This window comes from Buteo buteo, chromosome 31 (assembly GCF_964188355.1).
Source record: "Buteo buteo chromosome 31, bButBut1.hap1.1, whole genome shotgun sequence".
NCBI lineage: Eukaryota > Metazoa > Chordata > Aves > Accipitriformes > Accipitridae > Buteo > Buteo buteo.
The window spans coordinates 118,851-189,604 of NC_134201.1; the positions used below are offsets into that span (position 1 = coordinate 118,851).

Below are 70,754 nucleotides of genomic sequence, written 5' to 3' on the forward strand. Positions count from 1 at the left end.
CGTCACGGTCAATGGGAGTTTGGTGGTGTTAAGTCTGTGTGCGTGTGGGGGTGTGGGTTTGTAGAGGTAGAGGGACTGCTACTGCTTTATCATTCAGTGCTCTTCTTTTAATACCTAATTCCTCCTCTTTTTTTTCCCCTCTTTTTTCCAAATGTAAACTGGGAATGTCCAAAATAATTTTCTGTTATATTTGATGCATTCTCCACTTTCTTCTTCATCACGACCGGGTTTTTGGTCTGGTTTGGGGTCCTGGCTTTAATTCACTCTTCTGTCTCTTACTGGTACGAGAGGGATGCCCTCTGTGGCAGGGCAGCAGAGAGAGCGTCCAAGCAGTTGGCCTAAGGTGAAAGAAAAGCATTTGCTCCCTGCTCTCCAGTTTTACCTTTCTTGGTTGGTTTGGTTTTGGTTTTTGTTTTTTTGCTTTGGCTCTGCCATCAGCCTGGGAGCTGCAAAATGCAGAACTGCCACCTTCTTGTCCCCTGGCTGTACACTGCATCTAAGGGAGCACTTCAGGTATTTGATGTTGAGTACACTATATGGTCACAGGAGCGGCCAGATGAGACCTGGGGGGCGCTCTGTGTCCCTGGGCTGCCCCCTCTGTTGTTCCTCCACTTTCCTTCTGTATTGGGTCTGGCTGAGTTGGAGTTCTTTTACCCCATAGCAGCCCTCGTAGTGCTGTGCTCTGTACTGGTAGCTAGAAAGCTGTTGATAAGACAGCAGTGTTTTGGCCATGGCTGAGCAGTGCTGGCACAGCATCAAGGCTGTCTCTCTAACATTCCCCCCCTCCCCAGTAGGCTGGGGGTGGGCAAGATCTAGGGAGGCGACGTAGCCAGGAAGAAGGCATACAGGCAGCAAGAAGAGGCATCTCGGTAGCAAGTAAATCTTAGGTCCCTTCAGATGCTGGGGGTCGGAGTGGGGGTCGGTCCCGGAATAACGATGAAATCTCAATATGAGTATAGTCGTTCTCCTTTATTACAGGTTTTTACAGGGTTTATATAGAAAAATGTGATAACACGTGCTAACTACAGTGTTATTATTGGCTAAGCTTCTATGTCCACGTGCCTTGAGCATTACTCTAATTGGTATAATACCACATTTCACGCAACGCTATCTTATCCTCTATTGGCTGTGCAAACTTCTTCATGAGGTGTCCAGCAGTTACTGATCTCATCCTTCAGCATCCAGGTGTTGTTAATCAGGCTCTTCTTATCTTCCTTTTTCCCAGCGTACAAGGACACAATGTCCTTGTACGTTTCAGCACTTTGTAAACTTATGCTTCGCTCCCAAATACCTGCTGGATTGCTCACATGCCTTTGCCCAGCCAAGAAATCCTTAACAATTCCCCCTTTTTGTTTTTGAGCAATGCAGGCTTGCTTATAACTTGGGATGCCATTTTTTCTCAACAAGTTGAACACGGTAAAATTATTACAATAGCTAAAACCACAATAACTACAACAATGCCCATAACTCTTTAAGTTAACTTGTTACCCCCAACGACCCGAACCATGAGGACTATGAGGAAGATGAACCATCCATACATTCTTGTGTCATCTTGCTCTGCGAACTCAGCTCAGCAATCGGTAGGTGCCAGCTTTCTGTGGGCGTCCCCACAGAGGCAACGATGGCCTCACCGTACACCAGCCCGATGCTCTTCGGAAAATCCCGGTATTTATACATTTGCAGAGGAACGGGTTTTGGCACACGTGGCCAGCGGGTGCCAAAAGTCCGCCTCGGTTGCAATCTATGACGCATGCGCTTGCTGGCCAGGTGCGCTGCACGAGTCATAGCCATCTTGTTTATTGGTTCGTGGGCTTATGATGCGGTTGCGATGCACAGAGAATCTTGACCTGTTATGTTAACCAAGGTGACCTATACATTAGTTTTGACTGAGGTGGTATTCATATTGCCACACCATCAATGATGCTCCAGATGATGATGGTCGTACAAATCGAAGAGGAGTCCGTCGTGGGCTTGTATCTGTGGAAACACAATCAACCTCATTCCCAGGTTATTGATGGAAATAGACCTTACCCCTAATTTTGGCTTTAACTAACTTTTACATTTACCTCACACTGTCTTCCCGTAATCATGCTATGTTTAATCAAATTATGTTTAACACACTTATTACCTAAAGCAGGTTCTATATACAATAAAGCACGCTGTTCTATAAACCTCTCTGAAGGACTTAATGTCCGCTAGTCCTCTAAAGTGTAATACTCTATTAGTCAGAATCTGTCGGATCAATGGCTCCAGCACCTGCCGGTGCCGTGCCAGTTGCCGCTGGGACAATTCTGGGTCCAGCATCACTGCGAAGCCATGGCTTGACCCACTTAGCCAGGATCCAGTGAAGGCCTCGATCTGTAAGCAGACACATATACCCTCTCCCAATAAGTTTTACTTCTGCTGGTCCGCACCATTTCCCGGATTTTGGGTCCTTATACATTACCATGATTCCTGTACTTTGATGCGTCCTTTTCGCCTGTAAAAGAGCATGATGCACTACCATTGGTGGGTCTTTGTGATCACCTGTCAATTTAAGATAATTTAGCACAAATAAGGCTTTGGCCAATCGTTCCCCTGGGAGTAAGCCCTGGGTTCCCCCGTTTTGTTTTTGCAGCGTGCTCTTTAGAGTTTGGTTGGCCTGTTCGACAATAGCTTGTCCTGTGGGAAGATGTGGAATACCCGTACCATGGTGAATTTCCTACAAATTATAAAATCGAGCAAATTGTGTAGAACCATAAGCTGGACTGTTGTCTGTCTTAATTTCTTTAGGCACACCCAGCACTGCAAAAGAAGCGTGAAGATGTCATTTAATATATAAGGCCTTTTCTCCAGTTTGTACCGTGGCCCACATGGCAGCAGGATAGGTATCAATACACACATGCACTCGAACCCAAGAGTTCTACCAGAGGGGCCATATCGTTATTAGTGATACCGCAAAGATTCCGCACACACTGGCTATCTCCCACAAGCTTCTGGACATCATGTACCGTTGAAATTTCTAACATTGCTAGCATCTATGTGCCACCCCAAATACTTCCAAGGTGCTGCCTTTTGCACCTTTTCAGGAGTAATTATTACTCCACGATGGCTTAAGATGTCCTGTAATCGAGTTAAAATTTCATCCTGTGGCAAATTCCTTCCCGCTATTAAAATGTCATCCATATAATTAACTGAGGAAACTGCTTTTTTTACAGGCTCTAATGCCCAGGCCGCATACACCGGACACATCGTGGGGGAGCTGCGCATTCATTGCGGTAACACGACCCAATGGTATCTCTTAGAGGGCTCTGCCTTGTTAATCGATGGTATCGAAATGGCGAACCATTCAGCGTTACCTGGGTGCAAGGGAATGGTGAAAAAACAATCCTTTAGATCTATAATTAACAAATCCCATTCTTTTGGAAGCATAACTGGAAACGGCAAACCTGGCTGCAGGGCTCCCATACTGTGCATCACTGTATTCACAGCTCTGAGATCATGTAACAGTCTCCATTTCCCAGTTTTCTTGGGAATGGTAAATATTGGTGTATTCCATGGACTAGTGGAAGGAACAACATGTCCCGCTCTCAATTGGTCCTTAACTAACTCTTGTATTTTTTAGCAGCTTTTCAGAATTTAGTGGCTACTGATCAATCCAAATAGGCTCATCTGTTTTCCAGCTAATTTTCAGGATTGGTTGTTCCTCAGTGACTGCTCCTAAAAAGGATGGGTCACTAACATTGTCTTCATTTGGCTCAATAAATCACGGCCTATGAGGCCAAACAATTCAGTCGGGGTACATATGGACGTGTCGTAACGTGTTCACCGTCGGGGAACACAAATGTATTCGGTAGCTGGCTTACTAAGGTGGCTTGTGTGCCCCCTATCCCTGCAATACCAAAATTTGGATTGATCAATGGTTATGATGGAGGCCAAATATATCGTGAAATAATTGTAACATCAGCTCCTATATCGATTATCATCAGTTTCTTGATGATAACTCCGTCAGGCCCTTCCAATTGCACTACCTTTTCTGGTTTACCTTTTTTTATGTCCATGGCAAAGTATACCTGTAGTTTGCCTGTGGAGCCGAATCCACCATCTCCACATTGTACTTCACCTGTGTTTGGAACACACGACCTGAATGGAACTAATTGTGCTATTTTGGTACCTTTAGGAATAGAAACAGGAGGGATTAAAACATGAATCATAATTTTCACAGTCCCACAATAATCTGCATTAATAAGCCCTGGGACTACCAGGATTCCTTTTAGAGCTGTTGAAGATCGTCCCATTAAAAATGCACTAAGCCCAAACCCCAATGGTCCTTTTATGTTGAATGTGTACTGCGGTTTCCACGTCCACTCTGGAGCTCCCTGCAGTGGCGGCTCTGGTAGTTGCAAGGCTGCCTGAGGGCTGGCAGCCCAAACCCCTTGCATTTATGTCATCGGGTGAGGGGCCTTCATGGTTGGTGTAAAGTTCCCCTTCTTCCTGTATTCTTGGTGGTATTGTCATCTTTCTTAGCAGAAGCTGTACATTTGCTTTTAATGTGTCCACGTTTGCCACAGTTAAAACACTTGACCAAGGGTGTCTTACTGGCCTTGAGCTTCTTTGTAGCTCCTTGTGGAGCTGCATGTTTTCTTTCATGCCCTCGTTCATGTCATGGTGGTCATAGATTGCCCTATGCAGCCTATTAATAAACTGTGTGAAAGGTTCGTTATGCTCCTGTTTCACCTGAGTAAAATCATGGCTTCGCATATTGTCTGGTATGGTAAGAAAAACTTGATATGCCAAGATCTGTGATAGGTGATGAACCTCAGTGATACCTTGTAACTGAGCGTTCCCTGATGCGAAGGGTCCAGTACCCATCAGCATCTGTGTGGTTACTCCCCATAAGGGATCTGTTTGTTGTCGTGGTGTTGCTTGTTCCCGATCACAGAGTGTCTCCCACTGTCAGAAAAACACTAGCATTTCGGAGGGCTCTAAAACTAACCATGCTAGCTGTTTAATATCTTGAGGTATCAGTGTATCAGCAGAAAAAATGAATTGCAGTATTTGGTGAGCTAACGCAGATTTGATTCCGTACTGACTCACAGCATTCTTTAATTTCTCAATGACCTTCCAGTCAAACGCTTCCCATTTTTTCAGTCCATTTAATGCAATAACTGGGAATGCTTGGAGCATAGTCCCTTCTGTAACGGCATCTTTTATTACTCCCCTCCAATGTCTCTGCCTTTCTTCTGCAGCGGGTACTGCAGGCAGCTCTGTGTCTATCGCAGGCGCAGTTAGTTTCACCATCTCCGGTTCCGAGAGGCGGGATGGATGAACGGGCGGTGGCGGGGGCGTGGATGGTTCTGCCCGGGGGCCGGCCGCGCCTGGCGGCGGCCGCTCCATGGCCGGCTGACATGGACCGCTGCAAGGCGGTGGAGGGGGGGGCGGGAAGGGGGGGAAAGCGGCGGTACTTGATCGTTTCCCGGGCTTCCCTCGTCCTCAGGGGAGGAAGACTCAGTGTCTATTACCGATACTGACCGGGGCTGAGATTCCCTCGGGCGACAATCGGCACCTCCTTGTTTAGGACTGCACTGTCCTGTTTCTGGGTGGCCAGGTGAATTATTTAAAAGCTTAGTAGCTGATGCTTTCATACGGGCAACAACCCCTCTAGCGGTTTTCGTGGTTTCCGAGTCGAAAATACGTGTGGACTCAGGAGTAGTAGTCTCAGTGCCCAACGTTGCGGAGGCAGCCTTGGCCATTTTTTTTCTGCTATCATTTGTAGAAGGTGATTCATTACTTCTCGCCAAGTCTGTCCAAAAGCTTTTGCGGTACGACTCCCCTTAGTCGTCTCGTCCCACAACTTATCTCCCAGTTCACGCCACTCTGTGGCACTGAACATAGTCTCAGGAGTCTTAAAACATCCTCTCTCTTTTCCCCAATGACAGAGCTCTTGGAGCTTCCGTGTGCTCACACTGGCCTCTCGCTTTGCGAGAATTTTCCGTTAACAGTGTGAGTGCCGCTTCACGATCCATAATAAATAAAAGCGGTCTTACCGGTGCAGGTCCAAACTGGTGCACGCAGCTTTGGATCCAGCTCTCTGCCCAAATTCTCGCAGATGCCTTCCTGCTCTGCTCCTCCCGTCTCCATCTGCTCCGCCGAGTCTTATGAGCAGATTTGAGAAGCCCTCTGTCTGTTCTCGGCCCAGTTATAACAGATTTGAGGGTCCCTGTTCGGGCGCCAAATGTCAGGAAGAACGGCCGTAGTCAAGAATCACACTCAGTATGAGTTAACATCTTGCTCGTTTACTGTTCAGACGTCTTGACATTTATACAAGACTGACTTGTCCATGCGCCTTATACAATACTCTAATTGGTACAATACCCCGTTTCATGCGACACTACCTTATTCTCTATTGGCTGTGCAAGCTTCTTCACGAGGCGTCCAGCAGTTACTTATCTCATTCTTCAGCATCCAGGTGTTGTTTGTCAGGCTCTTCTTATCTTCCTTTTTCCCAGCGTACAAGGACACAGCGTCCTTGTCTGCTCCAGTATTTTGTAAACTTATGCTTCGTTCCCACATAACGGCTAGATTGCTCACATGCCTTTGCCCAGCCAAGAAGTCCTCAACAAATACCCACCACTGGTAAGTAACTGTAACTTTAGAATGTCTTTTAAAAAATTATCTTCAGATAAACCAAATGGGATTTTTTGCTTTTTCCTCTCTCCACTCCAAAAGGTCATCCAGTGAGAGCCAGTACAATTTGCTCAGCCGGTGGCAGAGCAGGCTGGGGACTCTAAGTATTCTACAGAAATCCAATGCATTACTATTTGTAAGCTGTTAAACGAGGCCATAGCACTTAACTTCTGCAACAGCTGAATTATAATGAAGTAAGTATGCAGAAGATAGTTGTGGAGAATACAAGCAGTCATTAATTTTTAAATGACCTAATTTGAATTAGGTTTAACAAATGGAATCTGTGCTTGCAGTAAAATTATTTAAAATAAAACTCAAGTACCTGATTGAAAAGAGGACTCTGAAAAAGGAACTCTTTGGGAGGAAACCATAATTACATATCAGAATTAAAAACATTTAAAGGCTCAGGTGGAAAGCCACACTTTTGATTTCTGGCTGAACAGGGCTGTAGAAATTGATTTCTAGAACCCCCTAATAATTTGACCTGAATTTGCCAGGTTGTCTCTAAAGAGTTGTAAGCTGTGACAACAACAGATAATGTATTTGAAAAGTAAATTTAGCCTTATAGAATTACGCCTTGCTTAAGGAGATGTAAATTAGTATTTTCTTCCCTTTCAGCTTTTTACAAATAGCTTTTTCTTACAAGCACTTTATGTAAATGTCATCATGTTACCTGGTGTAGGCACATGTTGGCAATTAAAGTATTAGGCGAAACATCCGTCCGATGCCACATTGGGCATGTATGTTCCTCAGATTCCAGTAATGCTGTTCTAATAACTGTGTATAATTAGAATAATCAAAATTGTATTTAGCCAAACTAAGGAAGTTTTGGGGGTTCTAATAGAAGTCAGCCTCCAACATTCTTTTTATAACAACTTAGTTGACACTGATTAAGCAAATTCTTGGAAAAGTCAACACTCCTATTTTATGTCAATTTTGAGTTTCTTCGATTTAGTCAGCCCTAATAGCCAAGCTGCTTTCTCTCAGTTGGAGAGAGAGGAGTCTGTTGTATCTTTTATTGCAGTGTCAGGTCAGTCCTTCCTTTTGGAAGATATGTGTTATAGATAGATAGTAAGGGTGCACTGTGTTTATAAAATCTTAAAGATAAACCAGAACAAAACCCAGGATCCATCCCACAGATTGTCTAAAATCTCCAATTCAGGAAGCAAGAAAATAACAATTCAGGGACAAGAGCAGGCCAAATACATCATCGTGAGGCAACAGCATAGGAAGCGTACGTGGAAGAAGATAAAACAAGTTCGAGAGAAGATGAGTTATTATCTGTGCTATACAGGATGCTGGCACTGCTTTCAGGCTACCAACCCAGCTTCAAGGCAGAAAAAAAAGTGGCTTTCTCTGAATGCTGGCATCAGGAACAAGGTGCTTTAACTTGCCAGCAGGTGTCTGCAGGCTTTTTTTAGCATGAGTTTGTGCAGTGGGAATGGAAGGTGTAGCTGGTGTTACTTCAGTGAAGGTCACAGGGTTTGGGGGTTTTCTTGCTTGGTTGGATTTGGTTTGTTTGTTGTTTGGGGGTTTGGTTTTGTTTTGTTTTGTGCTATCAATTTGGAGGGTTCAGGAGCTGATTTACATTCATTCCTCCTCCCAAGTAGTGAGGGTAGAAAAGGCTGGAGTGATAAATTTCTACTCAGCTGGAGGCAGGCTGGCCTCATGAGTCGGAGAGATGCATTCACAGTGAAGGCTCATACACCGTCCTGATGGCTGAAGGCAACTCCCTGAACTGTAATAGTGTGAACTTACCTGTTGTCTCTCGGAGTATGCAGGATAAATGGCTTGCAGCTTTGTGAAGCTATAAACAAGTGACAAAACATGGAACAAATCAGTTTAACTTGTATAAAATTAGGATCTCTTGGAACAGAAGTATGTTGGAGCTGTTCACTGTGGTGGACAAATCATATCAAGAGTTGGCAAAATATTAAACTGCCAGAGACTTCTCATTTAAACAGAAGGCTGATGGATGAATAGGTATTATGCCACGCATGCTACTTTCTCTTTTAAGATCTCTTCTTTGTATATGCCTGGCAGTCTGGTACAGTTGAGAGAGAGAAGTAAGATATTTATTTATTTATTTATTTATTTCCAAAAAGGGAACAAATTCTATTGGGCATAAGTCATTCTCAGTAAAGCTTTCCAAGTGCCATTTTCCTCAACTTTTAAGTTGTGAGATCAAATTTTCAGTAATACATGCAGGCAACTGAAAAACATCTACTCTTGACTAAGAGAATTTGCTGTTGATAATATCTGCTATATCTAATTGATATTGTCCTTTATGTCAATCTCTAATTATAGCCTCTGTAGGAAGAATGGGGCAACGAAAGGCAGATGGTGGCCTTCCGTACCCTGGAAAGATCTTGGATGCTAGCAAAGTCTAAAACCCATTCTTGTGTTGTGCAAACTTTCTGAAGTGCAAGTTGTACACTGCAAGTAATGTGTAAAACATGGAAGAAGTTGCTGCTGTAGGTGTTTTAATTTAGATGTAATGCACAGCAATTAAACATAGGCTTTCCTTCTGTATTTGTTATGAAAATGATATCATAAGAAGGAAAATATTCATTATGACTATTTTTACTTATAAAGTGGAAGTTGACAATGCCTATAAACAAGGCAAGGCAAATTAGGTCAAGGCCTAGTTACACTTGCAAGTAAACAGCTGTTCTGACCGGGCAGACTAGTTGATAGGACTACAGTTCTAATACCCTCCCCCCCGCTCCAGCTTTTTAAAAAACGCATAGAAAAAAGTTTAATGAGCTCATAGAGAAGGGAGGTGGAGGGAACCTACTAGATGACTAAAAGCCATGTCTATAGTTGGATAAAGCTACTCTGAGAGAGAGAAATCCATCTTTCCTCAGTGGAAGAGTAAAGGCAACAATTAGAAATAAGGAGCTGCAATAAGCAATCTTTTTAAAATCAAGTGTTGAAGCTGTCTTTTGAGCACTTCCTCATCCCATTCCAGCCAAAGTGGGTCAGATGCCTTAAATAGTTCTAAGCATCTCTCGACTAACCCAGCTAATATTTGAAGTTGTCCATATATGAAGTAGGAAAATGTCTGGTTTGAATAAAGGCATCATTAATCCCTTTAGCCTTAGGGGTTGGATATGGACTCTTTGACAAGCATGATGAGTTGTAGAGACCTTTTTAATATGTCTCCCCCTTTTGCTACTAGTGTTTCTGTAGAAACCCTTGATCCATTAAGTACAGTCCTCACTTCCTGTCCCACTCCTTTCTCTCTCCTGGTTTCAGCTGGTAATGGAAAGTAGGGATTTCTTTCTCCATTTTTCCCTTTCTAAAGCAAGGGTTCTATGGTGTAAAAAAAAAAAAAGCTCATGCTGCTTTTAATTTAATGTTGTCCTGCCATGTCAGTCCTGTGCTGCTTCTGATTGCAAAGAAGTCTAAGCAGACAGGGCAAGTGGAGGGTTGGAGGTGAAAATGATGCCTTGCTGTGCTTGGAGTTCCAGGGGCAGTAACCCTGTGGGCCTCCAAACCCAGGTGCCTGGTGTCCTGCTCAGCCTAACTGGGCAGTGAGCTAGCTAAAGCAGATTTGAGCACCTTCTACAAACAGATCTTAACTTGTGCTGCTCTGCATGCTGACATACAGCTCTTGGATTTAGATTAAAACAGATGTATGTACAGCTACGCCTCTGAACTATAAAAATTGAACACTGTGTTAGAAGCACAAGGCTCTGCTTGCAACATTAGCTGCAGATTGGTTGATGTTTTCATTCATCCTCTTCTGTTAACGAAACCAAGGTAATGCTGAATTTGCTGCAACAACTCTGTTTAACAGACCACTTTGTTATATGTCCTTCCTCTACAATAAACTATAATGTCCTTCCAGAATCAGTAGAAGCACAGCAAAGACATTGAACTAAAAGAAGCCAGTGTTAAATTGTCTTGTTTAATGTTAGCAAGAAGCTGATGGGAATATCCTTAAATCAAAACTGATATGAAACACATTTATGTCCAAAACTTGTGCTGTATGTAGTGTCACCCTTCGTGAATTTCAAACCTTTTCATTTCCTGGCAATCAGTTATAATTCTCTAGCGCAATGCAAATAAGCTGTCTTAAGAGGGTAGCAACTTGGATCTTTTCTTATATCCACAATTTTTTTTTAAAAAGTAGTTGTGACTTCTAAGTTAGGTCAAGTTATCTAAAAACCATAAGCAGGATCTTTTTTTCCTCATTTATGTTAATGTTGGGCAAAAGAGCAGAAGCTGATTTGGAAACCGGTTAAGTGGAAGGGTGTTTTCCAGTAAGGTGGTTGGTTTGGTTTTTTTTTTTTCTTTTATGGAGTCTTCAATATTTTATTGTCTCCCACAGTACTCCTAGGCTGCAGAACCAGCCTCAAAGGCACTGTGGAATTACTTCTCCAATTAGCTTGGCTCCTCCTAAGGATATAGATTGCATTCATACTCAGAAGCTGGTTGAAGCGATGAAAGCATTTGGGGTATTTGAAGATGAGGAAGAACTGAACCACGGGTATAACAAGACTGTAAAATTTGTTGATCTCCTTGGGCGCGGGGACGATTAGGGCAAACTTAACATGAGTTTTCTTTACAGGCTGGTCATTCTTGGTAAGCTGAATAACTTGGTCAAAGAATGGATTTCAGAATTGGTGAGAGCAAGGTAAGGATTTTTGATACATTCTTATCAAAACAGCTGAAGCCTTTTTGTTTCTTTTAAAGGTGATACTACTAGGATTTATGCTGAAGTTGAACTTTTAACTTTCTTCTTAAGTATCAAGGAGATCCATAATAACTGTCATTGAAATAAAGTATAAAAGATACTTCAGATCAAGCTCTTCAAGTCCTTGGGGCACTAAATAAATTTGTGAATTGGCTCCATCAGTTGACTTGTAGGAGTTAACAAAGCTGAAAAAACATATTGTGGGGTGAGAAAGATGGTAAATGGGCAATAATCTTGCCCCAAACAGCCTACAGCACTCAATCTAGTTTGGCATTATTACACTAGACTTGCCTTTGGTATGGCTCTTAGATTGTGTTAATTTATGTGGGCTGGCTGCAGGGAAGACTGATAGTAGGTCTTAGTTTGTTGAAATTGATGAAATGATTGCTACATTACTCATCTTTTTTTTGTTTTGTTTGTGAGCTGCAAGCACTCACTTCAGAAAAACAGTATCAGTCTATTAGACTAACAACTCAGTACGGGAGGGAGAAGACATTGTTTATGGAGGCTGTTGTAGTCTTTCTAAATAACTTACATGCTAGTTAAACTTGCACGTAGGTCAATGCGTATTTTACATTCTACAGAAAACTCTCTCTTCTACCCACAGAATCTTTCCCCTTCAGCAGTAGCAAATGTTGGTGGCAAAATATTTATGTGTGGTTCTTACAGGCTTGAAATACACAGTAAAGGTAAACTTTTGTTGTGTGGTCATAGTTCTAATGTTTGAAAGTGTCTTCCAATGGTAACAGAAAAAATGGAATCTCTTTGCAGGTGCTGACATAGATGCTGTTTGTGTTGCTCCTAGACATGTAGAAAGATAGGATTTCTTTCAGTCGTTCTTTGAAAAACTCAAACATCAGGAGGAAATAAAAAATCTAAGAGTGAGTAAGCTCTCTCCTTGACAGACTGTGCAACTCCTACAATAATTAAAAAGGGAATTGTTTCTGAGTACCTTCTAAAATACTGTTTACGCAGCATGAAAATGTTGAAGTCAAGCTTTTGGTTCCCTTCCCCAATGACTGTACATCACATAAGACTGTGGTTCACTTTTTCCCTACCCATGGTTTGGGAATGAGTTGGCTATAGTATCAAAAAGCAAGATTGTCCCTAGGAGCCTTGCTTTAACTTTAGATGTAGTAAGGGGCTTGGAAATAAGGTAACTGCATGCAGGTAGAGGAAGGGGCAGCCTGAGATCTAAGCAAGTTGAATGTGATGTGGAAAGGTTTCTGAGACTCAGACTGAGACTTTGTAGAAGAGATACACAGTCAACTTTACATAAAGTTAATAGGAGCTGTGCTGCAAACGTGCAAAACTGCCTTGTAAAATCACCCTTGGTGCCTATGTTGTGTACCTTGCGTATAAAACCAAACTCCTGAGAAGTGTTTCCGTCAGCCTAGTCTTCCTTGTACAGACATTTTGAAAGATTTCATATGCATAGCTAATGAGCCTTCGTTTAGAAGACTGTCCCCTGAAAACAGACTCAGTGGGCTGTGGCACAGCTCTAACAAGTAGTCTACAAAATTGAAAACTGTCCCATAAGGTAGCTGATAGCATCTCAGGCATGGTAGAAAATAAAAATAGAGGAGGCTTGTGCATGCTGTCAAATGTGGACAGAATTTTCTAGATTTCTCTGGATGTTAACCAGTAGTAAGATAGCTATGGAAATCTCTTGCTTTTCTTCCTCACCACCAAGGTAAGTACCTTACAACCTCTGATACTGATGGCTCATTGTGCACTGTTTGTTCATTACTATACATGATCAGCCTCTGAATCTCTTGGCTAATTAACTTCTGAATGCTAGTATTAGTACTGTATTAGTGCTATACTGCTTGCAGCTTATTATAAGTTTTTTTTGGTTTGGAAGCAGCTCAGTCTTTATACTGAGTAGTTAGCAGTGTAAATTCTTCATTTGATCATAGTTTAGGAGAAACATTAAAGTAGCAAAACATTTTTTCTTACACAGTTATCCTCTCCTTTACAGGCAGTTGAAGATGCATATGTACCACTTGTCAAGTTTGAGTTTGATGGCATTGAGGTAAGCATTTTTTTTTTCTTTAAGTGAGTAAATTTTTTTCGTGCTTTGGAATAGGATAACTTTTCCAGGGACCTGTGACTGTGCTGTTTTGGACCACAACCTATCCCAGGAGAATACATTGCAGTAGAATTGGAGCTTATAGGAAAATAAGCCCCTAGGAAGCCTGGCAGGCATGGGAGCATCAGGGACATCTTTTTCTAAACCTGTGCTGTAGACCAAGGTAGCCTGCTTGAATATCATTTATCTCTAGGATCATGCAGAGTGGGAGCAGAGGAAGTGTCCTTGCTAACTCTTCTTGGCTCTGACAAGTGAGCTTTCTACAGAGGGATGTGTATAGTGTAGTTCACTGTGTGAAACGTGAGCAGACTAAATGTTTTGCTGGAAATCCAAAATGAAGTGGTCATGGGACAAACAATCTGGAAAATGGAAAGTAAAAGTACTCATTTGACTCCTGCCTAGGTTTGTCAGCTGCAGGAATCCTGGTATCTTGAATACTTCTTACACAATTAATAAAGACCTGCATGCTCTAGTACCTAAGCAAGTTACTGCTTGGTATCACTATTATGAAGACATTTTTCAGTGACCTTTTTGTGGCCTTTATCTGGTACAGACATTCACAGAATAATTTTCTTGCCTCAGACTGTACTAAACCCCAGATACTTCAGGATCAAAAGGGCTTACTGCCTAAAGAAAATGCTCTCTCCTTTGCTGAAGTATAGTTGAGGTGATTGAACTTAATGTCTTAATTCTGTGATTAATTTTAAGTTCCTTTTTAATTCAAATTCTAAGTCTAGAGTAATCTTTTTTCAACTTAAAAACCCCTCTTCCTTTCCCTAGCTTAAAAAGAAAGGGGTGATGCAATGAAGGTTTTGTAAATAAAATATGGAACTTTTAGAAATTTTATGGAGTATTCTGGTCAATAAATCTCGGGAGATGTATCTATAGTCACATAATTCTAAATACAAATGTTAACCTTTCTTTTTAGACTTGAATGACTGTCCCCCACTAGCGTGCTGTTTGCAAATTGTGTGGCATTCTAATGGTTGGCACTTTCTTCCTCTTAAGATTGATCTCATGTTTGCAAGACTGTCTATGCCAACTGTTTCTGATAATCTTGATCTCAGAGATGACTCGCATCTCAGAAGCCTGGATATAAGATGTATATGAAGCTTAAATGGTAAGCATATTTACACATCTTTAAAAAGAAAATATTACTAAAATTGGTGTGGAATGCACATTACACAACCCAAGTTTCTGTACAAGATGCAGAAACTGATCCCCTGTATACTTGAGATCTGAGGAGGTGGTGAGTGGGCTGAAATTTAGATGTTTCAAGTTGTGTTTCATGTTTCTTTGATTGGGGTGTGCACATTGTTCCAGTTTGCCTCAGAAACTACTTCAGATGAATAGGTAGAGCACTTGATAGAGAAGAATGTGTGGTAGTTCATTAAAAAAAAAACCAACAAACCAACCAAACAAAAAAACCAACCCCAAATTTAAAATACTGAAGCCTGACTTGCTCACTGTTTAACACTCACTGGTTTAATTGTTCCTGGCTGTCGAAAGAAACCTAGCTTTCGGAATCCTGTGGAAGGGCCTTACTGAAAATTGTTGGCTGCAGTCTAAAGTATGAAAAAGCTGTTGAGGGCACCAGTTACCTGACGTGATACTGAATGTTACATGTAATCTCTAATTTTTAAGGTAATACAAAGCAAGTAATCCAAACTTGTTTTCATAGACTTGAAGGATAAACTGTAAGTTATTGATCCAGTATAGCATAAAACCAACTTGTACCTGTGTCGTGGTTTCAGCGCAACTGGTAACAAAGGACCATGCAGCCGCTCGCTCACTCTTCCTGCCCCCCTCCAGTGGGATGGGGAGGAGAATCAGAAAGGAGAAAAGGAAAAAAAAAAAAGTATCCTCAAGGTTTGAGAAAAGGACAATTTACTGGGACAACACAAAAAAAGACATTACAGCAACAACAGTACTAATAAAAGAATGTACAAAACAAGTGGTGCACAGTGCAACTGCTCACCACCCAGAACGCAAAGCTCCGCCACTTGCCCCACCGAAAGCTGAGAGCCCCCCCAGCCTGCTCCCCATTTATGTACTGAGCATGATGTCACATGGTATGGAATACCTCATTGGCTAGTTCAGGTCAGCTGTCCTGGCTGTGCCCCCTCCCAGGTTCCTGTGAAAATTAACTCTATTCCAGCTGAACCCAGGACAAGATGTTACTAGGAAGTTCTGTGCCTCAACATTTTTTCTTACAGGCTGCAGAGTTACTGATGAAACACTACACCTAGTGCCAAATAAAGAGAACTTCTGGCTCACACTGCAATTAAACTGTGGGCAAAATGTGAGTAATGTGATTGTTTGTGATCTTTAAACTTTTCAGAGGTACCTCGTGCTGAAAAAATAATAACATTAGAATTCCTTCAGCTTTGGATAGCTGTTTAAATAACAGTTTTTTACCCCCATGGGGCAGATTCTGTGTGTTTTTTAATGAGGGTAGAGTGGGGAGAAGAGGGGAGTGCCTACAGGGCAAGGTGCTGCATTGCTTATCAGGAACCTGACTACAAAGGATAAAAATGCCAAGTGAAGTATAAAAGCTTGATACATAAGGAATAATAAAATACTGTTTGCGCATGTGACTAGAGCAAGTGCTAGAAGAATGGTAGAACCTTTTTCTTAAGGGAAGTTGGATGAAGCAGTAGCTGTAGCAGTGCAGGCAAATTTCAGAGTAGCAGTATTTTGGGAAGTGGTGTGGTAATGATTCTTTTTCTCATTGCTGTGAGGACCAACAATTTTGGCCTCATTGCACTGAAAAAATAACTGACTTTGAGGCTGAAGTGTACTAGGTATTCTATAGATTGTGAGGTTGGTGCTGTAAATTTGAAGGACTATACTTGGGTATTGAAAGACTACAGGCTAATGACAGCATATCCATTGTACGATGTGGCATTTACTCAAACATGCTGGGATTCATTGGTAGGGTTTCCTGGGCCATGCTAGTAGCAAGAATGTATCAGCTCTAGCCAAACGCTTTGGCTACTACTCTGATTAAGACGTTCTTGTTTTTTTCAAAATGGTAAGAGCTATTTATGACTATTTTAATTTGCAGAAAGTAGTTACACTTTTTGTGGTAGTTCTTTATATAAGATTTACACCAACAACATTCAATCCTACCCTGAATTACATGGCAGAGTTTTAAATGGACAGTTAGTAACTGGCTTTTCTTATACAGGGAGTGGCCAAAACCTGTATTGCTGAAACAACACGAAGAGAGCAATCTTAACTTACCAGTATGGGACCCTAGGGTATGTAGACATTGAATTCGGAAGCCTTTAAACTTTCTTCTAAGCTAAGCTGCTGGTGCTGAGCACAATTGTTTTAACATCATAGGTGAACTGATGAGACTGATATCATGTAATGCCTATCATTACCCCAGCCTATCCACAGCAGAACTCTACATGCAACGTATCTACATCAGCGCGAGCAGTAGTGGTAAGGGAGTTAAAACATGGTAAAGTTCCTTCCATGCATCTTAATTGATTAAAAAGTATAAATTTTCCTCTATGAAACCACGTTATCTGAATTGGTTATATTCTGCGAGGTGTTCCGCCCTTTTAGGCAAAAGAGTTCTCTGGGAAGTATATCTGTTGCAGGCAATAAGGGACCAGTTTTACAATGAACTGTTGTAGTAGACCTGCATTGTGTCAAGGGATTCCCTGCTTTTTGATCTGTCAATCACTGTTCAAAACCTTTATCTTATAAAGCTTATATCATGCTCTGCTAGTCTTTAAAAAAAAAAAGTAATAAGTTTTTCAACCTTAATTATAGGTCTTGCAGTTACAAATGAGATTCTCCAAGGAAAATCGGACTGGCCAAAGCTCTTTGAACCACAGAACTTCTTTCAGAAATACAAGCATGTATGAAATCTGTTATCTGAACTTGAAATTATTTACTTACTGGTTAGCATAGATAGTTTTAGCTTGCAGTCTAAATAGAAGATGGCATTGATGTTTGTTTTTCAGAAACTGCAGGTAGTCATATGAATTTTGGTGAGGATAAGTATAGGGAAGAGAGAAAAACTATATGTGTTATGCCACTGACACTGTTTTTATTAAAAGAAATCAACTCTGATACTTAGAATGTAGCAGAATGCAATTATAAAGGGTGTAATCAGTTTTTCTTCAGTTAATACTGTGCTGAATGCAGGATATAATCTGTCATGTCTGGAAGTCACATTCTATCCATTTAAGGCAGTTTTGATTTCACTTGAAGGAATACAAAGTCCTGAGCTAGGATATTATTTTTTCTTTTCTTCTAGACATTGTATTGTGCTGGCTGCTAGTGCCTCCACTGAAGAGCATCACTTAGAGTGGTAAGACTTGCTTTGAATGTGGATTCAATAGATAATTGACACTCAGTTCAGTGTTGCACTTCATTAGTTAATACAGTTAACAAAAATAAAGCATTCAACTCTGCAACTAGGCATGGAATACAGTACCAAGTTAAGTAGACAGTTCATCAGCAAAACTGAAAGCTTTCTTGTGAAGGGAAGTTAACATAAATCTTGCTGTTTCAGAAGTTAACCTAAAGATCTAAGTCATGATGAGAAGGAACAAAGAGGGTTAGTGTGCATATGCCTGAAGGTCAGATGCTCTGTGTCATCTGGAGAAGCAGATGCGAGGAGTCTAAGGAGACTACTTACCCAATGCTACTTCAGGAAGATGTTCCTTGTTGCAGAGCCTGAAGTAAACGGGGATTACTTGATGTCATCAGATGTGTAGTGGACACTGGAGAGTTAGATCTTTTACTGAGTTAGAGAGCAGTGGTCTCCAGATTTTTGTGCAGTCCTGAGAGAAAAAAAAAAAAATTAAACACATAGTTGCAGTATATATCTACATTTACAAGTTACATACACATTACTGAAGTTCTAGTATTTTCTTCCCATACCCAGTGGATTGTCTTGTGCACCCCCTGGCGTACACCCCCCGGCATACACCACCCCCACCCCGCCCCCTTTGAAGACCACTGTTGTAGAGCCTTAGAAGACTTGGTTTCATAACTTTTTTACTGGATGTAATATTTAATTTCGGACTGGATTACACTCAATGCTAAGTTGCTCTGGTTATGTAGTCAGCCTATTCCAGAGCCTCCTTTTCTCCAGTGAAGTGAAACAAGGCTGTTTAATCTGGGTGAAACCTGACTATCTGCACAGAACATCTGAATGCTGATAAATAGTATTTACAAAGTTTTAATCTAGTAGTTTGCTCAGGCATCTTATGTTTAGTGCTGAAAATTATCATCTCAGCACGCTTGGTAGTGGATAGGTACATTGCAGGGGTGCTGATCTACTTTGTGAAATGTAATGTGAGAACCACTTCAATTGTAGTGAGAGAAAATGACTGCTTATGACATGACATTTGTCACTGTCTCAAAGGAGATACACCAATAATAACTTGTTTAACCTGTGTGAATCAGCTGACTAACTGTGAATCTTGAAATAAGGGGAAACGGTGAGGAATTAAGGTACTCTAATGTATGTGGTGTTCTCACTCTTAAGAAATGAGTACCTGCTTTGCTCAAGTAAGCAAGCGAAATAGCTCTGTGTAACAGACCACTGTTTTGAGGGCACCTTGGTTATACTTCAAAGTTTGACTTGCGCTTTAAGGCAAATAATTTAATTCTTATGCTACCTCTAAAAGACATCTTCTCTCATGTTTAAAAATAGCTCTAATAGGTAATACCTTTTACCTGAACTTTTTAATGTGTTCACTTAAAAATCGTATCAGCTACAGCTTGATGTCAGTCGCAGTTAGGTGTACAACAAGGAGTTATGGGCAGAGGGCTTAAAGCCAAATAGTTTTTGATGTGTGTAGGGGTCGGCGTTCGGAAGATCTCGCGTTGTCACGGAAAGTTAGAGGGTTAGTCGCAGCCTTGTGATGTACCTGTAACCCCACCTCCCCTTGTTAGTATAAAAGGAATTAACTGCGCAATAAAAGGCGGAAGTTGGCGCTCACACTGTGTGTGTTATCTGTCTCTTTCCCTGGTCCGGGCCGACCAGTGATCTAAGCGTGGCACCTTGATATGTAGCGAATGCTACATAGTGGTGACCCCGACGTGATCGGTTGCCTAGGCGACGATGGAACTTGCGCAAGTGATTAAGGTGTTGAAAGGGTTGGCTAATGAGGTGGGTGCCCGAGGAACGATTAGGAGGGGCCCCACGGGCGAATGCATCCAATGGGTGCTGCGCCGGGGAGGGATGAGTTCTCCCACAGAAGTTTTTAGTCCCCCAAATTGGGGAGTGGTTCGGGAGATGTTGCTTCAGTCGGCGCTCAAGGGTGAGCACGGCGCTGCGGAACGATTACGAGCTTGGGACATGGTGGAGGGGGTAGTTAAGGTGGGACAAAAGGCTAGGGAGTGCAGGTCGGCGGCGCGAGCTATCCTGTTTGCGGATGAAGCGCCGGTTCGAAAACAACGGGGGATAGTGCCCCCAGGGACGGTGGGACAAGATCAGACGGAGTGGGTGGTTGTGGAGCGGGGCTCGCGGAGCGGTTCCTCTCTGACTGATAGCGTGGACTCAGAGGGTGCGGCGGAGATAGGGGTTTTTCCGGTGGAGACGGTACCTCCGAGACTGGATGGGCCCTCTCTGCGGCGGGCATGGGAGGTGTTACGGCAGGATCTTCTGAAGGAGTTGCGGGAATGCCTCCTGGACTGGGTTCCCGGCGGAGATGTTAAGGGGGATTTGTACCGTCAGGTGAAGGAATGGGAGGAAAGAACGCCCCCGGAGGGGGAGCTCAAGAAGCTGAGAGAGTTAAAAACTGTAGTAGCGGGGGAACCACCCCCCGGCGAGGGAAACCAGGCGCCCTTGCCGGGAGAGCAGGCGGAGTTTCTGCCTGCCGAGCCTATGCAGGTTGACTCTGTGCCTGCCGAGCCTATGCAGGTTGAGCCTTTGCCTGCTGAGCCTATGCAGGTTGAGCCTTTGCCTGCGGCGGCTGAGCCTTTGCCTGTGGCGGCCGGGCCTCTGCCTGCGCGGGCTGAGTTTTTGCCTGTGGCGGCCGAGCCTTTGCCTGCGGAGGCTGCGCCAGTGCCTGCGGCGGCTGAGCCTATACCTGCGGCGGTCGGGCCCGTGCCTGTGCGGGCCGGGCCGTTGCCTGTGCGGGCCGGGCCTACTGAGCCTGTGCTGGCTGTGCCTTTGCCTGCGGGGCCTGGCCCTGTTGTGCCTATTCTTGCTGCGCCATCAACTGCGCCGTCTGCCGCTCCTGGGCCAGAACGGGTTAATCCTTCGGCTGGGCCCTTCCGAAACTGGCGCGCAGTACCAGCAGCTATAGACTCCGATTATTCCGATGAGGTGAGGATGGATAGTGCGATACGGCGGTCATCAAGAAGCGCGCCACAGAGACAGGCAAGGGAGGGACAGGACACCTTACAGAGGCATTGGAGGGGAGCAAAAAAAAAAAAAAAAAAAAAAAAAAAAAAAAAGAGAGAGAGAGAGGCGTTTCACTGGAAAGTCCTTGAGAACTTAAAGAATGCTGTGAGTCAGTGCGGAATCCACTTACTGATAAAGCCAGTAAGTGTATGTAGAACTTGCTTTAGGGAACAAGTGTGTTAAGCATACTTTGATTAAACATAGCATGAGCGAGGGTATGCCTGTGTACAAACACGTGAAGGGCTCCTGAAATGGGTTCCTAGTCGTATGATTCGTCCTGCCTTAACCTCGTAGTGTTTGAGTTTTCTTACAGATTGCTGTTATCCTGTCCTGGCTTGTGACACCCTGGGTATCCGGATGACATCCCTCTCAGAGTCCATCAATACGTGCCTTTATGGGATCCGACTGTCGGAACTCGCAGCCAGGAATCTAGGTGCCTCGGACATTAAGCCTTAACATCAACACACCAACGATAAGCCTTATAGAGTAATAGAAGTAACTCTTTCCAAGTCTTAACTTTCAATATACCTCTTGTGTGAATTTCTATAAAGGAGCTTTTTGCTCTGCAGGGTAAATGGGACATTTACGGGTGTTTAAGATAGAGTGTTTTTAAGTAGTTGTAGAGATATGTTTCTACTCATGGCACTTTATATAGTTATTTCTTTGTGTGGAATTGTTCATAACAATAGAAGCCAACTCGTCATGGGGAGGGGAGAGATGTAGGGGTCGGCGTTCGGAAGATCTCGCGTTGTCACGGAAAGTTAGAGGGTTAGTCGCAGCCTTGTGATGTACCTGTAACCCCACCTCCCCTTGTTAGTATAAAAGGAATTAACTGCGCAATAAAAGGCGGAAGTTGGCGCTCACACTGTGTGTGTTATCTGTCTCTTTCCCTGGTCCGGGCCGACCAGTGATCTAAGCGTGGCACCTTGATATGTAGCGAATGCTACAGATGTGAAATGTTTTTAAGTGAACAAAGTTTATCATATCTCACAATAAAGATGAGGAAAGTTCTGGCTCCAGTAAAAGCTGATGTTTTTTGCAGTGACAGAAATGGCAGCAAATGGGGCTTAGTTTTGCATCTGGGAAAATGAAAAGCAGAAGATAAATTTGCTTCAGTTTGTCTGCTATAAGAACAAGTTTAGTTCACCAACTCTTGAATGGATTTGGGAATAGATGACACAACTCTGTTGTTCATCAACATAAGATACTTTTGAAGAACGTAGAGTTCTGACTGCTTTCAAAGCTAGCAGTGTTTTAGGTAAAAGGGTAAAATGCCAGTACTTCATTTAAATGAAGAGCCTTTCTGGTCATGATACATTTCTTGGGCAAGTTTCTGTTGAGACTGTGTTGACTAGATCATTTGTTTGTTAAAGGAACTATATTTTTGAGTTTGCCTGGAAAAGGGTAAACTCTTTTCGCAGGTCAATCTGCAGGAAGAATTGCATCTTTACTCAGGTGTAATTGAACAGTTGTGCTTGAGCCTTTTCTAAACTGTTCTTCTCCTTGATCTTAGGGGCAAAAAGGAGTTTTGCTGCTCTTCAAAATGCAGCCAGAGCTGCTGGGAATCTGCTTCTTGTTGATATTTTCATCATAGGTCATATGTTGAAGTGTTGTGTCTGACCCGTTAAGAGTACAAGTTAAACTTGTTTACCTCTGTCTTTGGAAACTTTAAAGCTCAAATGTCACTGGAAACTTCTCAAACTATACTGTGTGTGATATTTTGTATTAGCATTGCATTGTAAAAAGGCATATAACGAATGTGCTGGATACAGTTAAAAATGAGTAAATGGCTCTTGTTCTTATTAGGATTGGCCTTGTTGAATCTGAAATTCGTGTGCTGGTTGGAAACTTGGAGAGGAATTAATTTCTCTCTATTGCACATGTAAAGCCAGTCTTTCCCTGGCAGACGAGAACTTTGTAAACAGTGAGTTTCATTACTTTTCTGAAATACAGTTTGGCCAATGTATTTGTATTGTCTTTGTGTGGCAAGGTTTTGGTGGGGGGGGGTTTACAGGGGTGGCTTCTGTAAGAAGCTGCTGGAAGCTTCCCCTGTGTCTGACAGAGCCAATACCATCCGGCTCTGAGACGGACCCGCCGCTGGCCAAGGCCGAGCCAATCAGCGATAGTGGTAACACCTCTGTGATAACATTTTTAAGAAGGAAAAAAAGTTGCTGGGACAGAAACAGCAGCTGGAGAGAGGAAGTGAGAACATGTAAGAGAAATAACCCTGCAGACACCAAGGTCAGTGAAGAAGGAGGGGGAGGAGATGCTCCAGGCGCCGGAGCGAAGATTCCCCTGCAGCCCGTGGTGAAGACCCTGGTGAGGCAGGCTGTCCCCCTGCAGTCCAGGGAGGTCCACGGTGGAGCAGATATTCCACTTGCAGCCCGTGGAGGACCCCACGCTGGAGCAGGTGGGTTCCCGAAGGAGGCTGTGACCCCGTGGGAACCCTGTGCTGGAGCAGGCTCCTGGCAGGACTTGTGGATCTGTGGAGAGAGGAGCCCACGGAGCAGGTTTTCTGGCAGGACTTGTGACCCCGTGGGGGACCTGCGCTGGAGCAGTGTGCTCCTGAAGGACTGCACACTGTGGAAAGGACCCATGCTGGAGCAGTTTGTGAAGAACTGCAGCCCGTGGGAAGGACCCACATTGGAGAAGTTCGTGGAGGACTGTCTCCCGTGGGTGGGACCCCACGCTGGAGCAGGGGAAGAATGTGATGAGCCCTCCCCCTGAGGATGATGAAGCGGCAGAAAATAACGTGTGATGAACTGACCATAAACCCCATTCCCCGTCTCCCTGTGCTGCTGGGGTGCGTAGGTGGAGAATCCGGAAGTGAAGTTGTGCCCTTTAAGAAGGGAGGGGTGGAGGGAAGGTGTTCTGAGACTTGGTTTTATTTCTCATCACCCTACTCTGGTTGATTTGTAATAAATTGAGTTAATTTTCCCCAAGCTGAATCTGTTTTGCCCATGATGGTAATTGGTGAGTGATCTCTCCTGTCCTTATCTCGACCCACAAGCTCTTTGTTATATTTTCTCTCCCCTGTCCAGCTGAGGATGGGGGAGTGATAGAACGGCTTTGGTGGGCACCTGGCATCCAGCCAGGGTCAACCCACCACAGTATTGCACTTTGTTTATATTCATTCACCTCAGCTTACCTGCGAGAGATGTTCGGTTACGTACCTACTGTTTTGTAGGTATGAGGCCTGACAGGTAAGGTTCTGAGCATGTAGGATCTTTTTAAAGAAGGGAGAACTTCAGGGAGGAGTTCACAGAGAACTTAAGTATGGGCTGACTCTAATCTTTAACTGCTGCATACAACTAAATTGTTTTGCTTACTCCCTTCTTGAGAGTACATACTAGCATCCAGATAATTGGCATCTGTGCATAAATGATAGATTTGTGAATCTGTCTTTTTAGGAGTGGATATGTGTCAATGTGGTTTCTTGGAATTGTATTTAGGAAAGTGGAAAATGCAGCAAGTGTTAACGTTGATTTAACGTATGTTATACAGTTGTTCAAAGCTAAGCCTGTATTTTGCTCTAGTCTGGTGGGGTTTCATTTTTTTATTCTAGTGCAAATTGCTCCACAAAGTGAATTGTGGTTCTTTCTGGTATTAGCTATTAGATATTTCTACGGAGCGCGATACATAGAAGATTAGCCTGAAAAACATACTGTTTTGACACTTCGGCACAGTAAGTCCATCTTGAAACAAAAGTGTGTACTAAAGTCCTGTACCATATACCACATGTGAAATAACTGCTCTGCAGATCATAGTAAACTCTCACAAAGGAACTGCGATTCATGAGGTGGACAGTCAGATGTGAAGCCAGGAGATGTCCATTTACTGGGTGTAGCTACACTTGTCAAAAACAGTTGTCAGTTGCTGAACTTTGAAAGTGGGAATTAACTGTATCAGTCTCTAAAATAAGTTGTTAATGCCTGTTGAGAGTATTTTTTCCAAAATAACAGTTTATGTATGATATCATCCCAGAACTTTGAAAGGCAGTGAGTGGTCACCTTGTAATGACATGCAGTCTCACATGTAAATCTTCATGTTCATCTTCCATTATTACTTTTGATAGATGTAGAAATAAAGTAATATTTCAAGTGTTGTTAGATAATGCTAGAATAAAGGGATTTTGGGGTGAGCAGTCATTTGAAAGTATAGGTCTTTTTGCCACAATCTGTTTGCTTCTTCCCAAGCTGCCTGCTCTTGTGCCTTTCAGAAGTGAATGTGTGCTGTCAGGCTCGTGCCTAGCTGTAGGGTTCGGCGTTCGGAAGATCTCGCGTTGTCACGGAAAGTTAGAGGGTTAGTCGCAGCCTTGTGAGGTACCTGTAACCCCACCTCCCCTTGTTAGTATAAAAGGAATTAACTGCGCAATAAAAGGCGGAAGTTGGCGCTCACACTGCGTGTGTTATCTGTCTCTTTCCCTGGTCTGGGCCGACCAGTGATCTAAGCGTGGCACCTTGATATGTAGCGAATGCTACATAGTGGTGACCCCGACGTGATCGGTTGCCATGGCGACGATGGAACTTGCGCAAGTGATTAGGGGGTTGAAAGAGTTGGCTAATGAGGTGAGTGCCTGCGGAACGATTAGGAGGGGCCCCACGGGCGAATGCATCCAGTGGGTGCTGCGCCGGGGAGGGATGAGTTCTCCCACAGAAGTCTTCAGTCCCCCAAATTGGGGAGTGGTTCGGGAGATGTTGCTTCAGTCGGCGCTCGAGGGTGAGCGCGGAGCTGCGGAACGATTACGAGCTTGGGACATGGTGGAGGGGGTAGTTATGGTAGGACAAAAGGCTATGGAGTGCAGGTCGACGGCGCGAGCTATCCTGTTCGTGGATGAAGCGCCGGTTCAAAAACGATGGGGGACAGTGCCCCCAGGGACGGTGGGACAAGATCAGACGGAGTGGGTGGTTGTGGAGCGGGGCTCGCAGAGCGGTTCCTCTCTGACTGATAGCGTGGACTCAGAGGGTGCGGCGGAGCTGGGGGTTTTTCCGGTAGAGACGGTACCTGCGAGACTGGATGGGCCCTCTCTGCGGTGTGCATGGGAGGAGTTACGGCAGGATCTTCTGAAGGAGTTGCGGGAATGCCTCCTGGACTGGGTTCCCGGCGGGGATGTTAAGGGGGAATTGTACCGTCAGGTGAAGGAATGGGAGGAAAGAACGCCCCCGGAGGGGGAGCTCAGGAAGCTGAGAGAGTTAAAAACTGTAGTAGAGGGGGAACCACCCCCCGGCGAGGGAAACCAGGCGCCTTTGCCAGGAGAGCAGGCTGAGTTTTTGCCTGCCGAGCCTATGCAGGTTGAGCCTTTGCCTGCCGAGCCTTTGCCTGTGGCGGCCGAGCCTTTGCCTGTGGCGGCCGAGCCGTTGCCTGTGGCGGCTGAGCCTTTGCCTGCGGTGGCTGGGCCTTTGGCTGTGAGGGCCGGGCCGTTGCCTGTGAGGGCCGGGCCGTTGCCTGTGAGGGCCGGGCCTGCTGAGCCTGTGCTGGCTGCGCCTTTGCCTGCGGGGCCTGGCCCTGTTGTGCCTATTCTTGCTGCGCCATCAACTGCGCCATCTGCCGCTCCTGGGCCGGAACGGGTTAATCCCTCGGCTGGGCCCTTCCGAAACTGGCGCGCGGCACCAGCAGCTATAGACTCCGATTATTCTGATGAGGAGAGGATGGATAGTGCGATACGGCGGCCATCGAGAAGCGCGCCACAGAGACAGGCAAGGGAGGGACAGGACGCCTTACAGAGGCATTGGAGGGGAGTAAAAAAAAAAAAAAAAAAAAAAAAAAAGGCGGGGGGGAGAGAGGCGTTTCACTGGAAAGTCCTTGAGAACTTAAAGAATGCTGTGAGTGCGGAATCCACTTATTGATACAGCCAGTACTTGTATGTAGTACTTGCTTTAGGTAAAAAGTGTGTTAAGCATACTTTGATTAAACATAGCACGGGCGAGGGTATGCCTGTGTACAGACACCTGAAGGGGTCCTGAAATGGGTTCCTAGTCGTATGATTCGTCCTGCTTTAACCTCGTAGTGTTTGAGTTTTCTTACAGATTGCTGTTATCCTGTCCTGGCTTATGACACCTTGGGTATCCGGATGACATCCCTCTCAGAGTCCATCAATACGTGCCCTTATGGGATCCGACTGTCGGAACTCGCGGCCAGGAATCTAGGTGCCTCAGACATTAAGCCTTAACATCAGCGCACCAATGATAAGCCTTATAGAGTAATAGAAGTAACTCTTTCCAAGTCTTAACTTTCAATCTACCTCTTGTGTGAATTTCTATAAAGGAGCTCTTTGCTCTACAGGGTAAATGGGACATTTACGGGTGTTTAAGATAGAGTGTTTTATAGTAGTTGTAGAGATATGTTTCTACTCATGGCACTTTATATAGTTATTTCTTTGTGTGGAATTGTTCATAACAATAGAAGCCAACTCATCATGGGGAGGGGAGAGATGTAGGGGTCGGCGTTCGGAAGATCTCGCGTTGTCCCGGAAAGTTAGAGGGTTAGTCGCAGCCTTGCGATGTACCTGTAACCCCACCTCCCCTTGTTAGTATAAAAGGAATTAACTGCGCAATAAAAGGCGGAAGTTGGCGCTCACACTGCGTGTGTTATCTGTCTCTTTCCCTGGTCCGGGCCGACCAGTGATCTAAGCATGGCACCTTGATATGTAGCGAACGCTACACCTAGCTATCATAATGATGAACTAAGGAAATCAGGTTACTCTTCTGAAGTGACAAGTGTGTTTGGACAAAAAGTTCTAACGGTGGGCTCCTTTAAACTCTTCATCAGTTCAAACAAACATTTATCCATGGTACCAGCATGAGCTGTGTGTTGTGTTGCTCAGACAACACGATTAAATGCAGTAAAAGCTGATGTAGCATTCGCTACATATCAAGGTGCCACGCTTAGATCACTGGTCGGCCCGGACCAGGGAAAGAGACAGATAACACACGCAGTGTGAGCGCCAACTTCCGCCTTTTATTGCGCAGTTAATTCCTTTTATACTAACAAGGGGAGGTGGGGTTACAGGTACATCACAAGGCTGCGACTAACCCTCTAACTTTCCGTGACATCGCGAGATCTTCCGAACGCCGACCCCTACAAGCTGACCTTCTTTTTAGCTCATGCTTTGGGATATGAGAAGAACACAGAAAAAAAAGCATCAAAACTCTTGCCTGAGTTTCAAGCCAGGTGGGGCGACTTCCTCAGACTTGCACTCTTCTCTGAACTGATGCTTGTCTTATATGTTACATCCAGTGGCACTGTGTTTCAATGTTGTGGCAAATGTAAATTGTGTCAACAAGGTTTATGTACTGCTAAGAGGCTAGAACTAATGTTAAATCCTGTATTTCTATGCACAAACTTTATTAGCATAGCTGTGTGCTCTTAGTTTAGTGAAGCACAGCCGACAATATGTTTCAGATACAGGGTTTGAATACAGAGAGATTGAACAGAAAAGGTGTTTCTTGAGAGGTGTGATATCCCTTGGCAAATGTGGGAGTGACCAGTAGTTACATGCAAGAAAGCTTTTATCACATGCCTTGACTTTGAGAGAATATCTCTAGAGGGCAAAGTTGATGGGCTCAAGAGTATAAGGCTCATAGTTTGGAAGGCTTTTGTTAAATGAACTTTATCTCACTTTTCCATAAAAACATTATTGAATTTACTTTGAAGCAACTGTTCATACCAGTGTGAATGTTCGTATGTGTGCTTTTATTTCACTTCTAGGTCTCCTGTAGAAAGACTTATAAGCCTTTTTGGTTTTGTTGCATGTCCTTACTTTGATTCCCACTCTGTATGTTAGTAAGCTGACTTTCCAGTTATGCTCATGATAGGCTTGTTAAACTTACCTAAATGTGACTTAATTCTGTAATAACTTCTGTGCTAGTATAGCATTTTTTAGTTACATAAAAGGTTGTTTGCAGGCAGTTAAGAAAAACTGGTTTAAATTGTGGTGGTTCTGATAAGTCAGATGTCCCTAAAATCTAGACTGTCTTCGACAGATAGAGTTTCAACACCCGAATTAGTGAACCCCCCCCCCCCCCAATCACCACTGTAAATATCAAACAAAAAAATGAGTCTAAATCTTGATTAAGGTGTCTGGTCTCTCATCAGCTGAGCACAGTTGGGTTGATTCAGAAATTCCTCTAGATCTATTTTCAACCAGAAAACTAAGGGTTAAGGAGTATTATCTCCTTCAGGTTAAAATCAGCTCAGATGTGAGCTGCATGATTAGCAAACCACAGCTGTAACTGAGCACATAAATGTATATTTGAACTTAAATAGCTATTACATATCTGGTCTGTACTGGATGTGAAATGGGCATTGTATTGGTTTTATGTGGCAAGGTTTTGGTAGCGGGGGGGGTTACAGGGGTGGCTTCTGTAAGAAGCTGCTGGAAGCTTCCCCTGTGTTCGAGAGAGAGCGAGCCCATACCAGTCGGCTCTGAGACGGACCCGCCGCCGGCCAAGGCCGAGCCAATCAGTGATAGTGGTAACGCCTCTGTGATAACATTTTTAAGAAGGAAAAAAGTTGGGAGAGTGAGAAACAGCCGCGGGAGAGAGGAGTGAGAACATGTAAGAGAAACAAGCCTGCGGACACCAAGGTCAGTGAAGAAGGAGGGGGGGAGGAGATGCTCCAGGCGCCGGAGTGAAGATTCCCCTGCAGCCCGTGGTGAAGACCCTGGTGAGGCAGGCTGTCCCCCTGCAGTCCAGGGAGGTCCACGGTGGAGCAGATCTCCACCTGCAGCCCGTGGAGGACCCCACGCCGGAGCAGGTGGGTTCCCGAAGGAGGCTGTGACCCCGTGGGAACCCCGCGCTGGAGCAGGTTCCTGGCAGGACCTGCGGATCTGCGGAGAGAGGAGCCCGTGGAGCAGGTTTTCTGGCAGGACTTGTGACCCCGTGGGGGACCCGCGCTGGAGCAGTCTGCTCCTGAAGGACTGCACACCGTGGAAAGGACCCATGCTGGAGCAGTTCGTGAAGAGCTGCAGCCCGTGGGAATGGCCCACGTTGGAGAAGTTCGTGGAGGACTGACCCCGTGGGTGGGACCCCACGCTGGAGCGGGGGAAGAGTGTGATCAGCCCTCACCCTGAGGAGGTGAAGCGGCAGAAAATAACGTGTGATGACCGTAAACCCCATCCCTGTCCCCCTTGTGCCGCTGGGGGGGCTTGGTGGAGAAATCCGGGAGTGAAGTTGTGCCCGGGAAGAAGGGAGGGGTGGTGGGAAGGTGTTCTGAGATTTCGTTTTATTTTCTCATTACCTTACTCTGGCTGATCTGTAATAAATTGAGCTAATTTTCCCTAAGCTGAGTCTGTTTTGCCCGTGACGGTAATTAGTGAATGATCTCTCCTGTCCTTATCTCGACCCGCAAGTTTTTGTTATATTTCTCTCTCCCCTGTCCAGCTGAGGATGGGGGAGTGATAGAACGGCTTTGGTGGGCACCTGGCGTCCAGCCAGAGTCAACCCATCACAGGCATCTTGGGTCATGTTCATCTTGGGACAACTTCTTATTCTTTGTTTGGGCTGGACAGGCTTAAAGGCTTGCTGCTTCTAAAGAAACCATGTGTAACTTTGACAAATACCTAATGCAAACATTCCCACTAAGCTACAACGCTAAATTTCCTGTTAGTTTCCAGCCAGGCTAACAACCTCAATATGCTAAAGGATGGTATGAAGATTGAGGCAGCTCATGTGAAGAGAAAGCATCTCCACTATTTTTTGCCTGCAGAAACCTTACAGAAAAGAAAGAAGGTATAATAAAAATTTGGCTCTTCTGGCATTTTTTTTTTTTTGCTTTAATAATTACTTCATTATTTTGTTGTTGTTGTTGTTTCAGCAAAGCATGCTAGGTGCTAGTCAAAATGCTAGTGGGCTTCAGTGCAGAAGGACTTCTTCAGATGGAAGCTGTTTGGACAGTTCCAGAGACACAGACTCCAGAACACCAGATAATGTCTCTTCTTTAAATAAGATTTCTAAATTAGACACTTCTACAGCAGAGAGATAAAGGTTAGCACCATAACCTTAAAACTGTGAAGAAGCTGCTTTTTAACTGACTCACAATGTGAATGAGGTCTAGGATTTTGTGTTGAATCTATGTTGTTCATAAGCATGTGGAGGGCTCTAATGGCTTCAGGAACAAAGCTGTCATCTCCTGTGGGCACATGGGGGGAGACAGGTTAAAGAAATCCTTGAAAAAATTAATTCAGTGTATGTGAACACATATAGGAAGAAAGAAGAACATGATAACAGAGAAATTATTTGGTCTTGAATGTAGTTCCCCTTAGGTTAGTGTGTAACTTGAAGCTGGGGTGTTTTATAAGTAGGTAGCTGTTCTTTCTAACAAAAAATATGGTTAATGCCAAGCAGTATTATGTTCTAATGAAGTGCTGATCTTGATCACAGAAACACTAGAGCTGCTGATGATTTGGTGCAGCAGTATGAGAACTTGTGCAGTAAAAGTGTCTGTCACTTCCTGGGAAGTCTCTTTGTTCATAAACTACTTCAGCACAGGAGGAATATGTAATCTTGAGAGTAATAGCCCAAGACTACCAAATGAGTAATGCCTTCTGTATTCAGATTATTTGGTACTGTAGCAGTAGCATTAAAAAAAAAAATAAAAAATTGGATGCCTGTATGGGTAGAGCAGATACATTCATGAAAAGCAGTACAGAGTGCTGGATATACTACCCTGGAAAACAGTGCAAGTACATAGAGACTGACTAAAGAAAATGCTTAAGTTTAAATTTGCGGTCTGAAGTTCCGCAAAATGAAGATCTCATTCTAGATTGCCTGTGAGTTTGTTGTTCAGTAGAGTGTGACAATGAGATAAAAAGATAGACATTTGTCTTGCATGGACTTTCTGGAAAGGAAAAGTACAGTATTTTACAAACTAGCATTTTATAACTCTAGCATCTGACTTTTACAGAAATGCTGTGTATCAGAAATCTGATGGTGCTACCTCATGTAGCTGTGCCATCAGTGTCTAAGGGAGTCTCCATTCCTGTTACTGATTCATGTATGTATTGAAGTAGTGGATGGGATCCAGTCTTTAATTTCATGGCTGAACTCTAGAAGCTCAGTGTCTCCTACAGAACTGGAGGCTAAAGTTGCAATAAGAACATTGGGAGCTCCAGTTGGTTGCACCATTCCAGGACGTAACACAGTTTCTCCATGCGGATCACATTTTGTCCAAGGACAGCATGAATTAAGTGGGACTCCAATTACAGATCCTAAGAATGCTGCACTTAAATGACCTTATTCACTGACCACTGAAGGACCTTGCTCACCTACATCAGAAGAATGCCCCAAAAAACTAGGAGACAGAGAAAAGGTAAGGAGAGGGGGGCTAGGCCAGGGAGTGTTTGAAGTAGAATTAATTATTGATGTACAATGAATGACATAACTGAGAAGAAATGTATATATACATCCCCAGTGGATTCAGGAATCGAAATTTAAGCATAATGATAGTTTTCCTAGGATGTAGGTATGAGAAATTGTCTCGAATATACTGTATAGCTATTAAACAATTTTTTTTTTTTCCCAAGATCTGGCACTAGTGACTGTTTCTGGTCTGGTGGCAGGGTCTCTAAATACTACTGTACTTGTATATTACTGCACTGACCACTTGCTGAATGAACTGACTTATTTGGAAGCAGTTCTTAATTCAGGAAAAAAAAAAAGATATTTCAAAATGAAGTGGATATCAATCTTATAAATTTAAAAGTATGAGCTAATGTTGTTCTGCCAGATGATTTTTGAATGCATATTGATAGGTTTGCTGCTTTAGAAAGCAGCAGCCTACTCAATAGGTTGTCCACTGCTGACATGACAGTGTGGAGTTGCTAGTTAAATCTTGTTTTTGTGGAAGCTTTCGATTCATGCTTGATTTGTTTTATTGCTATACATAACTCTCCTTAAACAGCTGTTTGTGTGGCTTGACATCTGATTTGAGGCAGAGGCAAAGAACAACTAGAAAAAGCTCAATTTTGATACTTGTAAAGAATCAACTTGCAGAACTGTTACCTACTATTGAATATTTCAAGTACAGATTTCAAGGTTTGGGTAGTAAGACTTTTTGTGAGGCTTGAGATTGCCGTGTGGTAATGGTAGTCTAAATGTTTTAAGAATGGCCACTAATACACTTAATGTGTTGACTGGAAGCTGTACTCAAATATGAGGGTAATTTTAGCATAGCAATTATTCTGGGCCTGTGTATTCTGTTCTTCTAGTGAACTGGCCAGGATTCAGCAAAGATGGTGGCAATCCAGAAGATGTCATCAGCAGATCTACAGACGACATAATTTTGAAGGGGTTTTACTCAGTGGACTAACTGGAAAGCTGAATGGACTGTTCCAGTGCCCAGACTACCTCACACAAATACTCTATGTGTTTGTTGATGTAAACAAAAATATGCTTTTTAGTTTAACTTATTTCAGTCTTCATTTCCCAAATATATTCTTGTAAGAGTTATCCTTATTAGTCTTTTTAAAAGTCTTAACTATCACTAGCTGAAACAGCTTTTGAAAAAGCCACAAAACCCAACCTGTCCTGTGACTTGGATTCAGAATGTGTGTAAACGGGTTAACTAGTCACTGCAAGCACACTGTGTTTCAAAGTGTATGTGAACGTGCTTGTATCCATTTGTACTTTCCTAGTGCACGTGCATCTATTGTTCTTATCTTAAATTATTTTCCCATTTGGCACATACACTTCTGTGCACCTATCACAATGGTACTCAGCTTTCTCAGCTAGTAGCTTTCCTCTGCCTAACACAGCCGTGCACGACACAAGTATTGCCTCCCATGGAGGTCCATTAATAATTTAAATATTGAAGAAAATGCAGCAGAGGATGCTACCAAGGTGTGGAGAAGATAGACATGTCCCTTGCCATTGTATCTGATTTTTGTCTTAAGACTGCTGCAGCACGAGACTTGACGGGATTTTTTTGTTGTCACTGGGTAGTAAAGCTAAACTCAGAACACATGGGTGAAGATGTACTTAAATGTTGCAATAGCCAAGGCTGTTGTGACACTGCTACCCACCTGCAAGGTACAGTCTTGAAAGCAATCGGCATGCAGAGAGTGGTTTCAGATAAAGACTGAAAGCTGTGTACATGATTACATCAAAACTTGTAGTAGTGTGAAGGTCTGGTTCTGTGAACTGGTAACACTGCTTACCCAGTTAAGTGCATTAGGGTTTTTTTGAGGGTTGGGGAGAAATCCTGATCACATGAAGCAAATGTTATGCTATCTCTCTATTGTATTTTCTTTATAATTTGGTGTTTTTGTAAATGAAGTTCTATGTTTTTCCAGAGTATTTTTGTATGTACTGTAAAATACTGTCTTCCAAAGAGAAATTTAAGATCTTCAGTCTCTTTTTCTTTTTTTTCTTTTCTTTTTTTTTTTTTTTTAATACACATGGGATCTGCTCAAAAACCCCAAACAACTAAAACAAATGTAAGGTTGGGGGGGGGGAGCAGTGCCACAAAAAATATGTTTTACAAAATGATAATGTCATGGTAGAGTAAATTTGAGGAGACTAGGAACACTGCTTTCCTGCTTCTACTATTTCCAGGGTTTGAATTAACAACCTCTGAATAGTGCAGCTTGCAAACTGCATTGACAGCAGAAGTCCCAGTTTGCTGTGCGGACAAGAGATACCCCTGAATTCTTTTAAAATTAGTTGCTTGGCTTAAACAGCAATTCTGAGCTCTGATCATCTTAAGCATCCACCTAAAACCCTAGTGACAAGACCCAAGAGTCATGTAGCTATCTTGTGAGGTCCTCGTTCTCCTGCATTCCCCCTACTGCTAGTATTCCAAACTTGTGGAGAAAGCATGACTATGACTATTACTTTTTTCCTTATTACCTCTGGTTTCGAGCTTGCTTCAAGTGCAATTTATCTCTTAGAAAATTTGCCTTAGTGGGTTTGAGAGGTCTTCTTCTTCCTTCTCCCCTCCAAAAACCCCAAAACTTCAGAGTGCAAGGCTTAGGTTTACTCACAGGTTAAAATTAAGAAACAGAATCCATGTAACTTAAGTGGCTTTTAGCAGAGCCACACCTTGAGTTTGTAAAATGGTTACCTTGGTTTTGTGACCTGTGTTAAAACCATGGTATTTAAATACTGTCAAGTCTGTGTACTAGTTACAGTAGGTATACAACTTCAGCACCTGTGTAAATAAAAATCCATCAGGAATTTGAAGGAATTAAAGCTGAAGTAGGTGATAAGATAAACAGCAAAGCAAATATGAAAAGTAAGTGTTTTGTAATAGTCTACAACCCTGTGATATAACCATGCTTCTAAACAAATTCTTCCACTTGAGTATCCCAAGGCTGTTAAAGTCTGTCTTGCCCTTAACCTCTAGGTCAGCATATGCATTTATGCAACTAGTCTCAAACTAACCTAGCTAATTGATATCAAAATATATGCCTTTACATGGATTTGTTTATTTTTTTTTTTACTTTTGCTTTGCAGAATTATCTTTTGATTGCTCTTACTTTTTTTTTTTGTTGTTTTTTTTTTTTTTTGTTCCTCTCACTCTTAGGGTGTTAAGAAGAAGTTCAGGAAGAAGTTAGGTTACTAGTTTCCCGGACTTGATACAGCATAGGTGAGATTACATGCTTTACTTTAATATACCCTGACTCAGCGCTTGGCCCAGTGCAGAGTGACGTCACTGTTCTGGAGTTTCCCTGGCTATTGCAGAAGTTTGATACTGCCCCAGGACTATGCAGCTTAGATTACAGCTGTTTTAAATAAAGTTCAAACTGCAACAATTCAACTGAAATATTTTCCTTTGTTTATGGAGCAAGTGCTCTGTCAAAGTGATTGAAAGAAAAGTTACTTATGCATAAAGACTCGGTGAGGGAGGGTCTTTGATACCAGACTTCCTGCAAACTTTGCTGTTTCTATCTGGTTTATTAGCTGGTTGCTGTGTGTGCGGCTTGGAGGTCCAGGTGGAAGGGGTGAGGGATGCACGATCAATCTCCTTAAAGAGGAGCAGCTCAGTGTTGAAATTGTGTATGGTTAGTAACTTTGAGCAAGACATTCCATTGCAGGGATTAACATCTCCTGTGGTTTTACTTGTTAGGTCTAAGCAAAGAAGTGGTTCATGTGATGTCACCTCCACTTCTGCTGTTGCAATGGATGTCCCTGTAGAAACTAGAGAGAGAAAGTAATAGAATACTTTTTGCCTTAATGAGTCAAAAGCCAAGGGCAAAAAAAAAAAGTATCTTGAAACTGTTAATCTTGACTTTGACTTTGGGAGGGAGTAGGCTTATTAATACTGCCTTTACATAACACTAAGCCTCCACTGGAGTGCCCAAAGCCCTATATTCAGGAGCAAAGCTTCATTTCTGGGCTCTATAGAAGAACCAATAGGTTGCCTTCATGATTAGGGTCCAAAGCATCATGTGTAGCTTCTAGCCCCTCCTTTTTAGTGCCCAAAGCCTCATGTTTAGGGCAGAAATACTCCTTTTTAGGGTCCAAACCTGTCATTTGTTACCCATAGCCTTTTTTAGGGCCCACATTTTCATTTTTTGGATCTAAACCCTTATTTTAAGGTGCAGAAAGCCTCTCTCTAGAGAGCAGCCTCCTTTTGATGGTCCAAAGGCTCAGGTTTAGTTTCCAAAGTCTCAGGTTTAGAGGCCAAACATGCATTTTTAGTGTCCAAAACCTCATTTATAGGTTCCAAGTCCCTCTTTTAAGTTCCAAAGACTCGCTAGCTGACATAGTATCAGCAAGGCTCTCTCTAACGATCTTTGTACATCTCACAGTCTCGGTATGGGTGTGACTGTCTGTAGCAGTGTCACAGTCTTTTTACTGCAATCAGTGTCTGTAACAGTACCTATATGGGTACCTCCATGCCTAATTGTACCTGTACCTGCATCTGTACTGGTATCTGTATGTGTGTGCCTTCAATTGCATTTGGATCAGTACCTGTATGTTTAATGGCACCTCTATCCATAATGGTATTAGGAACTGCAGCTGTAGTTGTAGGTGTAATGGAGTGTGTGCTTGTGTGTGTGACCATACTTGTATCTGCAATGCGGAAAGTTATGGTATCTGACTGTATCTATAGTTGTACATATTTTACAGCTGTATCCGCAACTGAAAGCGTGTGCGTCTTTATCAATAGTGGTGCCTGTGTGCTGGTTTTAGCTGGGACAGAGTTAATTTTCATCATGGGAGCCTGTATGGTGCTATGTTTTGGATGTGTTCTTACAACAGTGCTGGTAACACAGGGATGTTTTACATATTGCTGAGCAGTTCTTGCCTAGTTAGCATCGAGGCCTTTTCTGCTTTTCATAGTGCCCTGCCAGTGAGCGGGCATGGGGTGCACAAGAAGTTGGGAGGGGACACACCTGGGACCGCTGACCCCAGATGACCAAAGGGATATTCCAGACCATATGATGTTGTGCTCAGAAATCAAATTGGGGAGGTGATGGGGGTGGGTGGGAATAATTGCAGGGGGCTGCTGTTTCTCAGGTACTGGCTGAGCATCCATCGGTGGAGAGCAATTGGAATTTTTTTGCATCACGTACTTTTCTTGGTTTGGGTTGGGTATTTTTGTGCGTGCGTGGATGTTCCCCCCTATTCTTCTTATTAAATTGTCTTTATCTCAACTCAAATGTTTTTGCACTTTAACCCTCCCAATTCTCTCCCTATTCCATTGCAGGTTGGGAAGTGATTGAATAGCTGTGTGATGCTTAGCTGCCTACTGGGGTTAAACCCAACATGAGGCTCAAAGTGTTTGACCAGAGTGTACTAGAGGGAACCTATAATTATTACATCTCTTGAAGAGTTGCTGGTCATGATGTTGACTTCTCTGTTCTCGACATTGCTTTATCTGATCTGTGCCATGCTCCCTTTTTTGCTGTGCTGTGTAGCAGTTGGTGGTGTTTTGCCTGGAAGAATTATGATAAAAGCAGTGGCCTTGATCCTGTTTTGGTATTTGGGCCCTGCATTTATGCCTTGCCTGTATTTTGGGAACCACCTTATGGAGACACTTCACAATTACAGTTTTTCCCTTTTCTCTTCCAAGAGCCAATCAGTGGAGGAAAGAGAAGGGCACCTTCCCCTTTTTCTCCTGTGAGGTAGGTATTTTCTCTCTTCTTACAATAACTTTTCTGTATTGTGAGCATCCTTGGGTGAGTAAAATACTCCTATTGGTACTTCTTAGGAATATTGTTTCTGCTTTTTCAAAGGTTAAGCAGCTCTTTCGAGAGATCAGCACTGGGATATGACCCAAGGCAGTGCAGTATTAGGTGGCAAGGCACATGGAAGAATCTGGGCAGGTACCTGGAATGGTTGTCACGTCTGGTAGTCTGGGACTTCACCCTCGCACAAGTGTGGGATCCTAATGAAGTGACAGAATGTTTGAAAAGAGCATGCCCTGACCCTGGCTATCCCAAAGAGACACAAGTTGTTGCACTGTTTGGGGACCTGGCCTGTGCCTACAGAGCACTATTCATGACTATTTAGCACCCTCAAGGAGAAGAGAGGGTCTCTGGATCTGAAGACACACAAACAGACATTGTGGCTAAACTGGAGACCCAGCCCCCAACTATATCAGGTGCCCCTACAGTTGGTTCCAGTTGAGTGTGAAGGAAAGGTATCCCTTCAAAGAAGATCATGCAGGTTACCAAGTCAAGTGGACCACTGCTGAGGGACATATCCAGTATCTGAGGGAATTAGCTGGGAAGACAAACACCATAGCCTTTAACATACCCACCTCACCGCCTTACTCCTTCTTGCCCCAGCTTTGATTGCTAAGCATGATGTCATAATGTATGCAATATCCCCTTGGTCTGCTGGGGTCAGCTGTCCCGGCTATGTCCCCTTGCAGCTTCTTGCCCACCCCCAGCCTTCTTGCTGGTGGGCAAGAGTGAGGAACAGAGAAGCCATTGATGCTGTGCAAGCACTGTTCAGCAATAGCTGAATCATCAGTGTTTTATCAGGACTGCTTTGGTCATAAAACCAAACCACATTACCCTATGGGCTGCCATGAAGAAAACTAACTGCATCCCAGCCAAAACTAGTGCAGTGAAGCATGTGCTGTTCCTACGATGAGAGCAAGACAACACAGAGAGTGTTTGGTAACACAGGAGGGGCTGCTGTACCCCACAGACCTTCAATCCCATCTCTTGAAAACATCCCAACTGCAGCCAACCCCAAAACCCCGCCTGACCAGACAGGGTCCCAGTAGCAGAGCCCTGTTGGTGCAGGGGGCAGACACAATATTTGGAAAAGGACTGGTGAGAAAGGGGGTGACTGTTTCTCAGGACAAGGGGGGAAATCTCTCACCTCCCTGCCCAGCTGTGCCATCTCCCTGCTGGTGTCACAATGAACCTTCAAGTGACGCGGGCTGATGTCACAGGGGGGGTGCAGTGCATCAGAGGGAGGTGTCCCCAGCACCACGGCAGTGCCGGCACTTCCCAGCGAGGCCTGGGTGCTGCTGGGCACTGCTCAGGGACTCCCCACCGCTGCCCTTCAGAGCCGCTCTGTGGCTGAGAGCGGGGTCAGGAGGCAGCAGGGATGCGCTGGGGGACCCTCACTGACATATGGGAGAACGTCAGAGAGGAGTTTGGGGTGAGGAGCCAGGAAAAGTGTCCCTTCTCCTGAGCCGAGGTCAAGTAGTAAGGTCAATGGAGGGCTGCTGCACCATGGCCATCAGCTTGGAGCTGAGCTGCTTGTTATCCACACTACTGCAGCTCTCCACTAATGGTGAGGGTTTGGGGAGCTCCTTTCCCAGGGGTCGCAGTGGGGCTGTCAGCCATCAAAAGCTGGGCTGTGGGGAGGCTGGACAGGGCTGGGGACTGTCACGAGAGCCCTGCCTGAGGATTCCACTGGGCTTGGGGAACAATGTGGCTGCCAGGACTGCCAGGTCCTGGTACTGGGGCTGCCCTGAGTATCGAGGCTCCTGTGGGCAGGGCTCAGTCCCCTCAAAAGTGGGACCATTCAGAGCCAGCTTTCTCTGGGAGCTCCACAGCCATGGCAGTGTTTTTCTGGGCTCTCTGTGTACGCCAGCATCTGTCATCCCCAGGGCAAGGAGCTTGCCAAGAGTCCATGAGCTGTCTAGCCTAGAGCCTGGGACCTCTTTTCCTTACTTTCCAGAGATCGTGGCTGTCTGGGGAGCTGTGTCTGATTACATGCTGGGACAGCTGAAGCTGGACAAGGTGGGCTGGCATCCTGGTCCCCCTCACCCTGTAGGGCTTCAGTCTTCCTGAGAGCCTGGGCCCTGAGGAGCGATCCTTCCCTGATCATCACAGCAGCACTCTGAGACCACCTTGTGTACCCGGAGCAGCTTCTTGGCAAACCTAGAGAAAAACCAAGTTGAGATCCAGTCTGAGAAGGTATTCAGCACCCCACAGGGCTTCACTCTTCCCTGTGGTCAGTGGAGAGACCAAGCAGAGAGACAGGGGATGATGCTGGGTCTGTGCCAAAGATAATCCACGGGAATAAGTCTTACAGGTATTCCACGTGTGGAAATGCCTGGGATCTTCTCTAGCCAAGAGATGTCAGCAAATATTTTAAGGAGGTGAAAGAAAAAAATTGAGAACATGGGGGTTTTTTTCAAAAGCTTTCACTTTTCCTATCTCTAATACATTGTCTCATCAGCCTTTTTGTCTTTTCCCTGGGCAGCATGTCCTCATTGCAAGATTCAGGAACCTCAGGATCTTTGCTGTGGTCCAAGAGCAATTCCACGGCAAATGAGTCATATTTGTGGTTCACAGACCCATCTTCCAGCTGGACATTGATGAATGATGGCTGCAGGAGCTTGCGTTCCCCACAGTGACTATCCGTGGGGATAAGGAAGCAGCTGCCCTCCGCTTTCCCCCTCCAGGTCTTGGTGATTGTGGCTTGTGTGCTTCCTGTTCCTTGTAAAGGGCTGGGAGAAGTAGACAATTACCACCAAAGGTCAGGGGACAGCTTGAGCTCCTGCAAAACAACTGACTCCCCAAAAGCTGTTTCTGTAAACGACCTTTTCTCTAGAACTTTGCTATGAATCTTCTGTGGAAATTGTACCTGCTGTGGCAGTGATGACATTCCTCCTCTTTGCAGATGATGTCAAGTTTGAGCTGCTGAACTACAAGCAGCTATCATGAGCCACCTCCTTCCCATGTCACATTGTGGAGAACTGTGTGCAAGAGTGTCACCCGAGACTAAGGGGACAGACAGGTTCTTTTAGGAATTCTTGCCAGAATGATTACGGCACTAAATCATAGTTATAATTAAGCTTTCTTTTCTTAACAGGATACTATGATTAGTATAGCGTCAAATTTATGAGTAGAATAGCACAGGATTTCTACAAGCAGAATCAATGTAGAACAATTTATAAGTAGCAGAATACAGAATTTATAATACAACTGAACTTATAATTTCTAATCACCTGGATCCTAATGTAACTTAACTTATGTTTCCTAATTACCTGGACCCTCTGCAGATCAGGTCAAATCTGAGTATGTGGTTTGCTGTCTCAGTACAAGAATCCTAATCTGGACTTGAAACCCATATAAAAGAATATGAGTCACTGCCTCAGTCCTCAGCAGAAGCAGACAATGGTGGAGGCATCCCTGGCCACAGGGCTGTCACAAATCTCACTGTCCTGTAGCAGTTCCAGTCCAAGTTGCCCCTTTAGGACTTGTAAATGCTTGATTTACAGACAGTGCTCTTTCTATAAAAAGCCAGGAGGCCACAGGAGGACAAGGAGAAGGAGGCCAGAGGGGGCAAGAAAAACAGAAAAAGGAGACAACAGGATGAAACAAGAGGCAGGAGGAGGCAACAGGAGGAGGAGGAAGAGGCAATAAGTCAACAGGAGTCAATAGGAGAAGGAAAAAGAGGAGTCAACAGAAGGACAAAGCAGCACACAGGAGATAAGGGAAAAGGAACCAACAAGAGGCAACAGGGGGAGAAAGAGAAGAAGGCAAGAGGAGGAAACAAGAGACAATGGAAGGAAAAAGGTGGCAACAGAAGGAAGAGGTAGCATGAGGAGGATAAGGAGGAGGAGGAAATGAAGAATGAGGAGACCAGAGGCAACATGAGTAGGATTGAATAAAAACAGGAGGCAAGAGTAGGCAAATGGAGAAATAGATGAGGAGGAGCAGGAGAAAGCTGGTGGAGGAAACAGAAGGAGGAGACAATAAGAGGCAACAGGAAAAGGAGAGCACAGGAGGAAACAAGAGGACAAGGAAAAAGGACATGAAAATGAGGCAAACGGAGGAGGAGGAGGAGAAGGGGACAGGAAGCAACAGGAGGAGAAGGAAGCAAAAGGAGGTACATGCAGGAGGAGTAAAAAGGAGGTAAGAGAAAGCAACAGGAGGATGTTGATGATGAGCAGGTGAAGTAGAAGACAAGAGGAGGCAAGAGTACAAATCTGGAGGAGGTGGAGGAGTAGGCATTAGGGGCAGTAAGAGGCAACAGGATGCACAGAGGAGGATGCAACATGATGCAAGAATAAGAGGAGGAGTGAAGAGGAGGAGGAGGCAACAGGAAAAAACAAGTCGCAAAAGGAGGCAAGAGGAGAAAAGACCAAGAGGGGAAGGAGGAGGAGGAGGATGAAGAAGTGGAGGCAAGAGGAGGCAGCAGAAGGCAAGAGTTGAGGAGAGGAGGCCTACAGGATGGAGCAAAGGAGAGAGGCAACAGGAGGCAAGAGGGTCTTAGGAGGAAGAGGTACCAGGAGGCTGTCATGGTTTAAGCCCAGCTGGTATCAAAACACTATGCAGCTGCTCATTCACTCCCCCTTGCCCCTCGTGGGATAAGGAGAAATAAAAAGGCAGGTGCATGGGCCAAGATAAGGACTGGGAGGGATCACTCACCACTTATGGTCACGGGCAAAAGACAGACTCAACTTGAGGAAGAAACAAAATCAATTTAATTTACCACAAATCAAATCAACAAGAAAAGGAGGAGGAAGCAACAGGATGCTGCAGGAGGCAACAGGAGGCAATAGAAGTAAGACAAACTTGAGCCAAGAAGGGACACGGGAGGACACCAGAGGTAAAGCAGGAGGAGGCAAAAGGAGGCAAGAGGAAGCAAAACAGGAGGTGGTAACAGTATGCCATAAGATGCATGAAGAGGAAACAGGATAAAACAGGTAATGGAGTAGGAGGAGGAGGTGGAGAAGGATGGAAGAATCGGTGAAGGCAAGAGGAGAAAAAGGACATAACATGACGAGGGAGGAGGCAACAGCAGGCAACAGGAGGCAAAAGGAAAAGGTGTCTTCCTCCTTCTAGGAGCTCCACTGGCCTTTTAGTGCCTCCTTCTCCACCTGCTTTACTGTTCTCATCTTGCCTCCTGCTGCCTCCAATTTCCTTCTCCTTCTCTTCCTCCTCCTTTGATCTCCTTTTGCCTCATCATCTTCTTGTCTCCTCTTACCTGCTCTTGCCTCTTACTCCCCCTCCACTTTCCTCTCTTCACCTCCTGCTGGCCGATCTGGCTCATGTGGCCTCCTCTTGCCTACTTCCCCCTCTGTTCCTCCTCCTCCCCCTCCTCTCTTTCTTCCTCTTGCCTCCTCCTCCACCTCCTGCTCTTGCATCCTCCTGCCTCCCATTCCCTCCTCCACCTCTTCCTGCTCTTGCCTCCTCCTCCTCCTCCTAATATTGACTGCTGTTGCCTCCTGTTGCATCCTCCTCTTCCTCCTGTCTCCACGTCCTCTTGCCTCCTGCTGCCTTTCCCTGCCTGCTCTTCCTTCACTCTCCCGGGATCTCCTCTTGCCTCCTGGAGGAGAAGGGAACATGAGGAGGAGGAGGCCGAGGACAAAACAAGTAGCACCAGGAGGCAAGAGGGGAAAAGAGGAAGAGGGGAAGGAGGAGGAGGAGGACATATCAAGGGTCAAGAGAAGGCAGCGAAAGGAGGAGGAGGAGCAGGAGGAAGACAGAGCAGACAAGAGGAGGATGAGGAAGTGGAGGCAAGAGGAGGCAGCAGAAGGCAACAGTTGAGGAGAGGAGGCTTACGAGATGAAGCAAAGGAGAGAGGCAAAAGGAGGCAAGAGGGGCTTAGGAGGAAGAGGTACCAGGAGACAAAGGTCAGCAAGAGGAGTAGGAAACAGGAGGAGGAGGATGCAACAGGAGGCAATAGTGGGGGCAGAATTCTGGAGGCAGGAGGAGGACACAGATGGACACAGGTGAAGGAGGAGGCAGCAAAAGGAAGGAGCAGGACAAGAAGGAGGAGGAGGCAACAGAAAGAGAAAAAGGAGGAGACCACAGGATGCCAGATGAGGTAACAGGAGGCAAGTGGAGGAGGAGGAGGCAATAGGAGGCCACAGAAGAAGGAAGAAAGAGGAGGCAAGAGGACGACAGAGTAGGACACCAGAGACAAAAGAAGGAGGCAGCAAGAGGAGTCAACAAAAAGAGAAAAAGGAGGAGATAATAGGATGAAACAGGAGGCAAGTGGAGGCAACACTAACAGAGAGGAGTTTGCACCAGGATGCTGTAGGATGCAACAGGAGGAGGAAGAGGCAACAGCGAGGAGGAACTCAGTGATGGAGCTGCTGTTAGACATCTGCTGCCTCTAGGTGTGGAGCACTGAACAAGGAGGAAAGGACAGCGAGAAGTTAGGGCATTATTCTCTGACAAAAATCAAAGCCATTTCTCATACTACGTACTCACCACAGCTTTTCCATTTCAAAGAGATGTATGTTCAGCTCCATAGCTGGAGCTCTCGTTGATGCTAGCTGAATGTGCCATGAGGAGCAGGACCTCTGCCCACTGACTGCCGAGGAGTCAGCCCTGCTCAGCAGCAGTGGATTTCTGGGAAAAGTGTTGGTCAGGGGCTCAGTCCTGGTATTTCAATTGCTGAGATGAAACTACTCAATGTAAAAGTGCTTGTCAGCATCTGCACTCCAATTACTAAGAAACCACAATCAAAAGGGTGTTTGAGACAGAGGGCTTTGTGTAGACCTCTCCCCTGTCTCACCGGGAGATAGCAAAATCAATGTTGTTTTGTGATAGCAACCTCAACATGTTTTGCAATAACAACCTCAATATTTTGCAATAGAAACCGCAACATGTTTTGCCATAGCAATCTGAGAGTTTTGCAATATCAACCTCAAAGTGTTTTACAATACCAACCACAATGTGTTTTGCAATAGCAACCTCATCATGTTTTCGAACAGCAATCTCAACGTTTTGCAATAGCACCTCAAGTATTTTGCAACTGCAACCTCAAAGTGTTTTGCAATAGCAACCTCAACATTTTAAAATAGCAACCTCATGGTTTGCAATAGCAACCTCAATGCGTTTTGCAATAGGAATCACAACGTGTTTTACAATAGCAGACATAACGTGTTTTGCAATAGCAACATCAATGTTTTGCAATAGCCAACCCAACATTTTGCAAGAGCAACATAAAAGTTTTTCAATAGTGTGGGATAATTAGAAAAATAGATACATAGCAAACGAGAGACACAATGGGGCTGTTCAATCTGAGCCAGAGGCACCTGCAAGTAGCGGGCCTCAAGGACGCAGCAAAGGCTAACTGTTGCTACAAAGTTTGATGAAACAGGCACAAAAAGCTAAACAAGATGGGCCTACGTGACTGAAAGCAGGACACCTGGCAAGACAAAGACAGGAGGAATCGTTCGCATGATCAGAAGACCTTATCCAATCGAACTATTGCTTTAGGCGCATGGACAGTACATGTTAACCAATCAGTAGATGGCTTGCACATGGCTATGGTATATAACCAAGTGTTACGCAGCAATTAAACGGAGAAATCACTTGATCCACAGTATCTGTGTTGGTCCGTTTCTCCCCAGGGCGAGTCCCTGGCGATGCGTTGTTTCTCCTAGATGGTCGCGATGGGAAAGCGCGGCAAATAGCAACCTCAAAGTTTTGCAGTAGCAATCTCTATGTGTTTTGCAATAGCAAACTCGAGGTGATTTGCAATAGCAAAGTCAACATGATTTGCAAGAGCAACAACAAAGTGTTTTGCAATAGCAACCTCAGAGTTTTGCAATATCAGCCTAAACGTGTTTTGTAATAGCAACCTCAATGTGTTTTGCAATAGTAACCTGAAAGTTTTGCAGTAGCATCCTAAAGGTGTTTTACAATTTCAACCTCAATGTTTTTTGCAATATCAACCACAATGTGTTTTGCAATAGCAGCCTCAAAGGGTTTTTCAACAGCAACCTTGAAGTGGTTCACAATAGCAACCTCAACACGTTTTGCAATAGCAACCTAAACATGTTTTGCAATACCAACCACAACGTTTTTGTAATAGGAACTTCAAAGAGTTTTGCAAGAGCCAAATGAACGTGTTGTGCATGAGAAACCTCGATGTTTTGCAGTAGCACCTCAATGTGTTTTGCAATAGCAACCTCATCGTCTTTTGCAATAGCAATATCAACATATTTTGCAATAGCAATCTCAAAGTGTTTTGCAATAGCAAACTCAACGTGTTATACAATACCAACCTCAATGTTTTGCAATACGAAACTCAATGTGTTTTTCAATAGCGTCCTGAAAATTTTTTTGCAATCGGAAACTCAAAGTTTGCAAGAGCAATCTCAACATTGTTTTGCCACAGCAACCTCAATGTTTTGCAATAGCAATCTCGATGTGTTTTGCAATAGCAACCTCAATATTTGCGATAGCAACCTCAATATTTACAATAGCAACCTCAATGTGTTTTGCAATACCAACCTCAGTGTGGTTTTCAATAGCAACATCAACATTTTGCAATAGCAACCTCAACATATTTTGCAATAGCCAACACAACATTTTGCAAGAGCAACCTAAAAGTTTTGCAATAGTAACCTCAAAGAGTTTTGCAATAGCAACCTCACAGATTTACAATAGCAACCTCAGCGTGATTTGCAATAGCAACCACAATGTTTTGCAACATGAACCTAAATGTGTTTTTTAATAGCAAAATCAATGTGTTTTGCATAAGCAACATCAACATTTTGCAATAGCAATCTCCATGTGTTTTGCAATAACAACCTCAATGTTTTGCAATAGCAGCCACAATGTGTTTTGCAATAGTAACCTCAATGTGTTTTGCAATAGCAACCTCAAAGTGTTTTGCAATACCACCTCAATGTGGTTTGCAATAGCAACCTCAATGTCGTGCAGTAGCAACCTTGATGTGTTTTGCAATAGCAACCTCAATATATTTTGCAATAGCAACACCAACATATTATGCAATATCAACCTCAACAGGTTTTGCAATAGGAACCACAATGTGTTTTGCAATACCAACCTCAATGTCTTTTGCAATACCAACATCAACGTTTTGCAATAGAAACCTCAACATATTTTGCAATAGCCAGCCGAACATTTTGCAAGAGCAACCTAAAAGTTTTGCAATAGAAACCTCAAAGTTTTGCAGAAGTAATCTCTATGTGTTTTGCAATGCCAACCTCAACGTGTTTTACAATAGCAACATCTGTTTCTTGCAACAGCAACCTAAATGCTTTTTGCAATAGCAAACTAAATGTTTTTTGAACTGCCAGGTCTAAGGTAAAGCACTGAACGCCAGGGTGCTTTTACCTGTGAATACACTGCCAAGGGATGGCGAAGACCAGAAAGAGCTTTCAGGGCTGGCACCTTCCTTGTGGGACAAGGAGCCGGATGTTTGCCTTTTCGGACGGATAGTCTGCTGAGTACAAGTGCCGTGAGATGTGCCGCTTGTGGGAAAGCACAGATCCCCAGTGCTGTTGTGCCTGTGGATAGGCTGCACGGGGACAGTGAAAAGCAGCAAGATCTTTCAGGGCTGGCACCTTCCATGTGGGACAAGGAGCCGGACGTTTGCCTTTTCGGGAAGAGCCTCTGCCGAGAACGAACGCCATGAGATGTGCCCCCTGTGGGAAAGCACAGATCCCCAGTGCTGTTGTGCCTGTGGATAGGCTGCACGGGGACAGTGAAGAGCAGCAAGAGCTTTCAGGGCTGGCACCTTCCTTGTTGGAGAAGGAGCCGGACGTTTGCCTTTTCGGAAAGAGGCTCTGCTGAGAACGAACACTGTGAGGTCTAGCGTTCCTGGGCAAGTACAGATCCCTAAAGCTGTTGTGCCTGTGGATAGGTTGCACGGGGACAGTGAAGAGCAGCACGAGCTTTCAAGGCTGGCACCTTCCTTGTGAGAGAAGGAGCCGGACGTTTGCCTTTTCGGAAAGAGGCTCTGCTGAGAACGAACACCGTGAGGTCTACCGTTCCTGGGAAGTACAGATCCCCAGTGCTGTTGTGCCTGTGTATAGGCTGCACAGGGACAGTGAAGAGCAGCAAGAGCTTTCAGGGCTGGCACATTCCTTGTGGGAGAAGGAGCCGGACGTTTGCCTTTTCGGAAAGAGGCTCTGCCGAGAACGAGCGCCGTGAGATGTGCCGCCTGTCAGCAAGCACAGATCCCCAGTGCTGTTGTGCCTGTGGATAGGCTGGACGGGGACAGTGAAGAACAGCAAGAGCTTTCTGGGCTGGCACCTTCCTTGTGGGACAAGGAGCCGGACGTTTGCCTTTTCGAAAGGAGAGTCGGCAGAGAACGACCGCCATGAGATGTGCCGGCTGTGGGAAAGCACAGATCCCCAGTGCTGTTGTGCCTGTGGATAGGCTGCACGGGGACAGTGAAGAGCAGCACGAGCTTTCAGGGCTGGCACCTTCCTTGTGGGACAAGGAGCCGGACGTTTGCCTTTTCGGATGGAGAGTCTGCCGAGTACAAGCGCCGTGAGATGTGCCGCCTGTGGGAAAGCACAGATCCCCAGTGCTGTTGTGCCTGTGCAAAGGCTGCACGGGGACAGTGAAGAGCAGCACGAGCTTTCAGGGCTGGCACCTTCCTTGTGGGACAAGGAGCCGGACGTTTGCCTTTTCAAAACAGGCTCTGCAGAGAACGAGCGCCGTGAGGTCTACTGTTCCTGGGCAAGCAGAGATCCCCAGTGCTGTTGTGCCTGTGGATAGGCTGCACGGGGACAGTGAAGAGCAGCAAGAGCTTTCAGGGCTGGCACCTTCCTTGTGGGAGAAGGAGCCGGACGTTTGCCTTTTCTGAAAGAGGCTCTGCTGAGAACGAACACCGTGAGGTCTACCGTTCCTGGGCAAGCACAGATCCGCAGTGCTGTTGTGCCTGTGGATAGGCTGCACGGGGACAGTGAAGAGCAGCAAGAGCTTTCAGGTGTGGCACCTTCCATGTGGGAGAAGGAGCCAGACGTTTGCCTTTTCGGAAAGAGCTCTGACAAGAACGAACACCGTGAGGTCTAGCGTTCCTGTCTAAGTACAGATCCCCAGTGCTGTGTGCCTGTGGATAGGCTGCATGGGGACAGTGAAGAGCAGCACGAGCTTTCAGGGCTGGCACCTTCCTTGTGGGAGAAGGAGCCGGACGTTTGCCTTTTCGGGAAGAGGCTCTGCTGAGATTGAACACCGTGAGGTCTACCGTTCCTGGGCAAGTACAGATGCCCAAAGCTGTTGTGCCTGTGTATAGGCTGCACGGGGACAGTGAAGAGCAGCAAGAGCTTTCAGGGATGGCAGCTTCCTGTTGGGACAAGGAGCCGGACGTTTGACTTTTCGGAAGGAGAGTCGGCAGCGTACAAGCGCCGTGAGATGTGCCGCCTGTGGGAAAGCACAGACCCCTAAAGCTGTTGTGCCTGTGGATAGGCTGCACGGGGACAGTGAAGAGCAGCAAGAGCTTACAGGGCTGGCACCTTCCTTGTGAGAGAAGGAGCCGGACGTTTGCCTTTTCGGAACGAGGCTCTCCTGAGAACGAACACCGTGAGGTCTAGCGTTCCTGTCTAAGTACAGATCCCCAGTGCTGTTGTGCCTGTGGATAGGTTGCACGGGGACAGTGAAGAGCAGCAAGAGCTTTCAGGGCTGGCACCTTCCTTGTGGGAGAAGGAGCCGGACGTTTGCCTTTTCGGAAAGAGCCTCTGCTGAGAACGAACACCGTGAGGTCTAGCGTTCCTGGGCAAGTACAGATCCCCAAAGCTGTTGTGCCTGTGGATAGGCTGCATGGGGACACTGAAGAGAAGCAAGAGCTTTCAGGGCTGGCACCTTCCATGTGGGAGAAGGAGCCGGACGTTTGCCTTTTCGGAAAGAGGCTCTGCTGAGAACGAACACCGTGAGGTCTAGCGTTCCTGGGCAAGTACAGATCTCCAGTGTTGTTGTGCCTGTGGATAGGCTGCACGGGGACAGTGAAGAGCAGCACGAGCTTTCAGGGCTGGCACCTTCCTTGTGGGACAAGGAGCCGGACGTTTGCCTTTTCTGAAGGAGATTCGGCAGCGTACAAGCGCCGTGAGATGTGCCGCCTGTGGGAAAGCACAGATCCACAAAGCTGTTGTGCTTCTGGATAGGCTGCACGGGGACAGTGAAGAGCAGCAAGAGCTTTCAGGGCTGGCACCTTCCTAGTCGGAGAAGGAGCCGGACGTTTGACTTTTCAGAAAGAGGCTCTGCTGAGAACGAACACCGTGAGGTCTACCGTTCCTGGGCAAGCACGGATCCCTAGTGCTGTTGTGCCTGTGCAAATGCTGCACGGGGACAGTGAAGAGCAGCAAGAGCTTTCAGGGCTGGCACCTTCCTTGTGAGAGAAGGAGCCGGACGTTTGCCTTTTCGGAAAGAGCTCTGCTGAGAACGAACACCGTGAGGTCTACAGTTCCTGGGCAAGTACAGATCCCTAAAGCTGTTGTGCCTCTGGATAAACTGCACGGGGACAGTGAAGAGCAGCACGAGCTTTCTGGGCTGGCACCTTCCATGTGGGACAAGGAGCCGTACGTTTGCCTTTTCGGAACGAGGCTGTGCTGAGAACGAACACCGTGAGGTCTACAGTTCCTGGGCAAGTACAGATCCCCAAAGCTGTTGTGCCTGTGGATAGGCAGCATGGGGACAGTGAAGAGCAGCAAGAGGTTTCAGGGCTGGCACCTTCCTTGTGGGACAACGAACCGGACGTTTGCCTTTTCGGAAAGAGGCTCTTCTGAGAACGAACACCATGAGGTCTAGCGTTCCTGGGCAAGTACAGATCTCCAGTGTTGTTGTGCCTGTGTATAGGCTGCACGGGGACAGTGAAGAGCAGCACGAGCTTTCAGGGCTGGCACCTTCCTTGTGAGAGAAGGAGCCGAACGTTTGCCTTTTCGGAAAGAGCTCTGCTGAGAACGATCACCGAGAGGTCTACCGTTCCTGTCTAAGTACAGATCCCCAGTGCTGTTGTGCCTGTGGATAGGCTGCACGGGGACAGTGAAGAGCAGCAAGAGCTTTCAGGGCTGGCACCTTCCTTGTGGGACAAGGAGCCGGACGTTTGCCTTTTCGGAAAGAGCCTCTTCTGAGAACGAACACCGTGAGGTCTACCGTTCCTGGGCAATTACAGATCCCCAGTGCTGTTGTGCCTGTGGATAGGCTGCACGGGGACACTGAAGAGCAGCAAGAGCTTTCAGGGCTGGCACCTTCCTTGTGGGACAAGGAGCCGGACGTTTGACTTTGTCAGAATAATGCTATGCCGAGAGCGAACACCGTGAGGTCTACCGTTCCTGGGCAAGTACAGATCCCCAAAGCTGTTCTGCCTGTATATAGGCTGCACTGGGACAGTGAAGAGCAGCAAGAGCTTTCAGGGCTGGCACCTTCCTTGTGAGAGAAGGAGCCGGACGTTTGCCTTTTCGGAAAGAGCTCTGCTGAGAACGAACACCGTGAGGTCTACCGTTCCTGGGCAAGTACAGATCCCTAAAGCTGTTGTGCCTCTGGATAGGCTGCACGGGGACAGTGAAGAGCAGCAAGAGCTTTCAGGGCTGGCACCTTCCTTGTGGGACAAGGAGCCGCACGTTTGCCTTTTCGGAACGAGGCTCTGCTGAGAACGAACACCGTGAGGTCTAGCGTTCCTGGGCAAGTACAGATCCCTAAAGCTGTTGTGCCTGTGGATAGGCTGCACGGGGACAGTGAAGAGCAGCACGAGCTTTCAGGGCTGGCACCTTCCTTGTGGGACAAGGAGCCGCACGTTTGCCTTTTCGGAACGAGGCTCTGCTGAGAACGAACACTGTGAGGTCTAGCGTTCCTGTCTAAGTACAAACGCCCAAAGCTGTTGTGCCTGTGTATAGGCTGCACGGGGACAGTGAAGAGCAGCAAGAGCTTTCAGGGCTGGCACCTTCCTTGTGAGAGAAGGAGCCGGACGTTTGCCTTTTCGGAAAGAGCTCTGCTGAGAACGAACACCGTGAGGTCTACCGTTCCTGGGCAAGTACAGATCCCCAAAGCTGTTGTGCGTGTGGATAGGCTGCATGGGGACACTGAAGAGAAGCAAGAGCTTTCAGCGCTGGCACCTTCCATGTGGGAGAAGGAGCCGGACGTTTGCCTTTTCGGAACGAGGCTCTGCTGAGAACGAACACCGTGAGGTCTAGCGTTCCTGGGCAAGTACAGATCTCCAGTGTTGTTGTGCCTGTGGATAGGCTGCACGGGCACAGTGAAGAGCAGCAATAGCTTTCAGGGCTGGCACCTTCCTTGTGAGACAAGGAGCCAGACGTTTGCCTTTTCTGAAGGAGAGTCGGCAGCGTACATGCGCCGTGAGATGTGCCGCCTGTGGGAAAGCACAGATCCACAAAGCTGTTGTGCCTATATATAGGCTGCACTGGGACAGTGAAGAGCAGCACGAGCTTTCAGGGCTGGCACCTTCCTTGTGAGAGAAGGAGCCGGACGTTTGCCTTTTCGGAACGAGGCTCTGCTGAGAACGAACACCGTGAGGTCTAGCGTTCCTGTCTAAGTACAGATCCCCAGTGCTGTTGTGCCTGTGGATAGGCTGCACGGGGACAGTGAAGAGCAGCACGAGCTTTCAGGGCTGGCACCTTCCTTGTGGGACAAGGAGCCGGACGTTTGCCTTTTCGGAAAGAGGCTCTGCTGAGAACGAACACCGTGAGGTCTAGCGTTCCTGTCTAAGTACAGATCCCCAGTGCTGTTGTGCCTGTGGATAGGCTGCACGGGGACAGTGAAGAGCAGCAAGAGCTTTCAGGGCCGGCACCTTCCTTGTGGGAGAAGGAGCCGGACGTTTGCCTTTTCGGAAAGAGTCTCTGCTGAGAACGAACACCGTGAGGTCTACCGTTCCTGGGCAAGCACGGATCCCTAGTGCTGTTGTGCCTGTGCAAAGGCTGCACGGGGACAGTGAAGAGCAGCAAGAGCTTTCAGGGCTGGCACCTTCCTTGTGGGACAAGGAGCCGGACGTTTGCCTTTGTCAGAATAATGCTATGCTGAGAACGAACACCGTGAGGTCTAGCGTTCCTGTCTAAAGTACAGATCCCCAGTGCTGCTGTGCCTGTGGATAGGCTGCATGGGGACACTGAAGAGAAGCAAGAGCTTTCAGCGCTGGCACCTTCCATGTGGGAGAAGGAGCCGGACGTTTGCCTTTTCGGAAAGAGCTCTGCTGAGAACGAACACCGTGAGGTCCAGCGTTCCTGTCTAAGTACAGATCCCCAGTGCTGTTGTGCCTGTGGATTTGCTGCACGGGGATAGAGAAGAGCAGCAATAGGTTTCAGGGCTGGCACCTTCCTTGTGGGACAAGGAGCCGGATGTTTGACTTTTCGGAAAGAGCCTCTGCCGAGAACGAACACCGTGAGCTCTACCGTTCCTGTCTAAGTACAGATCCCCAAAGCTGTTGTGCCTGTGGATAGGCTGCACGGGGACAGTGAAGAGCAGCAAGAGCTTTCAGGGCTGGCACCTTCCTTGTGGGACAAGGAGCCGGACGTTTGCCTTTGTCAGAAAAATGCTATGCCGAGAGCGAACACCGTGAGGTCTAGCGTTCCTGTCTAATTACAGATCCCCAGTGCTGTTGTGCCTGTGGATAGGCTGCACAGGGACAGTGAAGAGCAGCAAGAGCTTTCAGGGCTGGCACCTTCCTTGTGAGAGAAGGAGCCGGACGTTTGCCTTTTCGGAAAGAGCCTCTGCCGAGAAAGAACACCGTGAGGTCTACCGTTCCTGGGCAGTTACAGATCCCCAGTGCTGTTGTGCCTGTGGATAGGCTGCACGGCGACAGTGAAGAGCAGCAAGAGCTTTCAGGGCTGGCACCTTCCTTGTGGGACAAGGAGCCGGACGTTTGCCTTTTCGGAAAGAGGCTCTGCCGAGAACGAACACCGTGAGGTCTAGCGTTCCTGTCTAAGTACAGATCCCTAAAGCTGTTGTGCCTGTGGATAGGTTGCACGGGGACAGTGAAGAGCAGCAAGAGCTTTCAGGGCTGGCACCTTCCTTGTGGGACAAGGAGCCGGACGTTTGCCTTTTCGGAAAGAGGCTCTGCTGAGAACGAACACCGTGAGGTCTACCGTTCCTGGGCAAATACAGATCCCCAAAGCTGTTGTGCCTGTATATCGGCTGCACTGGGACAGTGAAGAGCAGCAAGAGCTTTCAGGGCTGGCACATTCCTTGTGGGAGAAGGAGCCGGACGTTTGCCTTTTCGGAAAGAGTCTCTGCTGAGAACGAACACCGTGAGGTCTAGCGTTCCTGGGCAAGCACGGATCCCTAGTGCTGTTGTGCCTGTGCAAAGGCTGCACGGGGACAGTGAAGAGCAGCACGAGCTTTCACGGCTGGCACCTTCCTTGTGGGACAAGGAGCCGGACGTTTGCCTTTGTCAGAATAATGCTATGCTGAGAACGAAAACCGTGAGGTCTAGCGTTCCTGTCTAAAGTACAGATCCCCAGTGCTGTTGTGCCTGTGGATAGGCTGCATGGGGACACTGAAGAGAAGCAAGAGCTTTCAGCGCTGGCACCTTCCATGTGGGAGAAGGAGCCGGACGTTTGCCTTTTCGGAAAGAGCTCTGCTGAGAACGAACACCGTGAGGTCCAGCGTTCCTGTCTAAGTACAGATCCCCAGTGCTGTTGTGCCTGTGGATAGGCTGCACGGGGATAGAGAAGAGCAGCAAGAGCTTTCAGGGCTGGCACCTTCCTTGTGGGACAAGGAGCCGGACGTTTGACTTTTCGGAAAGAGCCTCTGCCGAGAACGAACACCGTGAGCTCTACCGTTCCTGTCTAAGTACAGATCCCCAAAGCTGTTGTGCCTGTGGATAGGCTGCACGGGGACAGTGAAGAGCAGCAAGAGCTTTCAGGGCTGGCACCTTCCTTGTGGGACAAGGAGCCGGACGTTTGCCTTTGTCAGAAAAATGCTATGCCGAGAGCGAACACCGTGAGGTCTAGCGTTCCTGTCTAAGTACAGATCCCCAGTGCTGTTGTGCCTGTGGATAGGCTGCACAGGGACAGTGAAGAGCAGCAAGAGCTTTCAGGGCTGGCACCTTCCTTGTGAGAGAAGGAGCCGGACTTTTGCCTTTTCGGAAAGAGGCTCTGCCGAGAAAGAACACCGTGAGGTCTACCGTTCCTGGGCAGTTACAGATCCCCAGTGCTGTTGTGCCTGTGGATAGGCTGCACGGCGACAGTGAAGAGCAGCAAGAGCTTTCAGGGCTGGCACCTTCCTTGTGGGACAAGGAGCCGGACGTTTGCCTTTTCGGAAAGAGGCTCTGCCGAGAACGAACACCGTGAGGTCTAGCGTTCCTGTCTAAGTACAGATCCCCAGTGCTGTTGTGCCTGTGGATAGGTTGCACGGGGACAGTGAAGAGCAGCAAGAGCTTTCAGGGCTGGCACCTTCCTTGTGGGACAAGGAGCCGGACGTTTGCCTTTTCGGAAAGAGGCTCTGCTGAGAACGAACACCGTGAGGTCTACCGTTCCTGGGCAAGTACAGATCCCCAAAGCTGTTGTGCCTGTATATCGGCTGCACTGGGACAGTGAAGAGCAGCAAGAGCTTTCAGGGTTGGCACCTTCCTTGTGGGAGAAGGAGCCGGACGTTTGCCTTTTCGGAAAGAGTCTCTGCTGAGAACGAACACCGTGAGGTCTACCGTTCCTGGGCAAGCACGGATCCCTAGTGCTGTTGTGCCTGTGCAAAGGCTGCACGGGGACAGTGAAGAGCAGCAAGAGCTTTCAGGGCTGGCACCTTCCTTGTAGGAGAAGGAGCCGGACGTTTGCCTTTGTCAGAATAATGCTATGCTGAGAACGAACACCGTGAGGTCTAGCGTTCCTGTCTAAAGTACAGATCCCCAGTGCTGTTGTGCCTGTGGATAGGCTGCATGGGGACACTGAAGAGAAGCAAGAGCTTTCAGCGCTGGCACCTTCCATGTGGGAGAAGGAGCCGGACGTTTGCCGTTTCGGAAAGAGCTCTGCTGAGAACGAACACCGTGAGGTCCAGCGTTCCTGTCTAAGTACAGATCCCCAGTGCTGTTGTGCCTGTGGATAGGCTGCACGGGGATAGAGAAGAGCAGCAAGAGCTTTCAGGGCTGGCACCTTCCTTGTGGGACAAGGAGCCGGACGTTTGACTTTTCGGAAAGAGCCTCTGCCGAGAACGAACACCGTGAGCTCTACCGTTCCTGTCTAAGTACAGATCCCCAAAGCTGTTGTGCCTGTGGATAGGCTGCACGGGGACAGTGAAGAGCAGCAAGAGCTTTCAGGGCTGGCACCTTCCTTGTTGGACAAGGAGCCGGACGTTTGCCTTTTCGGAAAGAGCCTCTGCTGAGAACCAACACCGTGAGGTCTACTGTTCCTGTCTAAGTACAGATCCCCAGTGCTGTTGTGCCTGTGGATAGGCTGCACGGGGACAGTGAAGAGCAGTAAGAGCTTTCAGGGCTGGCACCTTCCTTGTGGGAGGAGGAGCCGGACGTTTGCCTTTTCGGAAAGAGCCTCTGCCAAGAACGAACACCGTGAGGTCTACCGTTCCTGTCTAAGTACAGATCCCCAGTGCTGTTGTGCCTGTGGATAGGCTGCATGAGGACACTGAAGAGAAGCAAGAGCTTTCAGGGCTGGCAACTTCCATGTGGGACAAGGAGCCGGACGTTTGCCTTTTCGGAACGAGGCTCTGCTGAGAACGAACAACGTGAGGTCTACCGTTCCTGGGCAAGTACAGATCCCCAAAGCTGTTGTGCCTGTGGATAGGCTGCACGGGGACAGTGAAGAGCAGCAAGAGCTTTCAGGGCTGTCACCTTCCTTGTGGGACAAGGAGCCGGACGTTTGCCTTTTTGGAACGAGGCTGTGCTGAGAACGAACACCGTGAGGTCTACCGTTCCTGGGCAAGCACGGATCCCTAGTGCTGTTGTGCCTGTGCAAACGCTGCACGGGGACAGTGAAGAGCAGCAAGAGCTTTCAGGGCTGGCACCTTCCTTGTGAGAGAAGGAGCCGGAAGTTTGCCTTTTCGGAAAGAGCTCTGCTGAGAACGAACACCGTGAGGTCTACCATTCCTGGGCAAGTACAGATCCCCAGTGCTGTTGTGCCTGTGGATAGGCTGCACGGGGACAGTGAAGAGCAGCACGAGCTTTCAGGGCTGGCACCTTCCTTGTGGGAGAAGGAGCCGGACGTTTGCCTTTTCGGAAAGAGCTCTGCTGAGAACGAACACCGTGAGGTCTAGCGTTCCTGTCTAAGTACAGATCCCCAGGGCTGTTATGCCTGTGGATAGGTTGCACGGGGACAGTGAAGAGCAGCAATAGCTTTCAGGGCTGGCACCATCCTTGTGGGTCAAGGAGCCGAACGTTTGCCTTTTCTGAAGGAGAGTCGGCAGCGTACAAGCGTCGTGAGATGTGCCGCCTGTGGGAAAGCACAGATGCCCCGTGCTGTTGTGCCTGTGGATAGGCTGCACGGGGACAGTGAAGAGCAGCAAGAGCTTTCAGGGCTGGCACCTTCCATGTGGGACAAGGAGCCGGACGTTTGCCTTTTCGGAAAGAGGCTCTGCTGAGAACGAACACGGTGAGGTCTACCGTTCCTGGGCAAGTACAGATCCCTAAAGCTGTTGTGCCTGTGGATAGGCTGCACGGGGACAGTGAAGAGCAGCAAGAGCTTTCAGGGCTGGCACCTTCCTTGTGGGACAAGGAGCCGGACGTTTTCCTTTTCGGAAAGAGCCTCTGCCGAGAACGAACACCGTGAGGTCTACCGTTACTGGGCAAGTACAGATCCCCAAAGCTGTTGTGCCTGTGGATAGGCTGCATGGGGACACTGAAGAGAAGCAAGAGCTTTCAGGGCTGGCACCTTCCATGTGGGAGAAGGAGCCGGACGTTTGCCTTTTCGGAAAGAGCTCTGCTGAGAACGAACACCGTGAGGTCTACCGTTCCTGTCTATGTACAGATCCCCAGTGCTGTTGTGCCTGTGGATAGGCTGCACGGGGACAGTTAAGAGCAGCAATAGGTTTCAGGGCTGGCACCTTCCTTGTGGGACAAGGAGCCGGACGTTTGCCTTTTCGGAAAGAGGCTCTGCTGAGAACGAACACCGTGAGGTCTACCGTTCCTGGGCAAGTACAGATCCCCAAAGCTGTTGTGCCTGTATATAGGCTGCACTGGGACAGTGAAGAGCAGCAAGAGCTTTCAGGGCTGGCAACTTCCATGTGGGACAAGGAGCCGGACGTTTGCCTTTTCGGAACGAGGCTCTGCTGAGAACGAACACCGTGAGGTCTACCGTTCCTGGGCAAGCACGGATCCCTAGTGCTGTTTTGTCTGTGCAAAGGCTGCACGGGGACAGTGAAGAGCAGCACGAGCTTTCAGGGCTGGCACCTTCCTTGTGGGACAAGGAGCCAGACGTTTGCCTTTTCGGAAAGAGCTCTGCTGACAACGAACACCGTGAGGTCTAGCGTTCCTGGGCAAGTACAAATGCCCAAAGCTGTTGTGCCTGTGTATAGGCTGCACGGGGACAGTGAAGAGAAGCAAGAGCTTTCAGGGCTGGCACCTTCCTTGTGGGACAAGGAGCCGGACGTTTGCGTTTTCGGAAGGAGAGTCAGCCGAGAACGAACACCGTGAGGTCTACCGTTCCTGGGCAAGTACAGATCCCCAAAGCTGTTGTGCGTGTGGATAGGCTGCATGGGGACACTGAAGAGAAGCAAGAGCTTTCAGCGCTGGCACCTTCCATGTGGGAGAAGGAGCCGGACGTTTGCCTTTTCGGAAAGAGCTCTGCCGACAACGAACACCGTGAGGTCTAGCGTTCCTGTCTAAGTACAGATCCCCAGTGCTGTTGTGCCTTTGGATAGATTGCATGGGGACAGTGAAGAGCAGCACGAGCTTTCAGCGCTGGCACCTTCCTTGTGGGACAAGGAGCCGGACGTTTGCCCTTTCTGAAGGAGAGTCGGCAGCGTACAAGCGCCATGAGATGTGCCGCCTGTGGGAAAGCACAGATCCACAAAGCTGTTGAGCCTGTATATAGGCTGCACTGGGACAGTGAAGAGCAGCAAGAGCTTTCAGGGCTGGCACCTTCCTTGTGAGAGAAGGAGCCGGACGTTTGCCTTTTCGGAACGAGGCTCTGCTGAGAACGAACACCGTGAGGTCTAGCGTTCCTGTCTAAGTACAGATCCCCAGTGCTGTTGTGCCTGTGGATAGGCTGCACGGGGACAGTGAAGAGCAGCACGAGCTTTCAGGGCTGGCACCTTCCTTGTGGGACAAGGAGCCGCACGTTTGCCTTTTCGGAAAGAGCCTCAGCTGAGAACGAACACCGTGAGGTCTAGCGTTCCTGTCTAAGTACAGATCCCCAGTGCTGTTGTGCCTGTGGATAGGTTGCATGGGGACAGTGAAGAGCAGCAAGAGCATTCAGGGCTGGCACATTCCTTGTGGGACAAGGAGCCGGACGTTTGCCTTTTCTGAAGGAGAGTCGGCAGCGTACAAGCGCCGTGAGATGTGCTGCCTGTGGGAAAGCACATATCCCCAAAGCTGTTGTGCCTGTGGATAGGCTGCACGGGGACAGTGAAGAGCAGCACGAGCTTTCAGGGCTGGCACCTTCCTTGTGGGACAAGGAGCCGGACGTTTGCCTTTTCGGAAAGAGCTCTGCTGAGAATGAACACCGTGAGGTCTAGCGTTCCTGGGCAAGTACAAATGCCCAAAGCTGTTGTGCCTGTGTATAGGCTGCACGGGGACAGTGAAGAGAAGCAAGAGCTTTCAGGCCTGGCACCTTCCTTGTGGGACAAGGAGCCGGACGTTTGCGTTTTCAGAAGGAGAGTCGGCCGAGAACGAACACCGTGAGGTCTAGCGTTCCTGGGCAAGTACAGATCCCCAAAGCTGTTGTGCCTGTGGATAGGCTGCATGGGGACACTGAAGAGAAGCAAGAGCTTTCAGCGCTGGCACCTTCCTTGTGGGACAAGGAGCCGGACGTTTGCCTTTTCGGAAAGAGCTCTGCTGAGAACGAACACCGTGAGGTCTAGCGTTCCTAAGTACAGATCCCCAGTGCTGTTGTGCCTGTGGATAGGCTGCACGGGGACAGTGAAGAGCAGCAAGAGCTTTCAGGGCTGTCACCTTCCTTGTGGGAGAAGGAGCCAGACGTTTGCCTTTTCGGAAAGAGCCTCTGCCGAGAAAGAACACCGTGAGGTCTACCGTTCCTGGGCAATTACAAATCCCCAGTGCTGTTGTGCCTGTGGATAGGCTGCACGGGGTCAGTGAAGAGCAGCAAGAGCTTTCAGGGCTGGCACCTTCCATGTGGGAGAAGGAGCCGGACGTTTGCCTTTTCGGAAAGAGGCTCTGCCGAGAACGAACACCGTGAGGTCTAGCGTTCCTGTTTAAGTACAGATCCCCAGTGCTGTTGTGCCTGTGGATAGGCTGCACGGAGATAGTGAAGAGCAGCAAGACCTTTCAGTGCTGGCACCTTCCTTGTGGGAGGAGGAGCCGGACGTTTTCCTTTTCGGAAAGAGGCTCTGCCGAGAACGAACACCGTGAGGTCTACCGTTCCTGGGCAAGTACAGATCCCCAAAGCTGTTGTGCCTGTGGATAGGCTGCATGAGGACACTGAAGAGAAGCAAGAGCTTTCAGCGCTGGCACCTTCCTTGTGAGAGAAGGAGCCGGATGTTTGCCTTTTCGGAAAGAGCTCTGCTGAGAACGAACACCGTGAGGTCTACCATTCCTGGGCAAGCACGGATCCCTAGTGCTGTTGTGCCTGTGCAAAGGCTGCACGGGGACAGTGAAGAGCAGCAAGAGCTTTCAGGGCTGGCACCTTCCTTGTGAGAGAAGGAGCCGGACGTTTGCCTTTTCGGAAAGAGGCTCTGCCGAGAACCAACACGGTGAGGTCTAGCGTTCCTGTCTAAGTACAGATCCCCAGTGCTGTTGTGGCTGTGCATAGGCTGCACGGGGACAGTGAAGAGCAGCACGAGCTTTCAGGGCTGGCACCTTCCTTGTGGGACAAGGAGCCGGACGTTTGCCTTTGTCAGAAAAATGCTATGCCGAGAACGAACACCGTGAGGTCTAGCGTTCCTGTCTAAGTACAGATCCCCAGTGCTGTTGTGCCTGTGGATAGGTTGCACGGGGACAGTGAAGAGCAGCAAGAGCTTTCAGGGCTGGCACCTTCCTTGTGGGACAAGGAGCCGGACGTTTGCCTTTTCTGAAGGAGAGTCGGCAGCGTACAAGCGCCGTGAGATGTGCCGCCTGTGGGAAAGCACATATCCACAAAGCTGTTGTGCCTGTGGATAGGCTGCACGGGGACAGTGAAGAGCAGCAAGAGCTTTCAGGGCTGGCACCTTCCTTGTGGGAGAAGGAGCCGGACGTTTGCCTTTTCGGAAAGAGCCTCTGCCGAGAACGAACACCGTGAGGTCTAGCGTTCCTGGGCAAGTACAGATCCCCAAAGCTGTTGTGCCTGTGGATAGGCTGCATGGGGACACTGAAGAGAAGCAAGAGCTTTCAGGGCTGGCACCTTCCATGTGGGAGAAGGAGCCAGACGTTTGCCTTTTCGGAAAGAGCTCTGCTGAGAACGAACACCGTGAGGTCTACCGTTCCTGTCTATGTACAGATCCCCAGTGCTGTTGTGCCTGTGGATAGGCTGCACGGGGACAGTGAAGAGCAGCAATAGCTTTCAGGGCTGGCACCTTCCTTGTGGGACAAGGAGCCGGACGTTTGCCTTTTCGGAAAGAGGCTCTGCTGAGAACCAACACCGTGAGGTCTACCGTTCCTGTCTAAGTACAGATCCCCAGTGCTGTTGTGCCTGTGGATAGGCTGCACGGGGACAGTGAAGAGCAGCACGAGCTTTCAGGGCTGGCACCTTCCTTGTGGGACAAGAAGCCGGACGTTTGCCTTTTCGGAAAGAGGCTCTGCCGAGAACGAACACCGTGAGGTCTAGCGTTCCTGGGCAGGTACAGATCCCCAGTGCTGTTGTGCCTGTGGATAGGCTGCACGGGGACAGTGAAGAGCAGCAAGAGCTTTCAGGGCTGGCACATTCCATGTGGGACAAGGAGCCGGACGTTTGCCTTTTCGGAACGAGGCTCTGCTGAGAACGAACACCGTGAGGTCTAGCGTTCCTGTCTAAGTACAGATCCCCATTGCTGTTGTGCCTGTGGATAGGCTGCACGGGGACAGTGAAGAGCAGCACAAGTTTTCAGGGCTGGCACCTTCCATGTGGGACAAGGAGCCGGACGTTTGCCTTTTCGGAAAGAGCCTCTGCCAAGAACGAACACCGTGAGGTCTACCGTTCCCGGGCAAGTACAGATCCCCAAAGCTGTTGTGCCTGTGGATAGGCTGCATGGGGACACTGAAGAGAAGCAAGAGCTTTCAGGGCTGGCACCTTCCTTGTGGGACAAGGAGCCGGACGTTTGCCTTTTCGGAAAGAGCCTCTGCCGAGAACGAACACCGTGAGGTCTAGCGTTCCTGGGCAAGTACAGATCTCCAGTGTTATTGTGCCTGTGGATAGGCTGCACGGGGACAGTGAAGAGCAGCATGAGCTTTCAGGGCTGGCACCTTCCTTGTGAGAGAAGGATCCGGACGTTTGCCTTTTCGGAAAGAGCTCTGCTGAGAACGAACACCGTGAGGTCTACCGTTCCTGGGCAAGTACAGATCCCTAAAGCTGTTGTGCCTGTGGATAGGCTGCACGGGGGTAGTGAAGAGCAGCAAGAGCTTTCAGGGCTGGCACCTTCCTTGTGGGAGAAGGAGCCGGACGTTTGCCTTTTCGGAAAGAGCTCTGCTGAGAACGAACACGGTGAGGTCTAGCGTTCCTGTCTAAGTACAGATCCCCAGTGCTGTTGTGCCTGTGGATAGGTTGCACGGTGACAATGAAGAGCAGCAAGAGCTTTCAGGGCTGGCACCTTCCTTGTGGGACAAGGAGCCGGACGTTTGCCTTTTCTGAAGGAGAGTCGGCAGCGTACAAGCGCCATGATATGTGCCGCCTGTGGGAAAGCACAGATCCCCAGTGCTGTTGTGCCTGTGGATAGGGTGCAAGGGGATAGTGAAGAGCAGCAAGAGCTTTCAGGGCTGGCACCTTCCTTGTGGGACAAGGAGCAGAACGTTTGCCTTTTCGGAAAGAGGCTCTGCTGAGAACGAACACCGTGAGGTCAACTGTTCCTGGGAAAGCACAGATCTCCAGTGTTGTTGTGCCTGTGGATAGGCTGCACGGGGACAGTGAAGAGCAGCAAGAGCTTTCAGGGCTGGCACCTTCCTTGTGGGACTAGGAGCCGAACGTTTGCCTTTTCGGAAAGAGGCTCTGCTAAGAACAAACACCGTGAGTTCTACCGTTCCTGGGCAAGTACAGATCCCTAAAGCTGTTGTGCCTGTGGATAGGCTGCACGGGGACAGTGAAGAGCAGCACGAGCTTTCAGGGCTGGCACCGTCCATGTGGGACAACGAGCCGGACGTTTGCCTTTTCGGAACGAGGCTCTGCTGAGAACGAACACCGTGAGGTCTACAGTTCTTGGGCAAGTACAGATCCCTAAAGGTGTTGTGCCTGTGGATAGGCTGCACGGGGACAGTGAAGAGCAGCAAGAGCTTTCAGGGCTGGCACCTTCCTTGTGAGAGAAGGAGCCGGACGTTTGCCTTTTCGGAAAGAGCTCTGCTGAGAACGAACACCGTGAGGTCTAGTGTTCCTGTCTAAGTACAGATCCCCAGTGCTGTTGTGCCTGTGGATAGGTTGCACGGGGACAGTGAAGAGCAGCACGAGCTTTCAGGGCTGGCACCTTCCTTGTGGACAAGGAGCCGGACGTTTGCCTTTTCTGAAGGAGAGTCGGCAGCGTACAAGTGCCGTGAGATGTGCCGCCTGTGAGAAAGCACAGATCCATAAAGCTGTTGTGCCTGTGGATAGGCTGCACGGGGACAGTGAAGAGCAGCACGAGCTTTCAGGGCTGGCACCTTCCATGTGGGACAAGGAGCCGGACGTTTGCCTTTTTGGAAAGAGCTCTGCTGAGAACGAACACCGTGAGGTCTACCGTTCCTGGGCAAGTACAGATCCCCAAAGCTGTTGTGCCTGTGGATAGGCTGCATGGGGACAGTGAAGAGCAGCAAGAGCTTTCAGGGCTGGCACCTTCCTTGTGGGACAAGGAGCCGGACGTTTGCCCTTTCTGAAGGAGAGTAGGCAGCGTACAAGCGCCGTGAGATGTGCCACCTGTGGGAAAGCACAGATCCACAAAGCTGTTGTGCCTGTATATAGGCTGCACGGGGACAGTGAAGAGCAGCAAGAGCTTTCAGGGCTGGCACCTTCCTTGTGGGAGAAGGAGCCGGACGTTTGCCTTTTCGGAAAGAGCTCTGCTGAGAACGAACACCGTGAGGTCTACCGTTCCTGGGCAAGCACGGATCCCTAGTGCTGTTGTGCCTGTGCAAAGGCTGCACGGGGACAGTGAAGAGCAGCAAGAGCTTTCAGGGCTGGCACCTTCCTTGTGAGAGAAGGAGCCGGACGTTTGCGTTTTCGGAAGGAGAGTCGGCCGAGAACGAACACCGTGAGGTCTACCTTTCCTGGGCAAGTACAGATCCCCAAAGCTGTTGTGCCTGTGGATAGGCTGCATGGGGACACTGAAGAGCAGCAAGAGCTTTCAGGGCTGGCACCTTCCTTGTGGGCAAGGAGCCGGACGTTTGCCTTTTCGGAAAGAGGCTCTGCTGAGAACGAACACCGTGAGGTCTACCGTTCCTGGGCAAGCACGGATCCCTAGTGCTGTTGTGCCTGTGCAAAGGCTGCACGGGGACAGTGAAGAGCAGCACGAGCTTTCAGGGCTGGCACCTTCCTTGTGAGAGAAGGAGCCGGACGTTTGCCTTTTCGGAAAGAGGCTCTGCCGAGAACGAACACCGTGAGGTCTAGCGTTCCTGTGCAAATACAGATCCCTAAAGCTGTTGTGCCTGTGGATAGGCTGCACGGGGACAGTGAAGAGCAGCACGAGCTTTCAGGGCTGGCACCTTCCTTGTGGGACAAGGAGCCGGACGTTTGCCCTTTCTGAAGGAGAGTCGGCAGCGTACAAGCGCCATGAGATGTGCCGCCTGTGGGAAAGCACAGATCCACAAAGCTGTTGAGCCTGTATATAGGCTGCACTGGGACAGTGAAGAGCAGCAAGAGCTTTCAGGGCTGGCACCTTCCTTGTGAGAGAAGGAGCCGGACGTTTGCCTTTTCGGAACGAGGCTCTGCTGAGAACGAACACCGTGAGGTCTAGCGTTCCTGTCTAAGTACAGATCCCCAGTGCTGTTGTGCCTGTGGATAGGCTGCACGGGGACAGTGAAGAGCAGCACGAGCTTTCAGGGCTGGCACCTTCCTTGTGGGACAAGGAGCCGCACGTTTGCCTTTTCGGAAAGAGCCTCAGCTGAGAACGAACACCGTGAGGTCTAGCGTTCCTGTCTAAGTACAGATCCCCAGTGCTGTTGTGCCTGTGGATAGGTTGCATGGGGACAGTGAAGAGCAGCAAGAGCTTTCAGGGCTGGCACATTCCTTGTGGGACAAGGAGCCGGACGTTTGCCTTTCCTGAAGGAGAGTCGGCAGCGTACAAGCGCCGTGAGATGTGCTGCCTGTGGGAAAGCACATATCCCCAAAGCTGTTGTGCCTGTGGATAGGCTGCACGGGGACAGTGAAGAGCAGCACGAGCTTTCAGGGCTGGCACCTTCCTTGTGGGACAAGGAGCCGGACGTTTGCCTTTTCGGAAAGAGCTCTGCTGAGAATGAACACCGTGAGGTCTAGCGTTCCTGGGCAAGTACAAATGCCCAAAGCTGTTGTGCCTGTGTATAGGCTGCACGGGGACAGTGAAGAGAAGCAAGAGCTTTCAGGCCTGGCACCTTCCTTGTGGGACAAGGAGCCGGACGTTTGCGTTTTCAGAAGGAGAGTCGGCCGAGAACGAACACCGTGAGGTCTAGCGTTCCTGGGCAAGTACAGATCCCCAAAGCTGTTGTGCCTGTGGATAGGCTGCATGGGGACACTGAAGAGAAGCAAGAGCTTTCAGCGCTGGCACCTTCCTTGTGGGACAAGGAGCCGGACGTTTGCCTTTTCGGAAAGAGCTCTGCTGAGAACGAACACCGTGAGGTCTAGCGTTCCTAAGTACAGATCCCCAGTGCTGTTGTGCCTGTGGATAGGCTGCACGGGGACAGTGAAGAGCAGCAAGAGCTTTCAGGGCTGTCACCTTCCTTGTGGGAGAAGGAGCCAGACGTTTGCCTTTTCGGAAAGAGCCTCTGCCGAGAAAGAACACCGTGAGGTCTACCGTTCCTGGGCAATTACAAATCCCCAGTGCTGTTGTGCCTGTGGATAGGCTGCACGGGGTCAGTGAAGAGCAGCAAGAGCTTTCAGGGCTGGCACCTTCCATGTGGGAGAAGGAGCCGGACGTTTGCCTTTTCGGAAAGAGGCTCTGCCGAGAACGAACACCGTGAGGTCTAGCGTTCCTGTTTAAGTACAGATCCCCAGTGCTGTTGTGCCTGTGGATAGGCTGCACGGAGATAGTGAAGAGCAGCAAGTCCTTTCAGTGCTGGCACCTTCCTTGTGGGAGGAGGAGCCGGACGTTTTCCTTTTCGGAAAGAGCCTCTGCCGAGAACGAACACCGTGAGGTCTACCGTTCCTGGGCAAGTACAGATCCCCAAAGCTGTTGTGCCTGTGGATAGGCTGCATGAGGACACTGAAGAGAAGCAAGAGCTTTCAGCGCTGGCACCTTCCTTGTGAGAGAAGGAGCCGGATGTTTGCCTTTTCGGAAAGAGCTCTGCTGAGAACGAACACCGTGAGGTCTACCGTTCCTGGGCAAGCACGGATCCCTAGTGCTGTTGTGCCTGTGCAAAGGCTGCACGGGGACAGTGAAGAGCAGCAAGAGCTTTCAGGGCTGGCACCTTCCTTGTGAGAGAAGGAGCCGGACGTTTGCCTTTTCGGAAAGAGGCTCTGCCGAGAACCAACACGGTGAGGTCTAGCGTTCCTGTCTAAGTACAGATCCCCAGTGCTGTTGTGGCTGTGCATAGGCTGCACGGGGACAGTGAAGAGCAGCACGAGCTTTCAGGGCTGGCACCTTCCTTGTGGGACAAGGAGCCGGACGTTTGCCTTTGTCAGAAAAATGCTATGCCGAGAACGAACACCGTGAGGTCTAGCGTTCCTGTCTAAGTACAGATCCCCAGTGCTGTTGTGCCTGTGGATAGGTTGCACGGGGACAGTGAAGAGCAGCAAGAGCTTTCAGGGCTGGCACCTTCCTTGTGGGACAAGGAGCCGGACGTTTGCCTTTTCTGAAGGAGAGTCGGCAGCGTACAAGCGCCGTGAGAAGTGCCGCCTGTGGGAAAGCACATATCCACAAAGCTGTTGTGCCTGTGGATAGGCTGCACGGGGACAGTGAAGAGCAGCAAGAGCTTTCAGGGCTGGCACCTTCCTTGTGGGAGAAGGAGCCGGACGTTTGCCTTTTCGGAAAGAGCCTCTGCCGAGAACGAACACCGTGAGGTCTAGCGTTCCTGGGCAAGTACAGATCCCCAAAGCTGTTGTGCCTGTGGATAGGCTGCATGGGGACACTGAAGAGAAGCAAGAGCTTTCAGGGCTGGCACCTTCCATGTGGGAGAAGGAGCCGGACGTTTGCCTTTTCGGAAAGAGCTCTGCTGAGAACGAACACCGTGAGGTCTACCGTTCCTGTCTATGTACAGATCCCCAGTGCTGTTGTGCCTGTGGATAGGCTGCACGGGGACAGTGAAGAGCAGCAATAGCTTTCAGGGCTGGCACCTTCCTTGTGGGACAAGGAGCCGGACGTTTGCCTTTTCGGAAAGAGCCTCTGCCGACAACGAACACCGTGAGGTCTACCGTTCCTGTCTAAGTACAGATCCCCAGTGCTGTTGTGCCTGTGGATAGGCTGCACGGGGACAGTGAAGAGCAGCACGAGCTTTCAGGGCTGGCACCTTCCTTGTGGGACAAGAAGCCGGACGTTTGCCTTTTCGGAAAGAGGCTCTGCCGAGAACGAACACCGTGAGGTCTAGCGTTCCTGGGCAGGTACAGATCCCCAGTGCTGTTGTGCCTGTGGATAGGCTGCACGGGGACAGTGAAGAGCAGCAAGAGCTTTCAGGGCTGGCACATTCCATGTGGGACAAGGAGCCGGACGTTTGCCTTTTCGGAACGAGGCTCTGCTGAGAACGAACACCGTGAGGTCTAGCGTTCCTGTCTAAGTACAGATCCCCATTGCTGTTGTGCCTGTGGATAGGCTGCACGGGGACAGTGAAGAGCAGCACAAGTTTTCAGGGTTGGCACCTTCCATGTGGGACAAGGAGCCGGACGTTTGCCTTTTCGGAAAGAGCCTCTGCCGAGAACGAACACCGTGAGGTCTACCGTTCCCGGGCAAGTACAGATCCCCAAAGCTGTTGTGCCTGTGGATAGGCTGCATGGGGACACTGAAGAGAAGCAAGAGCTTTCAGGGCTGGCACCTTCCTTGTGGGACAAGGAGCCGGACGCTTGCCTTTTCGGAAAGAGCCTCTGCCGAGAACGAACACCGTGAGGTCTAGCGTTCCTGGGCAAGTACAGATCTCCAGTGTTGTTGTGCCTGTGGATAGGCTGCACGGGGACAGTGAAGAGCAGCAAGAGCTTTCAGGGCTGGCACCTTCCTTGTGGGACAAGGAGCCGGACGTTTGCCTTTTCTGAAGGAGAATCGGCAGCGTACAAGCGCCATGAGATGTGCCGCCTGTGGGAAAGCACAGATCCCCAGTGCTGTTGTGCCTGTGGATAGGGTGCAAGGGGATAGTGAAGAGCAGCAAGAGCTTTCAGGGCTGGCACCTTCCTTGTGGGACAAGGAGCAGAACGTTTGCCTTTTCGGAAAGAGGCTCTGCTGAGAACGAACACCGTGAGGTCAACTGTTCCTGGGAAAGCACAGATCTCCAGTGTTGTTGTGCCTGTGGATAGGCTGCACGGGGACAGTGAAGAGCAGCAAGAGCTTTCAGGGCTGGCACCTTCCTTGTGGGACTAGGAGCCGAACGTTTGCCTTTTCGGAAAGAGGCTCTGCTAAGAACAAACACCGTGAGTTCTACCGTTCCTGGGCAAGTACAGATCCCTAAAGCTGTTGTGCCTGTGGATAGGCTGCACGGGGACAGTGAAGAGCAGCACGAGCTTTCAGGGCTGGCACCGTCCATGTGGGACAACGAGCCGGACGTTTGCCTTTTCGGAACGAGGCTCTGCTGAGAACGAACACCGTGAGGTCTACAGTTCTTGGGCAAGTACAGATCCCTAAAGGTGTTGTGCCTGTGGATAGGCTGCACGGGGACAGTGAAGAGCAGCAAGAGCTTTCAGGGCTGGCACCTTCCTTGTGAGAGAAGGAGCCGGACGTTTGCCTTTTCGGAAAGAGCTCTGCTGAGAACGAACACCGTGAGGTCTAGTGTTCCTGTCTAAGTACAGATCCCCAGTGCTGTTGTGCCTGTGGATAGGTTGCACGGGGACAGTGAAGAGCAGCACGAGCTTTCAGGGCTGGCACCTTCCTTGTGGACAAGGAGCCGGACGTTTGCCTTTTCTGAAGGAGAGTCGGCAGCGTACAAGTGCCGTGAGATGTGCCGCCTGTGGGAAAGCACAGATCCATAAAGCTGTTGTGCCTGTGGATAGGCTGCACGGGGACAGTGAAGAGCAGCACGAGCTTTCAGGGCTGGCACCTTCCTTGTGGGACAAGGAGCCGGATGTTTGCCTTTTCGGAACGAGTCTCTGCTGAGAACGAACACCGTGAGGTCTAGCATTCCTGTCTAAGTACAAATGCCCAAAGCTGTTGTGCCTGTGGATAGGCTGCACGGGGACAGTGAAGAGCAGCAAGAGCTTTCAGGGCTGGCACCTTCCATGTGGGAGAAGGAGCCGGACGTTTGCCTTTTCGGAAAGAGGCTCTGCTGAGAACGAACACCGTGAGGTCTACCGTTCCTGGGCAAGCACGGATCCCTAGTGCTGTTCTGCCTGTGCAAAGGCTGCACGGGGACAGTGAAGAGCAGCAAGAGCTTTCAGGGCTGGCACCTTCCTTGTGGGACAAGGAGCCGGACGTTTGCGTTTTCGGAAGGAGAGTCAGCCGAGAACGAACACCGTGAGGTCTAGCGTTCCTGGGCAAGTACAGATCCCCAAAGCTGTTGTGCCTGTGGATAGGCTGCACGGGGACAGTGAAGAGCAGCACGAGCTTTCAGGGCTGGCACCTTCCTTGTGGGACAAGAAGCCGGACGTTTGCCTTTTCGGAAAGAGGCTCTGCCGAGAACGAACACCGTGAGGTCTAGCGTTCCTGGGCAGGTACAGATCCCCAGTGCTGTTGTGCCTGTGGATAGGCTGCACGGGGACAGTGAAGAGCAGCAAGAGCTTTCAGGGCTGGCACATTCCATGTGGGATAAGGAGCCGGACGTTTGCCTTTTCGGAACGAGGCTCTGCTGAGAACGAACACCGTGAGGTCTAGCGTTCCTGTCTAAGTACAGATCCCCATTGCTGTTGTGCCTGTGGATAGGCTGCACGGGGACAGTGAAGAGCAGCACAAGTTTTCAGGGCTGGCACCTTCCATGTGGGACAAGGAGCCGGACGTTTGCCTTTTCGGAAAGAGCCTCTGCCGAGAACGAACACCGTGAGGTCTACCGTTCCCGGGCAAGTACAGATCCCCAAAGCTGTTGTGCCTGTGGATAGGCTGCATGGGGACACTGAAGAGAAGCAAGAGCTTTCAGGGCTGGCACCTTCCTTGTGGGACAAGGAGCCGGACGCTTGCCTTTTCGGAAAGAGCCTCTGCCGAGAACGAACACCGTGAGGTCTAGCGTTCCTGGGCAAGTACAGATCTCCAGTGTTGTTGTGCCTGTGGATAGGCTGCACGGGGACAGTGAAGAGCAGCAAGAGCTTTCAGGGCTGGCACCTTCCTTGTGGGACAAGGAGCCGGACGTTTGCCTTTTCTGAAGGAGAGTCGGCAGCGTACAAGCGCC

At 48.0% G+C, this 70,754-nt stretch overlaps 1 protein-coding gene and 1 pseudogene across 1 annotated transcript; both read left to right on the forward strand.

Annotated features, from left to right (window-relative positions):
- Positions 1 to 11,114: 11,114 nt before the first annotated feature.
- On the forward strand, positions 11,115 to 30,950 carry LOC142025974 (poly(A) polymerase gamma-like; annotated as a pseudogene).
- LOC142025953 (uncharacterized) lies at positions 19,422 to 21,698 on the forward strand. Its single transcript, XM_075018698.1, has 2 exons — positions 19,422 to 20,355; positions 20,386 to 21,698. Exons 1-2 carry the CDS (start codon positions 19,555 to 19,557, stop codon positions 21,022 to 21,024), a joined length of 1,440 nt encoding a protein of 479 aa, XP_074874799.1. The 5' UTR covers positions 19,422 to 19,554; the 3' UTR covers positions 21,025 to 21,698.
- Positions 30,951 to 70,754: the final 39,804 nt, after the last annotated feature.

Bases quoted from the DNA above. Each gene is read 5' to 3' on its own strand.
- LOC142025953 (XM_075018698.1), top strand. From the start codon at position 19,555: ATGGAACTTGCGCAAGTGATTAAGGTGTTGAAAGGGTTGGCTAATGAG. The intron at 20,356-20,385 runs GTTGAGCCTTTG...GAGCCTATGCAG, and splicing joins TGCCTGCCGAGCCTATGCAG to GTTGAGCCTTTGCCTGCGGC.